The sequence below is a fragment of the Arvicola amphibius genome, chromosome 7 (assembly GCF_903992535.2).
Source record: "Arvicola amphibius chromosome 7, mArvAmp1.2, whole genome shotgun sequence".
Classification (NCBI taxonomy): domain Eukaryota; kingdom Metazoa; phylum Chordata; class Mammalia; order Rodentia; family Cricetidae; genus Arvicola; species Arvicola amphibius.
Genome location: NC_052053.1, coordinates 64,797,577 through 64,869,665, shown reverse-complemented (window position 1 = coordinate 64,869,665; position 72,089 = coordinate 64,797,577). Strand labels below are relative to the sequence as shown.

The 72,089-nt window shown below is 37.7% G+C and overlaps 2 gene segments (V, D, J or C); both read right to left on the bottom strand.

Moving 5' to 3' along the window:
- Positions 1 to 21,662: 21,662 nt before the first annotated feature.
- On the bottom strand, positions 21,663 to 22,125 carry LOC119818564. The segment is given in 2 exon segments: positions 21,663 to 21,991; positions 22,080 to 22,125. Coding segments are annotated over 2 exon segments (375 nt in total).
- Positions 22,126 to 36,130: 14,005 nt separating this feature from the next.
- LOC119818590 lies at positions 36,131 to 36,619 on the bottom strand. The segment is given in 2 exon segments: positions 36,131 to 36,459; positions 36,543 to 36,619. Coding segments are annotated over 2 exon segments (375 nt in total).
- Positions 36,620 to 72,089: the final 35,470 nt, after the last annotated feature.

Sequence of the window (72,089 nt, the reverse complement as noted above, 5' to 3'; positions counted from 1 at the left end):
AACACACTGAACCTGTTAGAGGAGAAAGTGGGAAGTACTCTACAACATTTGGGCACAGGAGACCGCTTCCTACCTATAGCCCCAGCAGCACAGACATTAAGGGCAACATTGAATAAATGGGACCTCCTGAAGCTGAGCAGCTTCTGTAAAGCAAAGGACACTGTCACTAAGACAAAAAGGCAGCCTTCTGACTGGGAAAAGATCTTCACCAACCCCACAACAGACAAAGGTCTGATCTCCAAAATATATAAGGAACTCAAGAGACTAGACTTTAAAATGCTAATGAACCCAATTAAAAAATGGGGCACTGAACTCATCAGAGAATTCTCAACAGAAGAAGTTCGAATGGCCAAAAGACACTTAAGGGCATGCTCAACCTCCTTAGCAATCAGGGAAATGCAAATCAAAACAACGTTAAGATACCATCTTACACCTGTCAGAATGGCTAAAATCAAAAACACCAATGATAGCCTTTGCTGGAGAGGATGTGGAGTAAGGGGTACACTCATCCATTGCTGGTGGGAATGCAAACTTGTGCAACCGCTTTGTAAAGCAGTGTGGAGGTTTCTCAGGAAATTTTGGATCCACCTACCCCAGGACCCAGCAATCCCACTCCTGGGAATTTACCCAAGAGATGCCCAATCATATTACAAAAGCATCTGTTCAACTATGTTTATAGCAGCATTATTTGTAATAGCCAGAACCTGGAAACAACCTAGATGCCCTTCAGTGGAAGAATGGTTGAAGAAAGTGTGGAATATATACATGCTAGAATACTACTCAGTGTTAAAAAACAATGACATCTTGAATTTTGCATGCAAATGGAGGGAAATATAAACACCATCCTGAGTGAGGTAACCCAGGCCCAAAAAGATGAACATGGGATATACTCACTCATAATTGATTTCTAGCCATAAATAAAGGACATCGAGCCTATAATTTGTAAAAATCCTAGAGAAGCTATATAAGAAGGTAAACCCAAAGAAAAACATGTAGTTATCCTCCTGGATACTGGAAGTAGACAAGATTGCCGGACAAAAAATGGGAACATAGGGGTGGGGTGGGATGGGGGTAGGGGGGATGCGGCGAGAAAAGTGTGAAGTGGAGGATGGGAAGAGCTTGAGGGAATAGGATGGTTGGGATATAGGAAGGTTGGATATGGGAACAAGGAATTATATATCTTACTTAAGGGAGCCATTCTAGGGTTGGCAGAGGCTTGACTCTAGAGGGGTCCCCAGGTGTCCAGGAAGACACTCCCAGCTAGGTCCTTGGGCAGCCTAGGAGAGGGTGCCAGAAATGTCCAGATCCTATTGTTTTTTTTTTTTTTTTTTTTTTTTTTTTTTTTTTCCTGGAATATCTTGTTTTCTCCATCGATGGTGAATGCAAGCTTTGCTGGGTATAGTAGTCTAGGCTTGCATCCATGTTCCCTTAGTGTCTGTAGCACATCTATCCAAGACCTTCTGGCTTTCATGGTTTCCATTGAGAAGTCAGGTGTGAGTCTGATAGCTTTGCCTGTATATGTTACTTGACCTTTTTCCTTTTCAGCTCTTAATATTTGTTCTTTATTCTGTATGCTTTTTATTTTGATTATTATATTTCATGTGGATGCTTTCTTTTAATCCAGTCTATTCTGTGTTCTGTAGGTTTCTTGTTCCTTCATAGGAATATCCTTCTTTAGGTTGGGGAAGTTTTCTTCTATAATTTTGTTGAGTATATTTTCTGGGCCTTTGAGTTGTAATTCTTCTCCTTCTTCTACCCCAATTATTCTTAGTTTTGGTATTTTCATGGTGTCCCAGATTTCCTGGATGTTTTGTGTTAAGATTTTGTTGGATTTGGTTTGTTCTTTAGTGTGTGAGTTTATTTCCTCTATAGTATCTTCAGAGTCTGAGATTCTTTCTTCCATCTCTTGTATTCAGTTGGAAATACTTGTCTCTGTAGTTTCTGTTCATTTACTCAGAATTTCCATTTGCAGTCTTCTCTCGGATTGTATTTTCTTCATTACCTCCATTTCATTTTTCAGGTCTTGCACTGTTTCCCTTTCCAGTTTGATTGCTTTTTCTTGTTTTTCTTGGGTATCTTGAGAGATTTATTTATTTCGTCTACCTTTTTGTTTGTCATCTCCATTTCTTTATGGCAGTTTTTTTACCTCCTGTTTAAGGTCCTCTATTATTTTCATGAAATACTGTTTAAGTTCGATTTCTTCTATTTCTTCTGGAGTAGGGTCTTCAATTTTTGTTGTTTCAGGATGCCTGGATTCTGGTGATTTCATGTTGCCTTTCAGGTTTTTGGAGGAATTCTTGCATTGGTGCCTGCACATCTCTTCCTTCAAATGGAGCCAGGAGAGACTTGGTGTCTTGGTCCAATCTTTGCTGTGACTGACTGTGGGTATATCTCCTCAGTGCAGGAGCAGGAACTATTTCCGTCCAGTTGGAACTCCACAGCAGTGAATCAGTGATTCCTGGTAGCCCAAGGACACTGCATGGATAAAGCACAAATGTGGAGACAGGGAAGGGTTGATTAGCACACAGCAAACTTTGCAGCACAAGCTGAAGGTGCCTGCACTCCTTTGCCTGAATCCTCAGACCTCCCTGGTGGGCAGCCTTTCACCTGTCTGGCTGAATGTCCCTGGTGCAGGAGCAGGACAGTGTTACTGTGCCAAGGACCATGAATACACTAGGGAAGGCTTTGGAGAGGCAGGGATATTTGTAACAAAGACACCCCTGCACCAGGAGGTGGGGGAGGGGCACTGTGCTCTCTTCCGGGGCAGTTTGCCCCAGGATAGCACACACTCACCCGTTTGGACGGAATGTCACAGCACTGAATCAGGGATCCCTGTTAGCCCAAGGACACTGCACGGACAAAAGGCCAAATATGGGGGCAGGGCGAGGTCGAGTAGCACACAGTTAACCTGGCAGCACAAGCTGAAGCTGCCTGCATTACCTTGCGGGAATCCTCAGACCTGCCTGGAGGGTAGCCTCTCACCCCTCTGGTTGGATGGCCTTGGCGCAGGAGCAGAACACTGTTCTTGTGCCAAGGACCTTGAATACACATTCTGGATGTAATATCTTATGTACTGAGGAAGAACTATATATTACAACATTTCCACAAATTACAATTTAGTAATGAAAGCAATTTGAAATTAGAAAGCAATACTTCTATTTCAACATTTTAAAAATTCTCTAGAAACAAAGAAACTGTTTTGAGACAATTACAAAGAAGATCAAAAGTTTGGGTTTGGTAATTCATTATGAGGAGACCCTAACCAAAAGAAGTTTATCTGGAGTCTGAATCAGTACTTGCAAATTAGATATCAGAGAGATGATCAAGCAACACATGGAGGCTATCATAAAAGAATGGAAACTGAATAAGAAGCTGGACAGAGATCTTGATGTCAGATGTACAAAGTCATGATTTGCATGTGGTTTGAGGATAATTCCAAGTTTCTGTGAAGGACTGCTGTGCTAGAAGTTTGGTCCTCATAGTGGATTTGGAGTCACTGTAATGCTCAGAAGGTCATAATGGGCTCAGAAAGAAATAGTACATTCTTTGTGGGATCCTGGTTAGGTCTCAATACTGACATGTTTCACAAAACAAGCATTATGATTCTCTTTCATTCCCACATTCTGCACTTACTTCTTTTGTTTCATGAATTACCATGATGCCATAAGCAGAGCGAATATTACCATAGATCATTTATTCTCAGAATATTTTTGATGCACACTGTCCTTTCATTTATAAAGCACAACCTCAGATAAGTATATTCAAAAGAAATCATATAAATATATAACTTTATTTAGGGTGTTCTTATCAAGAGATAGTAGAGTATGATTAACTTTAGAGCAATATAGAGGGAGAGATAAGCATGATGTTTGCCTCTACTTTGTTTCTTATTTTCTGGCTATGTATAGGTGTGTCCTAATGAAAATACACATAATTCCATGTCCTTAATTATTAGAATGCCTCTCCTGCATGTTGGAAAATACCAAGAATCTGGCATATAATAATTTCTTTAGCTATACTATATTTAAAAATATCATAAATAATCATGTTATGCTATAAAAATAATATAAAATAAAAAAATTGTTTTATGAAAAGTATATTCTGTGACATATTTCAATTTCAAATGACCTTGGGAAACTTGATTTTCATTTTCTCTCTCAAAAAATTGTGAAAACTTTTTAAATGTATCCAATACAGTTTCTCATTTAGCTTTCCATTTTTCCTATTATTTAAATAAATATTTATTTATTTATTTATTATGTGCTTTCTGTTCTTTTTATTCATTTTTGTTTTTAGACAAGATTTCTCTCTGTCATCCTGGTTGCTTTGGAACTCACTCTGTATATCCACCTCGGGCAGATATCTCTGTACTTCTACTTCAAGAGTACTGGGATTAAAGGTTTGTGCCACCAACACTCGGTTTACTTCCCCTATTACTAATGCTTCTGATTGTTTTACAGATGGAACAAAAGATTGAATTTAATTAATATAGTCTCTTTGTGGTTATTTGGGAGTCTGGCAACCAGGAAGTGAACAAGCAGGCTTGGCCAACAAATTGGAGCTCCACCGTGTGCCAGTAAAATCCATATAAAACCTGAGAAAGCTTGAAAAGGAATGTTAGAAAGAAAAACAGTTTACCACAGTTTCTTGCTCTGTTTGTTGGGGGCTTCTTTAAGAGCAGTCTTCTTGATTCAGAGGTAGCAACCAAAAAAAGTCAAAATGTGGGGTTTCAAAATGGCAGCACAGACTGCTCTGGCTCTTTCAGGTGGCTGAGCATTTGAATGGAATTTGTGGGCCCAGGTGCTTGTGTGCCCCCTTTGGTCAGAAGAAATGTCATAACAGCCCATGGCTCAGTCCTCATGATGGCAGGCAGAAGGATCAAGTCTGCTAGGTTTGCACAGGCAGTAAGTGTGACAGATTTCTACTGCCATACACAGTGATTTTCCAGGTCCCACAATGCATTGCATAGAATATTTATCTTTTACTCAAATGAAAATGTTTATATGCTGCACTGTGCTTACCAGAATTGAGGTCGTGAGGATGGTTTTTACTGAGTAGTCTCAAAGGAAGTATACATGCTTCCTTCATGTTGGACTGGGCAGAGCCAACTGGCAGTCCATGTGGCCCTAGCCACAACTGTTTAGCAGAAAAGAAAAAAAAAGAAAAATGATATTTCTGGTCAGAAAATAATTACAGATACACAGTAAAGAGATTCAGATTAAAAAAAAAAACCTCTAAAAGGGTCACAGTATGTTTAAAAATGTATATAGTCTTGGGAGAGAAAAGACAATTAGTATTTAGAGCTATAAAAATAAGGGTTTTATTTAAATAAAACAAAGTCTTTAAAGAGACCGAGTACAAACAGTCGTAGGTTAATATGAGTAAAAACAAATAAGCCTAGTAAGGATGGAATATACACAGAGAGTCTGGTTTATGTATATTGTGTATTTTTTTAGTTTTTTTTTTTTTTTACTTTGAAGAGACTAAGTACAGAGATAAATTCGTTGTTTTGGCTGCTAAGCTAAAGCAGCATATATATTTTAAAGGTATCTTGATTTCTGAATTTGTATATAAGGATATGTTTCTTTGGAAAAGAGGTTCTTTTGTTTCCACAGAGTATGAGAACCTGTGGATTCATTCCTAGCTAATGTGATTTGATGGACCAAGATCCCCCAAATGGTTGATGTGAACACACCCCAAAATACTTTACCCAACAAAAAGCAGGAAGCTTTTTGGAGAGAACTATGCCCATATTCCAAAATATTGTTTATAAATGTTTGTTTTCATTTAAAGTGCAATATGATATAGATATGAATAATTTGCATATGTGTGGATCTTGATCCATTGATATATTTCTTCTTTTGATTATGATATTATAATTGTGTAGTTCATTTTAAATTATTATATATAATTAATAAATATATGTTAACAGGTAATCATCTATAATAGTCAAGCTTGTAGTCATGTTTGTTAGATTTTCTAGATGTACAGAGATATATTTCAGATGGATAGGCATTCTTCAACCTTACAAAGACTATAGAATATGGCACTTAAGAGTAGACAAGATTGCCAGACAAAAAATGGGAACTTGGGGGTGGGGTGGGATGGGGGTTGGGGAGATGGGGAGAGAAAAGTGTGAAGTGGGGAATGGGAACAGCTTGGGGGAATAGGATGTTTGGGATATAGGAAGGGTGGATATGGGAACAAGGAATTATATATCTTAATTAAGGGAGCCATTCTAGGGTTGACAGAGACTTGACTCTAGAGGGGTTCCCAGGTGTCCAGGAAGACGCCCCCAGCTAGGTCCTTGGGCACCTGAGGAGAGGGTGCCAGAAATGGCCAGATCCTATTGCCATACTCATGAATATCTTGCATATCACCATAGAACCTTCACCTGTCGTTGGATGAAGAAAATGACAGAGCCCCACATAGGAGCACCGGATTGAGCTACCAAGGTCCTGATGAGGAGCAAAAGGAGGGAGATCATGAGCAAGGAAGTCAGGACCGTGAGGAGTGCGTGTACCCATTGTGACGGTGGGACAGATCTAACGGGAGACTACCAAGTCCAGTTGGAATGGGACTGATGGAACATCTGACCAAACCGGACTCTCTGAATGTGGCTGACGGTGGAGGAGGACTGAGACACCAAGGACAACAGCGATGAGCATGAAATCTACAGCATGGACGGGCTCACTGTGAGCCTTGTCAGTTTGGTTGCTCACCTTCCTGGACTTAGGGGGAGCTGGGAGGACCTTGGACTTAACATAGTAAAGGGAACACTGATGGCTCTTTGTCTTGGAGAGGGGCGGAGTGGGGGTATGGGTGGAAGGGAGGGGAGGGAAGGGGGAGGAGGAGGGGAGGAGATGGAAATTTTTTTTCTCATGGTTTATTTTTTTATATTTAAAAATTTCCATCTCCTTCCCTCCTCCTCCCCCCTCCCTCCGCTCCTCCTCCCCCTTCCCTCCCCTCCTTCTCCCCCTTCCCTTCCCTTCCCTCCACCCATACCTCCCCTCCCTCCCTCTCAAGGCCAAGGAGCCATCAGGGTTCCCCACTCTATGCTAAGTCCAAGGTCCTCCCAACTCCCCCCAGCTCCAGGAAGGTGATCGACCAAGCTGCACAATGGAAATTTTTAATAAAAAAAATGAGAAAAAAAAGAACTTAGGATTTTTCATGACAGTGAGACACATCTGCTCCTGGCAGCACCAAGCTATTCAAGAGGATGATGGGAACCAAAGTGGCTCCTTATGGCATTGGTTATCCATTTGGGCAAGAAACTGTTCTTTCCTGGACTGCTTGATACTATGCTGAATGAACTGGACAAGCACAACCCAGAGAAAAATGACTGCTGAGCTCAATTAAAGGTGAGACAGACCTCCAGTGTTCTTGTTCCAGGAAATACTCTGCCAGACATTCTGCAAGACACAGAAGAAAGCAACTGGTGGACTCACCCATTACAAGGAAGAATAGATCTTCAAATTTCCTGTTTTGTGGGAAATTCTGCTGGAAACTATGAGCCTGTAGGAAGAAGATGGATGCTCCAATGATGCAAAAGAACTTTGGGTGACTGTACAGCCAGAGAGATATCTCTGTAATTTCTATAATTTTGGAAGTTGCTTACAATGCACTCCTTGTTAATGTAGGTAATATATCTTTCTGTGGTTTTTTGATGGAGCTGAAGAATCAAGAGTTATAGATTTTCTTAGTTATAATAAACGAGAAAGTATATATAAATGTTGTAACTGTAATTCTTGCTTGACACTGGTTTTGTTATATGAAATTTTACTTGTTAACATTAAAATCTTTCTTTTTATTTAAACAGGAAAGGAAAATGTTGTGGAAGGTCCTTCTGTATTTTTGTTCTATTTGTTGGTTTATGATTAAAGAAACTGTCTTAGCCTGTTGATAGGGCAGAGTAAATATAGGCCAGGAAATCTAAAATGAATGCTTAAAGAAGAAGGTGGAGTAAACAGATGCCATGTAGCCGCCAAAGGGGAAAGACATAAGCTGTCAGTTGTAATCTTGCCAGTAGGACACAACTCTCATAACAAAATATAAAATAATAAAAATGGGTTAATTTAATATGTTAGATATTGCTAAGAATATGCTATAGTAATTGACCAAGCAGTGATTTAACTAATACAGTTTTTGTGTGGTAAGTTTGGGAGTCTGGGTGGCAAAGAAATGAACAAGTGGGTTCCCCCAACAGGTATCTTTGGTTATATTCTCAATCCTGACATGGGCAAAAGCTCAACCTGAAGAGTCTCCTATTCATGTCATATCACAATTAGATCTCTTAATTTTCCTTTATAGGCATTAGATATTAAATCCAAGATAATCAAATCTAATAATGGCTTTGCATACATATCTCACAAAATACAAACTAATTTACATTTTCATGTCATTCCTAAAACTGACATAGTATATGACTCTATAGGATGGGACAATATAGAACACAAACACTGCACTATTAAATATTGAATTATTACAGGTAATGATCTCTGTCCAATAGAGATTCTATATTCTAATAAATTAAAGGACTTAATATCACTGATAACTCCTGTCTAGTGGTCTATCTTAGCTGTTTTCCGTATTAGTGGGTTCTTTTAAATCTTATATAATTGGCAGTGAAATATAGGATAAATGTGTATAATATATACATGTGAATACATTTGTATGCCGTGTGAATACCATTGACACAATGATTACTGGTGGAATCCTTAGGAATTGGCTTTGATCATGACAGTTCTACTATTTCCTCTGAAACCAAGGTCATCATTGAAGAGTATTTCAATTCCCCCTTCATGTTATTGTCATTATTCTTCTCTGTACTCTAATGATGGCAAAAGGAAGTTCTTGTTTTTGTCAAATAGTGGTATCTTGGGCCCTCTCATCAAAGACTGTTGATCCAGTTTACTTCTTCTCACAACAAATCACCCACTTTGCATTGTTTTCTAGACAGAGTAAAAAATCTACACAATATTAGTACAGAAGAGTGAGAACATTGATATAAATGAGTAAATATCAATGCATTTTAGGAATCAGGTGACTATAAGAAGTTGAAAAATGTTGAACATTCTCCTGAAACAGGTCTATGTTTCCAAGAGTGTATGTTGAGTGACAAGTCTGCATAGAGAAAATTAAAATGGACCAACTGTAGGAAGAGTCTGAATCTTAGAGATCTTCCCTATAAATGACACCAGAATTATGTCAGAGATATGGGCCAGGAAGCTTTAATTGATGATGTCATGTAGGATATAAGAAATAAGGAGATGGAAACTGAAATATCACCTTTGCTATAGTAACAAGGACCTGTGACTGTGCCTATGCCTGAATATGCTGGAAGAGAGCACTTTTATAGGTTAACTCTGCACATGTCCTGACAAAGCATCATAGCAACGAAACATTTAGAGAGCTCCATAGATTCCTACCTATATATCATCAGTACAGGAAGAGAGAAGTGATCAATAGTGAAGTATACAGATGACCAAATATTTCTGGGAATACTCCAAAGAATTTTTTATGCACATAACAGAAACATAAATAAACATGTTTTTGAATATCCAAAATGTTCTCATTTATCAAACAACAATCAATACACAATTTCACAGGGGGCATTCTAGTGGGTTTTCTTTAAATTTCCTTTAGTAAAAAAACTTAACCAATGCTTACTGATCATACTTGTTTCCCAGGTTTTCCTAGATAAGTTTCACATCATCAATAAAAACCTATCTCAAGAAAAATTCTATCTATCTATCTATCTATCTATCTATCTATCTATCTATCTATCTATCTATCTCTTCCATACAACCATACACACAAATTTATTAAAAAAATGGAAAATAGAATATACAAACATATTATGAACAAGAAAAGAATGCCTAAAATTTATGAGCAACAAAAATTATACAAGAATGCCATTTTGCCTTTTTTTGTATTGGTCTTAGGTATAAGACCTGTGAAGTGTGTTTAATAGAGCCAGTGAAATTCCACTGATGTGCAATAATTTTCCTTTCTTTGTATGGACCAATTGCAGAGAGTTTTTTCTTTAGGGTTGAGTGTTCATGTCCATTTTCCCCTCTCAACACTAGAATTTCTGTGTCTAACACCTACCATCTGTGTGTATCAGCCCTATTATGTCCAAAAGAGACTTTGTCTTTGGACTCATTCAATACCTCTGGCTCTTAAAATATTTCTGTCTCTTCTTCTGCATCAGTCCCTGAATCCTGCTGAGAAAGTTTGCTTTAAACAACCTATCTATGACTGAGTGTTCCAACATTGCTCATGCTCTACAGACTGTCTATTTGAGATTTTCTGTTATTTCTGAGATTCTAAAAGAAGAAGCTCCTGTAATGATAGTTGTGTGAGGCCCATGTTAATGTGCATATATGGGAATATCTTTAAGAATTGCTCTATTATTATATTTGTTTAGCCCAGTGGGTCTCAAATTCCCAGTTGCTGCAACTCGTTTTTACAACTCGACATGTTCCAATCTCTAAACAAAAAATTATTTTGCTCCTACTTCATAACAGTAATTTTTCTATTATGAATCATAAAGTAAACATCTGACATTGAGAATATCTGATATGTGACCACTGTGAAAGTGTCCTTAGACACCTTGAAAGGGTTTTTCATTCCAGTTGGAGTTTTGAACAACAGATTGAAAACCACAGTTTACTTTTAAAGTCATTTTGAGTTTGTGGTGCCTGTTTTCTTCCAAATTTATCAGTACACCTTGTTGTGCTTGGAACTTTTGGAGGCCAGAAGAGGGTGTCGGACAACATGGAAGAAAAGTTACAGAGAGTTATGAGCTGCTATGTGGGTGCTGGGCACTGGAAACAAGTCCTCGGGATGAGCAGCCAATTCTCCAGGATCCTGTGTTCCTATTTAAGTTATGGTTCTAAAGAAGTACAAGCCTTTATACATATAATTACTCCTGATGTTTTTCCAAGAGAGAAAAAAGTATGGTTTAATTTGATTTGATTTAAAAGTGCTTCATTCCACAATTATCATTTTCACTTATATTGAAAATAAATAGTTTTCATGTTATATATCCTGACAATTATCATTTTCACTTATATTGAAAATAAATAGTTTTCATGTTATATATCCTGCTTATGATTTCCCCTTTATCTATTATCCGAGTTTCCACTTATACTCAGTCATAAAATTCTAATTAAATTCAATGGGTCACAAAGAAAAAGAGTCACAAACTGAGACATGCTGATGACAAGAATGTCTTTTCCAAAAGAGGGACAAAATAAGAAAGGAGAGTGAGAGTCAAGGTGACAAAAGTTAATTACATTTATTTATAAAACTGTCAAATAAAAAAATTGAAAACTGAAAGAAAACAGATATTTACTGGCATCCAAAAGAGCTCAGATTCTCTCTGGATTTGAGGTTCACAACTATAAAGACTGAATCAGGTTAGATGTGAAATGATTTTGGAATTTAGTCAACGGACCAAGATTGCCTGTGAGCTCATGTCTGAATCCCAAAGTCTGAAACAGAGAATCCCACTGGTGTGTTGTCTCTCATCAGAACAAATATCTTCAAGATTCCTCAGAGTCTAATGCATGGGGCCATGGAAAGGTGCAGAAGGTGTTGAGCCAATTGATGCACCAGACAAATAATCCCCTAGAAAGGCCATGCGGTTACTAGGTGTGGAACAGTTGCTCCTGTCTCTAATTTCTCTCATGAGCCCCTTCATTTCTTCCCAAAGAACAGCTGTGGGGTTCTTTCTGTGATCCTTTGGCAATGGGTTTTACATTTATTCGGGCATGCATATAGATGTGATTGGTCAAGACAATGAATTCTGTTTAGGCTGTATAACTTTGATGCATAGACACAATACTAGGATATTTTGCAGTACTCAGACTAACATGAGTTCTCAGTCACAGCAACGGCCTTTTACACAAGCAGCAAGCTTTAGACATCAGAGAAGATTCAAAGCAGTTTGGCAGCATCTGGAGGCAAATATTAGGATGCCCCTAGAGACAAAAAAATAGTCATTTTCCTTGGTTTTCTTTGTTGCTGATTAAAGGTCAGAGCTTGAAGAAATTTAGTCTGCATGTGCGCCCTACCACTCAAGGTCAGACTAATTCATAGTTTTTGTTAAATCTTAACTGAATGCTATTTTCTGTCCAGGAGCCCTTACCAACTTAGAGCTACAAACATGGGTCAGTGTGACATCGCTAGACAAGAGAAACTACATGGCTTATTATAGGGTGTGAGAATGGGCTGGGCCCTGAAAATGTGACAATGTTGTCTAGACTTTTGGGTATGAGATAGCAGCATTGAGAAACTGCAATGGCAGCATGGAGACAGACAGGGATGATTGTATGGAACTATGTGAGAGCTGCTGCAGACTGTGAGTGAAGGGAGTGTGTGCTGAGTGAGAGAAAGCATGGAAGAAATGTGAGAGTGAATTAGTGATACTGAGTGAATGAATAGAATTGAATAATGTAGAAGTGTGTGTGTGTGTGTGTGTGTGTGTATGTGTGTGTGAACAAATGTGTTAGAGAGAGCTGGGTGAAAGAATTGCTACTACATATAGGAGCTGTGCCTAGGAACTATGTAAAGTGCTGAATTGTGTAAGAGACAGGTAAATGAGATATTTAGCTGTGTTTATATTTGTAACTGTGTGGATCAAGGAAAATGAAGCTGTATAGAAAAGAGATATAGAAGAGACATGTATATAAAAGAAAGTTGTGTAGCCATTTGAAAAGAGATGTAATTGAATGTAGAAATATTTAACTGTGCAGGAGAGAGACTTTTATATAAAGAGAGATATGTTGCTGTATTTGTGAAGTTAGCTGCATAGAGACAAATTTTCAGAGAGTATATTTAAGATGAAGTAAAAGAGAAAGTTACCACCAAAAAGCATGTACTTCTTCCTTTTTTCTTAGGTTAACTGCAGAAAGTATGTTTCCTTATCCACCCCCCCCCCAGATAAAAAGGTCTAGTTCTCACTGCATTGTACATTCTTTACATATTCTTGTGCTGTGGGTTTTTTAAAGGAACTATTATATTAGAGGGAAGCTCAAGGTCCCAAAGGAAACACACCCTTCCTTAGTCACTCTTTGTACCTGCTATTGGGATGACCCTGAGTTCCTGTGTTCTCCATGCCTCTTGCTGGAAGTGAGCTCCAACGTTGTTCCTGAGCATACTTCAGGGAGTGTTGTGTGCCTGATTGTGATGTCCCTCAATGTGCTCATCACAATACTATTTGGCTGTCACTTCCACTAGAACAGAAGTCAGCCTTGAGAATAGCTCTTCATTAGATGTGTTTCTAGAGGTGAAGATGAAGTTGCCCTGACCAAACAGTAAGCTATCCCTTAGCTCTAGATGAGGGGCTGAACTCTGAGTTTACTGTATAGTAGTCAGAAATAGAATTATCTAATTGGTAAGAGAAACAGAAGACATAAAGTTTAAATGCAGTAATGGAGAGAATTTGATTAAAAATTGAAGCCTATCACTTCTTAGCCTTATATGTGCAGTCTTCCAGAAGAGGGCTTGGACAACTCAGAGTGCTTACCTGTGACAGAGCCTGGCTCTGCTTCCACTTGGTCCCCTATGAATTACTGCCTCTTTTCCTACCAAGGGTGTACTATAACCTCAGTATGAGGAAAAAGTCTATACGAAGTTCCCCAGTCTCAACTAGCTGCATCTCACAATGGACACCTGAAAACAGAGAGGATACTGATTAAGAAAATGTCACACAAGCTCGCTATCACTCCAACTCATGTCTGTTTATTTATTCATTCAATATTGGTTGTTATCCATAAATTACCTTTTAAACAAAGAACTAAAAATTCCAGATCAGCCCCAGTCCCATGTTGATTGTCATGTTTTCAGTTCTGATCACTAAATGAGAAGACAAGGCTAGTGTCCTCTGTCTGAACTGCAGGGTCAAGGCAAGGCTAGTTTTTATGAGCAAAAGGTTGCATTTGCTTATATTGTTAATTATCTTATGCTCTGTTGTGTGAGACATTGGGGATGTAATTAATGACTCAATTGTCTGAGAGAAAATGAAGTAGATATATGACCATGATATAATTAAAATATTATCAATTATGTTTGTATTAAATCTTCAACATATTGCTGTGTTTTAACATACACATGTTACTGCTTATCTTACCAAGTATTATATAATGAACTTGTAGTAGTTTATAAAATAAAAATTAGCATTTGATAATGGAAAGAAGCTAATGTTAAGATCAATGAATAATGAAGAATACATTGAATTAAAGAACAAAACTGAACTAGGAATATAGAGTTGTGGGAGAGGTAACAGGCACAAGGCCCCAAGCTTTATCTTCATTCTTAAAATATATTAAATGAGATTGTCTGTAAGGTCCTTGGCCCAGGAACAATTCCTGCTCCTGCACTAAGGCTATCCACCCAGAGGGGTGAGTGTCTGCTGGGCAGACAGGCCAGAAGATCCTTGCAAGGGAGTGCAGGGCACCTTCAGGTTCTGCTGCAGGGTCTTCTGTGTTCCACTCGATCCTGTCCTTCCCTCACATTCGCTCTTTTGTCTGTTGGGTTCCTTGGACTACCAGGAGTCCTTGTTCCTGCACTAAGGAGATCCACCCAAAGAGTTAGTCACAGCAAATATTGGACCAAGACACCAAGACTCTCTTGGCTCCACTTGAAGGAAGAGATGGGCAGGTGCCAATGCAAGATTTCTTCCAACAACCTGAAAAGCAACATGACATCACCAAAATCCAGTGATCACGCAACAAGAAAAACTGAACACCATACTCCAGAAGAAATAGAAGAAATTGACTTTAAGTGGAACATTATGAAAATAATAGAAAACCTTAAACAGAATTGAAAAACTGCCATAAAAAAATGGAGATGACAAACAAAAAGGTAGAGGAAATGAATAAATCTCTCAAAGATACCCAAGAAAACAAAAAAAAGCAATCAAACAGGTAAGGGAAACAGTTCAAGACTTGAAAACACAATCCAAGGGAAGGCTGGATATGGAAAATCTGGGTAAATGAACAGGAACTACAGAGACAAGTATTAACAACAGAATACAAAAGATAGAAGAAAGAATCTCAGACCCTGAAGATACTATAGAGGAAATATACTCACCTATTAAAGAACAAAACAAATCCAACAAATTCTTAACACAAAACATCCAGGAAATCTGGGACAATGGGAAAAGACCATACCTAAGGATAATAGGGGTGGAAGAAGGAGAAGAATTACAGCTCAAAGGCCCAGAAAATATATTCAACAAAATTATAGAAGAAAATTTTCCCAACATAAAGAATGATATTCCTATGAAGGTACAACAAGCATACAGAACACCAAATAGACTGGATCAAAAAAAGCATCCCCTTGCCATATAATAATTAAAACACGAAACATACAGAGAACAAATATTAAGAGATGTTAGGGAAAAAGGTCAACTAACATATAAAGGGAAACCTATCAACAAGATTGACAAACCCCTATCCAAACTAATCAAATGGCAGAGATAAAACATGCAAATCAACAAGATCAGAAATGAAAAGGAGGATATAACCACAGACACAGAGGAAATTCAGAGAATAATTAGATTTTACTACAAAAGCCTGAATGCCACAAAATTGGAAAATATGAAAGAAATGGACTTTTTTTTTTTAGATAAGTACATTATACCAAAATTAAATCAAGATCAGGAGAACAATTTAAATAGACCTGTAAGTCACAAGGAATTAAAAGCTGTCATCAGAAACCTCCCTACCAAAACAAAGAGGCCTGGACCAGATGGTTTCAATGTAGAGTTCTACCAGAACTTCAAAGAAGAGCAAATATCTATACCCTTAATGTGTTTCACAAAATAGAAACAGAAGAGTCATTGCCAAACTCCTTTTATGAAGCTACAGTTACCCTGATACCAAAATCACACAGAGACATAACCAAGAAAGAGAATTACAGACAAATGTCATTCATTAATGTTGGTACAAAAATTCCCAATAAAATACTGGCAAACCGAATCCAAGAACATATCCAAGAAATTATACATCATGATCAAGTAGGCTTCATCCCAGAGAGGAAGGGCTGGTTCAACATATGAAAATCTATCAATGTAATCCTTCACATAAATAAACTGAAGGGAAAAAACCCCATATGATCATTTCATTAGATGCGGAAAAAACATTTGACAGAATTCAACACCCCTTTATGAAAATGGTCTTAGAGAGATTAGGGATACAAGCTTCATTCCTAAATATAATAAAAGCAATATATAGCAAGCTGACAGCTAACATAAAATTAAATGGAAAGAAACTCAAAGCCATTCCACTAAAGTCAGGAACAAGACAAGGCTCTCTATTCTCTCCATACTTCTTCAATATAGTGCTTGACATTCTAGCAATAACAATGACAGCATAAGGAGTTCAAGGGGTTTCAAAATGGAAAGGAAAAAGTCAAACTTTTTTTTTTGCAGATGATGTGATAGTATACATAAGTGACCCAAAAAATTCTACCAAAGAACTCCTACAGCTGATAAATACCTTTAATAATGTGGCAGGATACAAGATCAACTCCAAAATATCTGTTACCCTTCTATACACAAAGGATAAGGAAGCAGAGAAGGAAATCAGAGAAGCATCACCTTTCATGGTAGCCACAAATAGCATAAAATATCTTGGGGTAACTCTAACCAAGAAAGTGACAGATCTATTTGACAAGAACTTTGAGTCTTTGAAGAAAGAAATTGAAGAGGATAGTAGAAATGGATGAATCTCCCTTGCTCTTGGATTGGGAGGATCAACATAGTAAAAATGACAATTCTACCACAGGCAATCTATAGATTCAATGCAATCCCCATCAAGGTTCCTTCAAAATTCTTCACAGACCTTGAGAGAACAATAATCAAATTTATATGGAAAAAAACCCAGGATAGCCAAAACAATCTTATACAATAAAGAAACTTCTGCAGGCATTACATCCCTGACTTAAAACTCTATTACAGAGCTACAGTAGTGAAAACAGCTTGGTATTGATAAAAAAAAAAAAAAAAAAAAAAAAAAAAAAAAAAACACAGAGATGATGACCAATGAAATAGAATCAAAGACCGGGATATTAATCCACAAACCTCTGAATACCTGATTTTTGACAAAGGAGCTAAAAATATACAATGGAAGAAAGAAAGCATCTTCAACAAATGGTGCAGGAAGAACTGGATGTCAACCTGTAGAAGAATGAAAATAGATTCATATCTATCACCATGCACACAACTCAAGTCCAAATAGATTAAAGACCTCAATATTAATCTGACCACACTGAACCTGACAGAAGAGAAAGTGGGAAGTACTCTACAACAAATGGCACAGGAGACCACTTCCTATGTAGAACCCCAGTAGCACAGACAATAAGAGCAACAATGAATAAATGTGACCTCCTGAAACTGAGAAGCTTCTGTAATGCAAAGGACACTGTCATTAAGAAAAAAGGCAGCCTACTGAATGGAAGATCTTCACCAACCCCACATCAGACAAAGGTCTGCTCTCCAAAATATATAAACAACTCAAGAAACTAGACATTAAAACTCTAATTAACCCAGTTAAAAATGGGGTACTGAACTGAACTCAAAACGGGAATTTCAAATGGCCAAAAGACACTTAAGGTCATGTTGAATCTCCTTAGCGATCAGGGAAATGCAAATCAAAACAACTTTGAGATACCATCTTACACCTGTCAGAATAGCTAAAATCAAAAACACCAATGATAGCCTATGCTGGAGAGGACTTGGGATATGGGGAACACTCATCCATTGTTGGTGGGAATGCAAACTTATGCAACCACTTTGAAAATCCATGTGGTGGTTTCTCTGGAAACTGGGAGTCAACCTACCACAGGACCCAGCAATTCCACTCTTAGGAATATACCCAAGATATGCCCAATCATACTACTAAAGCTTTTGTTCAACTATGTTTATAGCAGCACTATTTGTAATAATCAGAATCTGGAAACAACCTAGGTGCCTCTCAATAGAAGAATGGATAAAGAAGGTGTGGCACATATACACTTTAGAGTTTTACTCTTGAATTTTGCATGCAAATGGATGGAAATAGAAAACACTTTCCTAAGTGCGTAAACCCAGACACAAAATGATGAATATGGTATATGATCACTCATAAGTGGAGTCTAGCCATAAATAAAGGACATTTTAGCCTATAATTTGTGATCCTAGGGAAGCTAAATAAAAAGAAAAACATATAGTTATCCTCCTGGATATTGAAAGGAGACAAGATTGCCAGGCAAAAGTTGGAAGTAAGGGGGTGAGAGTGGGGTGGAGGTAAGGGAAGATGGGGAAAGAGAAGGGAGAAGAGGAGGATTGGGGAGAGCTTGGGGGAATTGGATAGTTGAGTTGGAGGAAGGGTGGATATGGGAGCAGGGAAGTATATATCTTAATTAAGGCAGCAATTTTAGGTTTGGCTAGGGACTTGACTATAGAGGGGTTCCCAGGTGTCCAAGGAGGTGTCCCCAGCTTGTTCCTTGGGCCACAGAGGAGAGAGTGCTTGAACTGGCCTTATCCCTTAGCCACCCTGATGAATATCTTGCATATCACCATAGAAGCTTCATCTGGTGATGGATGGAGATAGAGACTGAGACCCACATTGGAGCACTGGACTGATCTCCCAAGGTCCAAATGAAGAGCAGAAGGAGGGAGAACATGATCTAGGAAGTCAGGACCGCGAGGGGTGCATTCACCCATGAAGTTGGTGGGATTGATCTAATGAGGGATAACCAAGGCTAGCTGGACTGAGACTGAACGAGTATGTGATCAAACCAGACTCTCTGAATAGGGCTGACAATGAGGGCTGACTGAGAAGCCAAGGTCACTGGCACTGGGTTTTGATTCTACTGCATGTACTGACTTTGTGGAGCCTAGTCTGTTTGATGCTCACCTTCCTAGACTTGGATGGAGGAGGGAAGACCTTGGTGTCCCAACAGGGCAGGAACCCTGACTGCTCTTAGGATTGGATAGGGAGAGGGAGCAGGAGGGGGGAAATGGGAGGAGGAGAGGAGGTGGAAATTTTAATAAATTAATTAAATAAATAAATAAATAAATAAATAAATAAATATCAACTTCCAGAGGCTTCAGATGCCTTTTCAGGTTTTTTCCTGAGTAAAATTAAGATATTTTAAGATACATAAGCACAAATTTATATAAGGTGTGAGGACGTAAGAGCTTCAATTACGATATATAGGCCAAGGAATAAAAATTATATAAGTTATATTGGTCTAATTTTTCTCTAAAATTATGACAACATATTTTAAGGTCAAAAATAAGAAAGCTTAAGTAAGACATGAAGGTTTAAATTTGTGTGAAGTTTTTATTAGAAGTAAATGTATAAGTTTAAGGTATGGGGATATATGAAGGCTTAGATAAAAATGTTTTGGGAAGAAAAAATAACTTAGGATATGTCAAATGTAAGATATTGAGATAGATAAAAGCAATTATGAAGGTTTGAGAATGAGAAGTTTGAGTATTGATACAAAAGTGATTTGAGTTATATAAGCAAGAAACATTTTCTAGATTTTTTTCTATTGCTAGTCTGCTGTTACATTGGGACGACACAAATAATAAAAATGTTATGGATTTTTGTCTTCTTATGAAGGGTCTTATAGGATTCTGAAGGTCAACATGAATTCACCAACACCCATAGGTCAAGATAAACTTAAGAAAACTACAACCAAGCTGTGATGTTTTTCCCACCAGCCTATTTTCTTAATGGGTCTCTCTCTCTCTCTCTCTCTCTCTCTCTCTCTCTCTCTCTCTCTCTCTCTCTCTCTCTCTGTCTTTCTCTCTCTCTGAATATTGAAAATCTCCTTTTCCATCTACAAAGTCTATGACCCCACCATAATTTTTTGAACTACTTAACTGTAATTCTGTCCCTAGTTTATCTGTCCAACAGATTTCAAATCAGACACTTCCAGCACATCCAACTTCAACTTTAGCTATTTCCTCAGAATCTATATCCTGGTCCAGCCCCACAGAATACACATTGCTAGTCCCAGATGGTCCTACTGGGCATGAACAATGAGAAAAACAACCTGTAACATTGGCCAATATTGCAGCTTTTTGGGTTCCCAACTACAATTTTCTAATTTCAGCATGAAGTAGGGAGATGATAAATTGTACCTTGTCATTAATTTATTATCAACAAAAAGTTTACAGAATCAATTTCTTAACCTAGGACATATGGATGAACCTATTTAACATGTGCTAGAAAAGAAATTACTAATGTTCTTAGTAAGCCTAAATTACTGAATGCTGCTTTAATTTGGATATTACTATACTCATTACTACTATAACAACTATTGTATGTACAACTGCCTTAGTACAACAGGTTTATATTACAGAGGATGTTAATTGGCTCTCAAAATATGTATCCAAAAATTCCTGTAAATCTAGAAGACAGGATCATAAAAATGCTTTGGAGGAAGCTTTTTGTTTTTTTGTTTACAGGAAATCAGTTGCACAATATTAATCTTAGACTTAGTGTTCAGTGTCATTCTACCTTTAAAGATATTTGAATATGATTGTGTTCAAATTCAGGCACATTTATAGGGTAGTTGGAATAATTCTGCTTTATCTATAAACATAGATTCCTCCTTTCATGAGAAAATCTCGGACAGGCTCACTCTGTGCACAAATTATGCTTGTCTCTTCTTCTTTCATTATCTAAGGTTATATTGAGTAGATGTTTCAAGGATGAATATTGAGTTGTGCCTCAGCTGAATTCCAGATCTCCATGAAACCCAGTCTTTTCTTTGGTGTTGTTGGATATAGCTGTAGCAGTGAATGCTGGTGATGAAGTGAGTTGGTAGACAGCACAATTGACTGATGATGTTCACAAGTACTCAGTCATTCAAAAATCCAAACACACAGTAGAACAAAGGTAACCAACAGGTTGATATCCAATGGCCTGCGGGAAGTAATGACTTATCAGTATAGTTCTATCTTCCATAAAGTTTTGAGACTGTGGGGCAGGTTTCTGAGAGTGAGAAAAAAAGTAAAATGGACAAGAGAATATTGTATGATCTCAGAACCTACCTCAATTAACATGTACATACATTGATTTGATTAATGATTTTGTTAAAAATAATTTTATCATTCTTGTCCATCTTACAGGAACTAAATGATATACAGTGCATTTTGACACATACCTGACACTCTAAGAGACTGGAACTTCTGCAGGACTACACAACTGGAGTTAATTCAAAACCTGAAGTCATGTAACATTTGAGATTCTGGAGGACTTTTGTTTCTCCAGCAGTTATTATTTGGACTTTAATGCTCAAATTTATATTTCAGTTTATTAAAAACTACCTCCAAAATGTCCCATTCTCTTAGAATCCAGAGACGGATATTTTTTTACCATACTTCATAATCACAATTCTCACTTTTTATTGTTTAATTAATGAAGAAACATTTCAATAAATATGGTTATTGGTGAAGAGTTTGTGAAGGTATAGTATTTAGTCATCCTAATTCAGCATCCCTTCATTCACAGAAATAATTTTGAAAATTTGTTACAAAAAAGTGAGAGACAAAGCAACATTCAGAACATTTGTTTCTGTGAATGTCTTAAGGCTAATCTTCTGTCATGTCAGTCCCAGGGTAGCTTCCTGCTCCTCCAGGTTTTCTGACACACTCAGGATGTGCTTACAGCACTGTGTCTTGCATAGTAATAGATGGCAGAGTCTTCAGATGTCAGGCTGCTGAGCTGCATGTAGGCTGTGCTAGAGGATTTGTCTACAGTCAGTTTGGCCTTGCCCTGGAACTTCCCATTGTAGTCAGTACCACCACTACTAGGGTTAATTTCTCCAATCCACTCCAGGCCCTGTCCAGGTCTCTGCTTCCACCAGTCAATATAGTAGCTAGTGAAGGTGTAGCCTGAAGCCTTGCAGGACAACTTCACTGAGGTCCCGGGTTTTCGCAGTTCAGGCCCAGACTGATGTAGCTGTACTTGTGAGTGGACACCTGTGAAGAAAAGACAGAGTAGATTGCCAGAGACATTGTCACCTCAGTCCCTGTGTTCTCCTCAGGTTTGAAAAGAGAAATTCCTTACCTGTAGTTACTGACACAAGGAAGAGAATGATACAGTTCCATCCCATGGTGTGGGCCTTGTGTGCTCAGTGACTATGGAAAACACACAGATCATATGTTATTGTTGGGTGTCGATGTTGCTGTATTTACCATAATAGATTCAGGCAATTTGCATATTCAAGAACAGGGGATTTCTTAAATAAGCACATAGTCCAGTTTGAGAAGGTGGTGGAGGACACTTGAGTCAAGCAACAGAATGGTGAAGTTCAGCTCCTGATCCTGTCTGAAGAAATGCATCTCATACCATTCCCTCAGTTCTGCAGATGCTGTGGGTGTAACAATAGGACCTAAACTCTCAATAGATTTCTGGCCTGGGGCAGTTTCTCCATTTTCTGACAAGGTTGTCTGATTGATTTATAGAAGGAGGTTTTAATGACAGTAGTAACTGGAAATTTCAAAACTTGCTGAATTTTGAGAAATTACTACCTAAGTTCAGATAAATATAGTTAATATTTGCCAAACTAGAAGGTTTCATACAAAAACTCACTCAAATGACCTAAAGAAATATACCTCAGAAATATTTGCACATTGATGTTTAATGTAGCACTATCTGCCATATCTTATGAAAATAAACTTTGTGACTTTCAGCAGATGATTGCAGCAATAAGTCCTCAGTATATATGTGACACAACAGGATTAGGTCATCTGAAAGAATAAGGAACTTATATCACCTTTAGAAAAATCAATGTAACTTCAGATAACTGTATTAATTAAAATTATGTCTGAAATACAGATACTATATGAAACTCTAAGACGTTTTTATATATTGAATAAGAACACAGAACTATTTGTGCAAATATATAACAACTTAAAAATGAAACTGTCTAGCAGAATATAGCAAAAACAGGAATATCAGGAAAATGAAGGGTAGGAGTTGTGAGTAAAATAAGCACAGTGTAAAATGGACTAGTATAAAAATTCTAAACATATATGAAATTTTTATCTTTCTTTTTCAAAATAATTGTGTTTATTGTATAATATTTTCCTTCATGTATAAATTATATTGTAATTATGTCTATCCCCAACTATGTTTCTCTGACTTCATTGGGACCTTCCAAAATATCTCGGTTTTATTTCATAATAGCAGAGTAAGTCCAAACTGTGCAGTCTATATACACACAGCTGGTATGTGATGAAGGAGCCTCCAAAGACCTTCTAAAAATGTTTATAATTTTCTCTTCAATCATCTAGTACCAATAGATCCAAAACCTGGAGTTGGCTGATGAATAATCCCTGCCCATCATGTTACAATATTTCTTTAAATTTTTAATTGTTTTCTCATAATATACATCCCAATCAATGTTTCTTCTTACTCTTCCCTCTCATCCATACTTTTGCTCTCCCCCAGATGAGTCCTGTTCTGTCTCCACCCAGAAAATTGCAGACATTCCAGGAACACTTTTAAAATCTGGCATAGCAAGCTACAATAAGACCAGGAAAATACCATTTCATCAGCCTGGATGAACCAACCAAGTAGAAAGAAAAGTGTACAATAAGTAGGGCAAAGAATCATACTGATCCCATTTCCAGTGTTAGTAATTCAAAAAGCATACCAAGCTATTCAGCCATAACAGGAAGGCTGAGGACCTATGGCAGCCCGACATGATCCCTGATTTCCATGAATCCCCATGAATCCTCATTAGTTAAATATATGGACTCTGATCTGATGGTGTCTCTGGAGTCTCTGGTTTTTATAATCATTTCTCCCACTCCTTAGTAGGCCTCCATGAATTCCACCTACTATTTGGCTCTAGGACTATGAATCTGCTCCCATCAGTAGCTGATGCGGTCTCCTTGATCTCAATGATGAGAATTCTACTAGGTTCCAGTCACAGGATACTGTACAAGCAGGACAATCTAACTGTAATTTTTGTGGCTGGTTTGGTGTCTTAACACCTCTACTTTAGACCTTGCATGGTTACAGAAGGTATTCTATTCAGGAAAACTGGTACAATGGAAAATCTAGGCAATCTATGAAGCTAATCTTATCAAAGATTTCAAGTAATAGGGTGCACATAGCATGAACTGGCCATTTTTTATTACTTTTAATAAAAATTGTTACATTGTGTTCAATGGTGAACGCAAGGGACACATAAACCAAGATACCTATAAGAACCTTGGAAGTCAGTTTATGAAATTCAATTCTCATTTCTACCAAGTAGATACAAAGCAATTCAAACAATATTGCCAAGCTTACAAGTAGACATCTTTACTCACTCAGTTACTTCACAGACTGTCACGCTGTAACATTGACTTGCTTATTTTGTTGAGATCATGTGCTGGTAACTATAGCTGCTGAGAATTCATATGTATAGTAACTATGTCAGGGCCTGAAGATGACATTTTATGGCTACCCACGCCATATTCTGGTTCTTAAATTTGATCCCATCATTTTGTGAAGGTTCCTGAGTTTTGGGTGCAAATTGGATACAGATGACTCATCTGAGGATGAGCACTCAGTCTTCCATTCTTAGCACTTTGACCAGGTATGAATGTTTACATTTATTATTACCCACTGCACACAGATGTTCTTCTGATCATCGCTGAGAGAAGGACTAAAAGAGTGTTTGTAACAATAAATATTTACATTGCAATTTGACAACATGTCTGTTAGCAATGAAACTTGGGTAGAGTCTACTAGTTTCTATGTTACCCTAAGCCATGGGTTTTGGCAATGTTTACCTAAGATGAATATTTACAATTAATTACTCAAAGAATATAATGTTGATCATCACCTAACTCTCAGGAACTAGTGTATATATCTTACTGGAAGGCTGTTATTGAAGACTACAAGATCTGGTACTTTATATAATCATTGATGTCCTTTCTTCCAATGCAGACTGGATAACACCTTCCCACATTAGGAAAGTAAGCTAAAAGGAGAATTTCCCATTCAATTTCTAGTTGGTTACTCCATGGTGTACAATAATACAGTCCTTATCTCACAGTGAAATACAGGTCACAGCAACTTAAAATTCTATTTTAACCTTAGTTAGAATGATTATGATAAGACAATAAATGATAATGAATGCAGACTTGGTTGTGGAGAAACGGTGATCCTCATGTACTGTTCATGACAGTATACACTAGTGTCCTGACTTTGGAAATTTCATCAAAAATACTAAATAAAACTATATTGTGCTCTAGGTTTATCCTTCCAAGTATATACTCAAGAGACTCTACATATTAGTGTAAAGACACTAGCACATCATTTTTATTGCTACTCTACTCACAGCAGATGGCAAATGCAATCAACCTAGATTGCCAACAAAGGACAAATAGATAATGAAAGCTGGTACACATAAACGATGGGATATTACTCTGTAGTTAAACAAGAATCATGAACTATATTAGTAACTGGTTGAAACTGGGATAAATATGTTAAGTGAGGTCAGCCAGGTCCATGAAGATAAATGTTTTATGTTCTTACTTATATGTGATTCTACGGTTTGAATACTTACATTGTGAGTTTAATTTGTAGAAGCCAAATGACTAGAAATGCATCATTAGGGCCTGAGGTATTACTCTAGAAGTATAATAAAACAGAGACAAAAGAAAACCAGAGGAGAACCTTGGAGAAAGAAAGTCTCAAGCATAAAGTGACACTTGGGAATTGAGAAATCAGGAACTTGTGTAAGGCAAACCAAAATTATTGGAGGTGATAAGAAAGTTATGTGTAAATATAGGACCTTGAAGCAGACGTACAAAATAAAGATGTAGACACCTTGGAGTGTGGGCTGCATGACAAAGTGAAGTTAGGTTGCTTCCAGTAAAGTGTACTATGCAACAAAGAAAAACAGAAATTACCTTTTTTTTTTCTATAACAAAACATGGGGAAATAATAAACAGTAAATAGTTGCCTTGTTGTAAATTTGCAGTTGTCTTTGGTTGACAATATTTTTGTGTTAAGATAATAATGTGATGAGAGAGCATTTACATAAAACCTAATGAATTAAAGAAAACTGTAGGCAAACCTTGTTATATCTAGATAAGACTCGTAGTTTAACTGTTAGTGCTATTTCAGTGGTCTATTCTCATCATGATCTATAGTTATCTGGATTATTGCAGAAACCTGAGTAGAAAGTACAAGGATGAACTTTTAATTCTATTTTAACTTGTGAGCCTTTTAACAGAGGTACCTGCCTGGGTGAACAGTGCTGCTTTCCAAAGACAGGAGTTATCAGTTTAACATCTGAATGCCAAGTTAGAATAACTTTCTATGAATTAATGGTCAGAAAGGACTGACAGGTCTAAAATCAGTATGAGGTATTGCAATTGTCTTTAGTTGATCACAAATAACTTAATAATTAAACTTTATTTATGGGAACAATTAAAAACTCAATAGGTTGTAGGAGCCAGAGCAGATGGGTGTCTTAAGGAAAGTATCTTTTCTAACAGGACTGATGCACACAGGAACCTACAGAGATTGTGAAAGCATGCACAATGCCTGCAAAGATTTAGTACAGACGTGTTTCCAGTGATGAGAGATAGAGAGAGAGAGAGTGACATAGACACAGGATCTCAACTCAAAGCAAGAAGTTTCAGTAATTGATGCTTGCAAAGGAAGAATTTGTTTTCTGTAATTGAGTCTCATTGGGTATATTAACCACAGTTAATGGTGGATCCATGCGCAGGAATAGATGGCCAACACAAAATGACCTCAATTGTATGTTTGTAGATATTTCCTATCATATCAATTTTCATCTAATATGATTTTGCGTAGTACTATGGTTCCAAGATGGAACTGTGTAAAATTTTTAGTTTGGTTTGGTGTAATTTAGTACTTTAGTTTTGGTTTCTCTCTGTGTATTTCTGTCTCTGTCTCTATCTATCTATCTATCATCTATCTATCTATCTATCTATCTATCTATCTATCATCTATCTATCTATCTACCTATCTCTCTTTTTTCTCTGTGTGTGTTTCTGTGATCTGTGTATTTTTACTTGTTTTAATCCTATTTCAAACATTTTTGTTTATGTGTTTGCTTTCTACAGAGAGAAAGAGCTGGATGATAGGGAAGAAGGAAAGACTTGGAAAAGTTATAAGATTGAAATCAGTAATTATAATATATTGCATTAAAATTTATTTTAAAAATATATAAACAGTAAATGAAAACTGAATAAAACAGGCAAGAAAATTTAAACCTCTGAAATTTTTAATAAAAAAATTTTACTTTTCTTGAGCATGGAAAAATCACATGTCAATCACAGCAGGTGGAGATTGGCTAGTAGATTTTAAGTAAGGGCACCACAGAGAATACAAAGTAACCTCCACTCAAACATCATCTTTTTACTATGGATTCTTGGTACCATTATGCCCCCTTCTGGTTCTGAGATCCCCTGCAGGTTGGTTTGTCAAGGCTCACACAGAAGTGGCATTGTCTGCCCTAAGCACCAGCATCCCTGCAACTTCAGTGTTCACAGAGCTCAGTTGCAGGAAGAAATGGCTCTGGTTCTTAGGCAATGCTGACTCAATACTGGATAGACTGATTTTAAATTATGCCTATATGATCGTCAATGTCTGTCTCAATGTCAGGCTCTGCTTGGGTGAATCCAGTTCTAGCTGTTCCTGCTTGTAATACATAAAATAAAAACAGACCCGGGTCTTTGAAGCTTTCATCTTGTTGCAACTGGGGGAGAGCACCTGAACTCAGAGAATCTCAGTGGATCTTGAGTTCAGCTGTATCCACCAGGTGTTCATGTATGAATTCCTGAGACACTAAGTAAGATACAGTAGTCAAAAGAAAGAGGAGGAACAACTGTGGCACTCACTGACCAGTTAACAAATCAAGAAAAATACTTTCACTTTGAGGAGATAAAGTCAGACCAATTTGAAATTCAACCCAATATATTTACCATAAAGTATTTAAGAGAATGAAAGAGGAGAGATGATCCTTTGACAAGGATCCTCATGGGTAGAGGGTATATCTCTTTAAATGGTTTTCTCTCTCTCTGTCTGACTCTCCAAATTCAGGATCTTTTTATTCTTGGACAGAAAATGTGTTATCAAAACTTTACAGAGTTGAATGTTTTCACAAGGAAGGATGAATTTGGAAGGTACTTTCAAGAATGAGATAATCCAAAAATGCTACACAGTATTTTATCAATATGCATGTTTAAATTTCTGAAGTGTAACTACAAATATTAACACAAACATTCATGCTACAGAAAGCAAAGCTACTCATATATGTTTTGTTCTAACTTCAGGACCATGAAACATTTGTGCCTAATATTCCAGAAATAAAGCAGCTTGAACCAGTCATTTGCATGGCATCTCTTCTATCACTTACCATGATTTTTGATGTCATTGGTTCTTTCAGTTAATAGGAGAGCACCCTCAGAGCAACATCTCATTATAAAGGAACAGTTCTTCATACAGTTCATGATGCTGAATGGACTTAAGTTGGCATTTCTTCTTCTGTTCTTGTCAGAGTGGTGTCCATAAGTCTTCACTTCATAGTCTAGTTTGGTGGGATGCTGATGGCTATCATGTGTGACAATATACAGGAGTCTTTGCCTGCTTAATCAATATGGCTTCACAGAAACACCCTCCTCATATAATGAAATATATTCACAAATTCCAGGACCAGATATTGTTTAAAGATGGCATGAGTGTCTGCTCCTAGGGTAAACCAATATGAGTATTGCAGCATGTGCTTATCTGATGCAATGTCTGTGGAATTATGTGAGACTTTTCCAAAATATATGAACACATTGATTTCTAGCATTTTCATCCACCTTTTACTTGTGCACTATTTCCCAATTCACATCTGTGTGGGGCCTAGTTTTATTAACCATAAATGCACAGTAGTTCCTTGTGTTATTGTTTCTATGTTTGATGTATCTTCACCACTGAAGTGCCTGAGCAAGGCTCTCACTATTCTTGAGTCTTTTTGTAGATAGGTTTGCATCTGAAACCTAGATCATACTGTCTCACTCTGTTTCACACACAGATGGAAACACAATTGTTTTCTCAGTGGTCAGATATCTCAGCTGAAACGAGAACCAATTTAGGTGTGTCTCTGCAGCTATCTGGAGTGTCTGCTAGGTAATTTACCTGTGGAGGAGGTTAGAGATAACTTCTATAGTCCACTCTTCTGGAACATCATGAATCAGTATCTTGAATTGCTACTAACAGAACACCTAGACTGTACAAATCAAGGAGAATGTCTATGAAGGTTTATTAAATGTGGGCAAAATACTTCTTATGGATAAGACACCCGATGATACAATTAGATCATTGAAAAGCATATGAAGCAATTACAGGACCCCAATATGTAACTATATGACAATAGTCATGAGAAAGACATGGCACACTGTTTGGCATCTAAAAAAATTAATGAAATGCAAATGAATCTTTGTGATTCTCAGGAAACCTAGAGTCAATAAAGGGTATGGATATTTTCTATCTATTGACAAGAGACTTAAGTCAGACAAATCATTATATGCTTTGTGTATGTGAGTCATAAGAGTTGAAAAAGGACTTGATAGAATTCAAAGATTCAGCAAGTAAGAAATAACCATCATTTCTTCACTGAAAGAGAACTCTGTTCTGAAATCCCATAGAATAAATGTTCTTGGAAAAACAACTGTCATCACAGAAGGGAACATAAAAAGGTATATATGTACTCTGGTGTCATAAGAAGTCATAAGTAGTAATGACATGTCTCAACTACTCACGAATTTATTCCTATGGACCCAACAATCATTATCAGCTCAGAAACCTGAGGTCTCTTGCATGCAATATAAGATGTTGTGGTCCTTTTAGTAGAGTTGTAAAGCAGCTATGTAATTGGACCTTCAGTTAAAGGCTTGCAGCCATGTTAGATGCTATACTCATTGTGCTTGCAGAATCTATTCACTTCTGAATTAGAATGTTGAAATTTTTTCTGCATATTGATCAATCCCCATGTTGCCATTGGAGGAAAGTAGTAGTGTGCTTTGGAAACTCACTGGTCTTTTATGCATTTTTTCTTATTTTCAATTTTTATATAAATTTGCTTATTTTACATCCTGGCCACAGTTTCCTGCTTCTTTCTATCTTCCCAGTCCCTTCCCACACACAACCCTTTGTTCTACTCCTCCTCTATTTATGTTGTGAAAAGGACAGGTCTCCCATGAATATCAACAGAATGTGGTTTAACAAGTTACAATTTGATTAATCAACTCCCATGTACTTTGATTGGTCAAGGAGACACAGTGTGACAATTGAGTCCAAAAGACAGTAAAAGAGCTTTAGACATTCCCTATCCCCACTGTTAGGAATACCACAAGTGGACCAAGATACCCAGTTCTAACATATATGCAGTGGACCTAGACCATTCCTTTGCACACTGTCTTGTTTTCCAGTTCAGGCTCTGTGAATGCCGATGATCCCAGGTTAGTTGATTCTCTGAGTTTTCTTGTTGTGTACTTGACCCCCTGGCTCCTACTAACATTTCTCCACCTTTTCTGTGGCATTCTCAGTGGGTCTTCTTCTTTTTCCATATTTTGATGGATGATGTCCCTCTCAGAATAATTGGACTAGACACTAATCAGTGAGTATTGGAGAATTTTAATTCAGCACCCAATTTCAAGGTTCTAACTTAGAATTGGAGAAGAATATTCACACTTGCTAAAAGGTATTTTAGGATGATAACATCTATTCACAGCATTCAAATTTCTCATGGAGAGGAACTCTGTGATCGAAGAACATGCAGAACAGGTCACAGTCCTCAGCTGCCCTTCTCAATGACAAGCCCCAGAGATCATAAGAGCCATGTGTCTCCATGATTCTCCTTGTTTAGATACCCATTCAAACTGAGTATGTATCCTCAAAACTGTAGAACAGTTTATTGTGTCCCTGTGGTTCAATGCAATGCAATATGCTATGAGTACAAGGCAGGGTATTGGAACTTGGGAAGATTATGAGTGTGGAACCTGTGGTCAGTGGTTAATCTCTGAATCTCTAAGATCTCATGAATTACAACTGGAATGATGAAATCATTTTTAATAGTAATTGAAAAGTAATTTTGGACATCTTCTGAGAATTAGACCTTGACTTACTAGGTGATCAAACACTTCTGCTCCAAGATATTGACTCAGTTATGGTAGTAAAGTCTGCAGATATTAATATCAACATGAAGATATATATATCAACCTTAGTAATATGAAGCTTCACCCTCTCTGAATCTTTTATGAAGTGTCACTAGGAAAATGTCTATGCAATAGAATTCATTCTTAGTCCTGTTATTTATTTATTCAACACTTAACAACAATTTAGAACAAGTCTGCATGTTACTCTTCTCTGTCCTCTCAGCAGGAAAGCAGCCTCTTTCTCCTTCAGAGTTTCTGACATGCCTCAGATGTGTGCTGTGATTCTGTGACTTGCACTCTAATAGATAACAGAGTCCACATGTGTCAGGAGGTTGAGCTTCATGTAGGCTGTGTTGAACATGGTGTATGCATAGACAGTGGCTCTGTCCTTAAACTTTTTGTCTATAGTTATTCTACCAATGGTTGGGAGTATGTTTCCAATCCATTCAAGCCCACAAGCTAACATCGGCCTCACCCAACTCATACTTGAAATGGGGAAGACATGAGTCAAAATCCTTATAGGACACATTTTCTGAAGCTCCAGAATCCCTCAATTCAGACACAGACTTCTGAAGATGAGGCTGATAATGGACTCCTGTGGAGAGGAAATATTTGCTGTCACTGTCACTTCACCCACATTTCCCTCCTCAGGCCTAAGACTAAAGATCCACTTCCCTGTAGCTTCTGCCACCATGACGAACATGATCCAGTGCCAGTCCATGTTGAAAACATGAGTGCTAAGGGACTAGGGACAAAAGTGTAATAATGTGCTGCTGTAGAGCTTATGGAGATCCTTTTATATACACCCAGAAATTCTATTATTTACAACTAGAATCTCTATAATTTATATATTAATGAGGTAGGGTATTTGTTAGTTCAATAATTGATCCTGTTTGTGACAGAACAAAAAGAAGATTCTATTTTAGGCAGCAATGTGGTGAGATCTGAGACTCAAATCTGTCTAATGAAATGCATTCTTTGCTCCATCCTGGTCCTTGTGCACACAGAGCTCTTCCATCCCACTGACAATCAGTTCATCACATACATTAATGTGTACTACCCTTTAATGGTTCAAGGGCCACCTGAATCTCCTTAGGGTCAACAATTAAATGTGATGTGAGAAGGTCCATGAGATTATCATGGTCCAATAAGACACTAGCACAGAACATTGGAGACTGCTGTTAATGACAATATCAGTGGTAAGCAGGAATACGGATATCTATATCAGCTGAGAAGTCTTGGAATACTTTTTTTTCCAAAATGTTTCTCAGGTTGTGAGGCCCACGTAACCTTAATATGCTAATAAGTGCTTCATGCTTATACAGAGGCAGTTGGACTGCAATGTGGTCTTTGGTGGGTTAACATATGGTTTCCATTTAACAAAGAACCCCTCTGGTGTTATAGCATGGATATTTCCCATATTAACTACACTATAAGCTCTGAGTGTAATAAAATTGACAATGGAAACCAGAGTATTTTGAAATCTCAATGCACAACTTCCTGTTCTACTTCTGCCTTTTGTTGTTTTGGGATTGGTGAGTCTACAAGAATCTTTCCAGTCTTAGGACCCTGTTTATTTAACTTTGTCTATAGTGTAAAACACAGTCCTCTTATAATGTCTCCTCCTTCTCTTTTTCTTTCTCTAACTTCTAGTGTTTGTAGATATTTAGTGAACAAATGATAAAAGGGGATTTTCTCTTTACGCATATTAATATTGTCTTGCAGTGCTATGGGTGGTGACAGAAATGATCTCTGTTATAAATGCTATGGCTGTATATTTGTATCTACATACCTCAATTTTATTTCAACATATTTACTTTTATTTCTATAATTTAATGTTTAAAATTATTTTTAAAGTTACTTAGAAACACTTGTTCTGCTCATTCCTGATTAACATCCATGCATAAGTACATGAGTTTTATTCTACTATTCAAAAATAACAAGATAAACACTATTCAAAACACTGAAAACTTTATTTACATATCTATTGCCTACCTTTGTTGAGAGTTTGTACAGACACTAGCATTGTACTCAGCATTCAAAGAGAAGTTTATTATTGCATTAGATTAATAAAAATCTGTAATTAAAATTCAGAAATCTATAACTTTTAGAATATATTATATTGGAATATTTGACCTTAATGTAACAGCTATATCAACTCGTCTATGTCTCAGAATGTACGGGAAAATAGGTGGCAGAAAACAAGTCTATTAAAAGGATGAGAATATATGTGCATCAGAGCTGTTTCTTATACATAATATATTCTTATACATACATATTCAAGAAGTAGCTATAGTCATATATATGACTCCTGCAGAAGATTGGAAACCTCACTGGTTCATCATGGACAATGGCTTCTTTTCTTTCAACTGTCTCCTAATTTTTTTCACAATATTTGCTATGTTGAATTTTCACATTGTTTTATTCCTTGCTGCCTAAGTTGTTTTCTTTTTTTCCCAAGTTCTGGGATTAAAGTTTTGCCACCACACCTTGAACTCACAGAGGTCTACCTGCCTCTGTTTCCAAAGTGTTGGGATTAAAGATGTGTACCTCTACACACAACTACTCTCTAGTTTTCTTTTTTATCTTAAGGACTTTACCCTTTTCTTTTCTTTTCCAAGACTGAATATATTTTTAACACACAGTAAACCATTTAATGGAAATTTTGTCTTTGAATCTATCTTTACTGTATCTCTCTCTCTTTTTCTGACTATATGAGTCTTTAATTTGCTAAGCAATATCGAGAGGATTAAAGCCATGGCTTTGGTGGTTAGATCCAGCCCATTCCTTAGCTTTCTGAGATTCCAGGCTCATGTCAGAGGTACTGGCTGGAGTCAGGTTTATTGCCACAAATCTATGTCCCTGCCAGAAAGCAAGCTGCAGCAGTCTGCTCACAAACCACACTCAAAATCTTTGTAGCTGGACCTCCTGCCTGAAAGAGTCTGAGTTTGCACTGGCAGGATGACCCAGAAAGCTGGCATTTTAAAATGTCACAACATTTTCCTGCTGTGGCTGAAAACCAAAAAGCATGCAGTCAGCTTTTCATCAATACCATTTAAGTGTTTTGTGGCAGGACCTCTTAAAAGAGCTGCAAATACAACTTCTCAGTTTCAGAAACTCCCATTTATTTATTGTTGCTCCAAGTGTCTCTGCTACTGGTGTTATATTTAGAAAGTGATCTCTGTACCCAAGCAATGAAAGATACTTTCCACTTTCTCTTTGATCAGGTTCAATGTGGATGGGTTTTTGTTGAGGTCTTTAATTCATTCAGATCTGAGTTTTGTGCATAGAAATAGTTATGGATCTATTTTCATTCTTCTACACTGACATTGCAAAACTCTTTCAATGAAGTTACAGTTACATGTATAGCAAAAACACAAAGACTCAACAAAGAAATAGAATTACAGACCAATCTCCCTCATGATCATTAATGCAAATATAATATTATAGTGGAAATCAGACCAATAACACATCAAAAAATCATTCACCATGATCAAGTCAGCTTCATTTTATTGATGCAGGCATGGTTCAACATATAAAAAACAATCACTGTAATCTACTACATAAATAAACTGAAAAAATAATATGATCATCTCATTAGGTGCTGAAAAAGTATTTGAAAAATCCAACACCCTTTTATGAAAAAGGTCTTGGAGATATCAGAAATACAAGGAACATATCTAGACATAATAAAAACAATATACCATGAGCCAACAGTCAACATCATATTAAATGGAGAGAAACTCAAAGTAATTCCACTAAAACCAGGATCAAGACAGGAACAAATCATCTCTGTGCAACATAGTTCTTAATGTTCTAACTAGAGCAATAAGGCAACAAAGGAGATCAAGAGGATGCAAATCAGAAAAGAACTGAAAATGTAAATTTTATCTGTACTGAGATTCATTCTGAAGTTGATAATGCCTCTCATGCCATTGCTGATTTTATAAAAGCTTGCAAAATTGATGGCACAGAGGAGTATAAAGCTGGAATTCTGTCAGTGTCCTTGTAGTCTCCTATATGTTTTAAATGTGGAGGGATATAACCATTTTCAAATATAATATAAACAAAACCCTTATAATCATCCTCAGTATATAAATTTTCCTCTAAAATACCTGAAAAATGTAAAATGCAATTTCACTGATCCATTACGTGTCAATCAAGGAGTGACAAAGACAATCAAATTTCAGGAAATGGGAATGAGCAACCAGGGCTACTGATGACAGGATCAGGCCTCTAACATTCCCAGCTTGGTATGTTACTGTTCTTCCCCAGTGCTATCTCTGCAGGAGCCCAGCTTGTTGACAAAGAAGATCCCACACCCTATGGAATTCACAACATGACACTCTGCTCCATTCCTAATGATAAGAGAGTAAGAGGTTTAATTACTACTAGCAAAAGCAATTCATGATCATGGATATAAATAACTAAAGATGTAAAATTATATTTGATAGTAAATTTTAAAACATCTGCCCCCAAAACTTCCAAAAACCATCTGTACTTATTTTAGGGAAACCAAATTGGACTATGAAAGGGGCTTTGTTAGTGTACATATTGTTGTTCTGTCTTTATTGGCTTACTCCATATTACAGCTTATTCCCAGCTACTTCAGCAACACTTCATTTCCTTAGATTTAAGATATATTTATATCATAATGTAATGCCACAATCATATTGTCGTACTTTACTTTATTAAAAATTAATCATGTCAATGGAGGTGGTCAGTGGTAAACAGCAGATCAAGGTATAGCATACTCTAAGGGCATTCTGAATTAGCACCAATTCATTCCTTGCAGGCCTTATGAAAACCTGACAAAGACTCTATAAGACTGTGAAGTGGTCAAGGGACAACTTAGAGTGATCATTTTGGAGCAAGGACAATCTTCTTTGCCATCTCAGTCTCATGCAGCTTCCTGCTCCTCCAGGGTTTCTGACACACTCAGGATGTGGTTGTAACACTGTGTCTTGCACAATAATAGACTGCAGAGTCCTCAGATGTCAGACTGCTGAGCTCCATGTAGGCTGTGCTGGAGGATGTGTCTGCAGTCAGTTTAGCCTTGCCCTGGAACTTCTGATTGTACTCAGTATTACCATTTCCAGGATAAAAATATCCAATCCACTCCAGGCTCTGTCCTGGCTTCTGCTTCACCCACTCAATAGTGTAGTCAGTGAAGGTGTAGCCAGAAGCCTTGCAGGACAGCTTCACTGAGGACCCAGGTTTTCTAAGCTCAGGAGCAGACTGCTGCAGTTGTACCTGAGAGTGGACACCTGTGAAGAAAAGGGCATAGTATATATCACTGTCACCTCAGTCCCTGTTCCTTCTTCAGGTTTGGAACTGGAAAGCTCTTTACCTAGAGTTACAGACACAAGGAAGAGAATGATCCAGCTCCATCCCATATTGAAGACCTGTGTTCTCAGTGACTGATAAGAGGACACTGGTCCTATGTTGTTCTGGGGTATGGACAACCCTGTATTAACCATAACAGATTCATGTTATTTGCATATTCATGAGCAGGGAACTTGAAAGATAAGAACCCAGTCCAGGAGTAGACAAAGGAGATAGAGGAAACCGGTGAAAGGCAAAAGAATAATGTGAGCCAAATGTTAATTTTGTCTGAGGAAATGTAGAAAATGCTTCTTCTCTGAGCACTGTGCAAATGCTGAGGATGTAAATCAGGACATAAGTTCTCAATAAATTTCAAGCCTGAGACAAGCATTTTCCTCTTCTTGAAAAGCTTATAAGTCTGATTTATAGATAGTGGTTGTGATAAAGATAGGTATGAGAGGTTTAAAACTGCTTAGTTTGAAATTCTTCAGATTCATGCAATTAATATTTGTCTTTTAAACATAATATAAACTAAGAAATCCATCAAAATGAACAAAAGTAAATGTACTTCAGTAACATTTACACAACAATGATTATTGCAGTAACATCACAAAAACTAAATTATGAAAATAAATTATGTATCTTTCAACAGAGGATTTTATTAAGAAGACATATTTATATAAACAACATGTTTATGTAAACAGCAACTACAAGAAATATGGAAATTACATCACATATACAAAAGTGGATGCAACTAGTGATAAATATACTAAGACCATCTCAGAAACAAAGAAGTAAAATGAGACTCTTTTTTTTCTTTTTTTTTCTTTTTTTTACTTCTTTTTCATTTTTTTTATTAAAGATTTCCATCTCCTTCCCTCCTCATCCCCCTTCCCTCCCCTCCCTTCCACCCATACCCCCTCTCCATCCCTCTCCAAGACAAAGAGCCATCAGGGTTCCCTTCACTATGTTAAGTCCAAGGTCCTCCCAGCTCCCCCTAAGTCCAGGAAGGTGAGCAACCAAACTGACAAGGCTCACAGTGAGCCCGTCCATGCTGTAGAGTTCATGTTCATTGCCATTGTCCTTGGTTTCTCAGTCCTCCTCCACCGTCAGCCACATTCAGAGAGTCCGGTTTGGTCCCCTGTTCCATCAGTCCCATTCCAACTGGACTTGGTGGTCTCCCGTTAGATCTGTCCCACCATCTCAGTGGGTAAACGCACTCCTCACGGTCCTGACTTCCTTGCTCATGATCTCCCTCCTTCTGCTCCTTATCGGGACCTTGGGAGCTCAGTCCGGTGCTCCTATGTGGGGCTCTGTCATTTTCTCCATCCAATGCCAGGTGAAGGTTCTATGGTGATATGCAAGATATTCATGAGTATGGCAATAGGATCTGTACATTTCTGGCACCCTCTCCTCAGCTGCCCAAGGACCTAGCTCTTATTAGTAGTTTATGTGAAATTCTCTAGCAGAATCAAGGAAAAGAAGGAGGGGAAAAACTAAGGGTAGACATTATGGCAGTTATATACACAGTGTACAAAATACACATGTAGAACATTCCAAACATATGTAAAAATGTTTTTACATTTAATCATTATTTTTTTGAAATTTTATTTCATGTATAAAACATAGCATGGTCATATCTACATCTATTATGCCTTACTGATTCTTCTTGGAATCTTCCAATAAGTTCCTCTCCCAACTACATGACCTTTTTTGTATCATTAACTAATAACCAAGTGAGTACAATCAGTGGTATCTATAGTCACATATGTGGAGTCATTGACTAGTACATAGGAATCGTCCAGAAAAACTCTGTAAGAAAATTGATTATATTTTTCCTCATCAATAATTGAATGACAATAGATCCTCAGAATGCTTTGTGTTCTCAAGAGTTTCTAACCATCCATGTAATAGTTGCAAAAGTTGTTACATCTCTTTATTACTAAGAAGAGTGTACAATGCATCCACACATATGTATTATCCTTAGGGGAAAACTTATGGAATTCAATTTTTGTATACTACTATCATGTGGGTCCAAGTAGTCAAACTGATATTGATAAGTTTGGCAGTAGACTCCTTTACCTCTTCAGGTACTTTACAAGCTCTCAGCTCTCACAAAACAAAATGAACTCAATGGTATTTTTATACATATTTTCTCTCATATTACATTGTGCATTTTTGTCTTATTTGTCTTTTGCCTATGTAACATTATTATGTATGGTTGTATATATGCTTGTGTATAAGAGTATGTATTGTTTTATTTCACTTTGGTTTTAACCCATTTTTAAAATATTTTTTGTCTGTTTGGGTTTTTTTCCTACAAAGAGAAAACCAGGTTCTGGAGTTGAGTAGGAAAGGACAAAGGAAAGATCTGGGAAGAATAAGTAGAAGAGAATCAGTGATCAGATCACATTGCATGAAAATTTTCAAAATATCTTTATCACCAACTCCAGTTGGAATGGGACTGATGGAACATGCAACCAAACCGGACTCTCTGAATGTGGCCGACGGTGGGGGCTGACTGAGAAGCCAAGGACAATGGCACTGGGCTTTGATTCTTTTGCATGGACGGGCTATGTGGGAGCCTTCTCAGGTTGGTCGATCACCTTCCTGGACCTGGGGGGAGTTGGAAGGACCTTGGTCTTAACATAGAGTAGGGACCCCTGATGGCTCCTTGGCCTGGAGAGGGAGGGAGGGGGTATGGGTGGAGGGGAAGGAAGGGAAGGGGGAGGAGGAGGGGAGGAGATGGAAATTTTTAAATATAAAAAATAAACCATAAAAAAATTTTAAAAAGTAAAAAAAAGAGCAAATAAAAACTAAATAAAATAAACAAGAAAATATAAACCCATAAAAATGGGGAAATTTGACTCTTTTCTGCCCCCTGATGGTCCTGTGCTCCCATGTACTTTGGTTTCTCATGGCTTACAGTGAAGTTGCACTGTCTCCCTTGAACAGTAACACATGCCTACAACTTCAGTCCTCACAGAGCTCAATTGCATGGAGAAATGTCCCTTGTTTACCTGGAGATGCTGACTGGAAGTATCAGAGACTGATTTTAAGATGTCCTATACTATCATCAATGCCCTTCTCAAAGGCAAGCTTCTTCCTGATGACAGTTGCTATAACAGTTCCCACTTGTAGTAAGGTGACAACAGAAGAGAAAAAAAAGCCTTGACTACCTTAGTCCATTAGACTATACCCGGGACAGAGCACCTGATATCAGAGAACCACAATGAATCTTAAGCTCAGACGCAGCCCCCCATAGATCCACTTATGAATTTTTGAGGCATGCAGATAAAGTAAACAACAGAAAGAAGAAAGCCCACTGTTGTACTCACAGAAAAGTTTACAATCCAGAAAAAAAGTGTACTCATATTAAGAAGGAAGAAAAAGTGAAGGAAATATATGCTGTGACTCAACCTGATTCCCACACTACATTTAAAGGAATGAGGGGATGCAGAGGATATCCTTGACAAGGATCTTCACGGGTGGTGGATATCTGTGCTTACACAGATTTATCTCTCCATGTTTACCATTCCAAGTCCAGAATCCTCTTATCCTTGGACAAGGCATGTGTTTATTATGCTTCTTAGAAGCTGAACATTTCCATTGAAGAGGAATGAATTTGGAATACCGCCCAGGAATAATACAGCCAATAGCAGTATGTAGGAATATGTGTGTTTAATTAAAAGGTCTGAAGTAAAACTGAAATGTTAAAAAAATACATACTAAATAAATTCAGGATATTCATGTATATTTTATTCTAATATCATGTTATGAATCAGATACACCTAATGTTCTTGGGTAGAAGAAGCTGAGACCAGACTGATGTATGTCTTCTCTTCTATCACTTGTCAGAATTGATATCATGTTTTGTGGTTTGTCAGTTCACAGGTCAATACCCTCTTCTCACTGTAGAGGAATTATTATCCTTACAATTTATGGAGATATCCTCCTCTTACAATATAATCCATCCACAAAAATCTGAGCTTTATGATAATATAAATAGATATTATGAGCTTATTCTCCTGAATTAAAGTAATATTAGAACTGTAATATGTACAGATCTGGTGTAATGAATTTGAGAGTGAACAGGAGGTTTCCTTGAATACATAATCTATTGACTTCTAGATTTCCCCATTCTCCCTTTATTCTGTGGAATATTTTCTATTCTTTTATGGCTGGACCATGTTTTTGTTAACCCCAAGCAGTTCCGTATGTAACTGTTTTATATTTTATTTTTCTAAACACCATTAAAAACCTGTGCACCACTTTCACAGTTCCTTAGGACCTGCACAAGGATGTTTGTTTCTGGCTGTCTGCTCACATGTTCTCATTCTACTTCCTTCACAGTATGATTATCCAAAATTTCCTAATTGATCAGATATCTAAGATTCAGAAAGATCCAATTTAGAGATGTTTCTGGACATTTATGGAGTGTTCACTCTGTAAGAAAGTTGCATAAAAACCTACCTCTTAAAAATTTTGCATACAAACTCTGAAGCTCATTCCTCTGGGAAAATGTCATGAATCAATGATGCTAATTACTAAACACTATTTAGCAAGAAGCAAGGATGACTGTAACACCCATCTATCCCTAAGACCATAGGAGATGGTCTTTTGTCATTATGTTCACTGTTCTGTAACACACTGTGATTACTGGACAGGGTACTGAGTCTGGCGAAGACTATAAATGCAGAGTCAATAATCACTGATTAATCTTAGAACCGATTCCTAAAAACTTATAAGTGTAAACTGGTGTAATGAATAATCTTTTAAGTAAAAGCTCAACAGTAACTTTCCACATATCCCAGGAATTAGGCATTGATGTGAAATGTGATCAAGCATTTCTATTTTCTATTTCTAAGTCAAATGTATTGACTCAATTATGGAAAACACATGCTCATGTTGATATCAACATGAAAATGTTTGGATCACATTCACTAATTAAAAACTTCTGCTTTCTGATTCTTGCGAGCAGGGTGACAAAAAATCTTTATGTGATAGAATTAATGCTTATTTTGTTGTTCTTTTCCTTGGTACTTAAATATAAGTATTTTGAAAGTCTTCAGGTTAATGTTCCCTGTCCTCTAAGCACCAAGGCAGCTCTTCCTGATACCTCAGGGTTTCTGACACAACTCAGAAATGTTTTGTGACACTGTTCTCAAGCCAGTAATATAGGGCAGAGTTTTTAGGTGTCAGGCTGATGAGCTACATATAGATGGTGTTGAGTATTTTGTTGTATCCAGTATGGCACTTCTCTGAAACTTTTATCCATAGTTTATTGGGCCAATGCTTGGGGGTATCCATCAAAGGTTTTCAAGCTCAGGTCTAAGTACTCCCTCAACCAGTTCATATAGGAAATGAGGAAACTATCTCTGTCAATGACCTTTAAGGAAAACTTTATTGAATCTCCGTGACTCCTCAGTCTAAATCCTGAGAGCTGCAACTGAACATAGGAGTAAACATTCTATGTAGAAAAGATGCCCCAATCACTTTAGTCTCTGGCTCCCATCAAGCCTGTTACTAGTAATGCACTTGTCTATAGCGGCTGCCACAAGGTAGAGGATAGTATGAATTCAGTCCACATTAAGAACCTATATGTTCATGGACTGTAAACAAATGAGGATTAATGTGATACTATAGGTTGTACAAATATTCCTGTATTTACAATCACAAAATCTTTAGTTTATATAATCATAAAAACTGGTATTTCTTATATCAAGACCTGGTTCTTTTTCAGAGAGAAAAGGTAGAAAGATCAATGGGAGGATGAGATTCAAAAGTAAAAGCTGTCTGGGAAGAGGCATTCCCTGCTTCCTCCTAGTTTCTCTGTTGACAGAGCTCTTCTATCTGATTGAAAATCTAGTCATCATATCCATGATAAAGTGAACCATACTTTATGGGTTCAAAGGTCATCTGAATTAACTTAGAAATAACCATATTTGTGATGCTCTGAAGTTGCATTGACCATCCTTCTCCCATCAATCACTGGCACAGATCTTTGGAGGCTATTCCCCATTCCATGACAATGTTCAGCAGGAATATGCAACATCTTTGATATCACCTGCGAACTCCTGGGATAGTTTCGCTAAAATGTTGTTTAGCATCCTGGACCTCTAATATACTTAAATGTTACTGGCAAGTCTTTTGTAAACTAGAAACTTATTCAACAGCAGCAGGTAACATTCTGGACTTTGGTGACATCACAATGGATTTAATTTAATAAATAACTTGTCCAGTGTTGTAACATAGAGATCTTACAGTCAATTAGACCATGGTCTTTTAATGTTATGATACTGGTAATGAAGATCAGAGAGATCTCAACAAATATCAGCTGGGAATTGTACAACATTCTTAGGTGCTTCTGCTGTCGTCTAATTCTTAGAGAACTGGTGGATACACAATGCTCCCCTGCTGGTTCTGGTAATAAGCTTCTGTAAGTTCTCACACAGGTCTGTCACTAAGACGCTTCTTTCTCATCTTTGTAATATACCTGGTGATGATGAGTAGCTATTCAAGGATGAATGATGAGCTGTGCCTCAAATGTCGTCTCCATGAACCACAGTCCTTTTCTAAGGGCAGTTAGATCTAGCTTTAGCAGTGACCATGTGTGATGAACTGAGTTACCATAGAGGACAAGTGATGGAATGGATTTACAATTGCTCTAAAATGCACTTAACCCCACTCATGTAGCTGCATTTGTAACAGAAAACTCAGAAGACCATGAAGAGGAAAAAATGTGGTAGTTAAAGATAAATCTTCAACTACAGAAAACATTTTCATATTTGAGAAGTGACCATAATTTAGGGTCATTTGGACTGTGATTCCATCTGTTTTCTAATTCAGCATTTGTATTATGAAGGGCTGTAGAGCTGTATATGAAGATTAAAGGCAATTGTTTGTCCCTTTGCAGTAAGTTTTTCTAGGTATAAATGCTAGCTGTGTTCTTAGGCATCTGTCTTTTCTCTTTGGATCTAGTTGTTTTTTATGTTCAGCATCCTCTTATTCATGGAAAGTCATGGCTATTGAATATATATATATATATATATACATATATATATATATATATGAATATATATATGAATATATATATATGCTGCATATTGAGGTGAATTTGTCTGATTTGTCTGGATGTAAGCAGAGTGATCATGAATTGAGTGCATTTCACTCCCATAAATGTTGATGTTGTATTGAAAAGTTTTTAGGGTCTCATAATACTCAATTTTAAATTTCTATATGTGAAGTGCTTTCAACAACATGTATTCAAAGCTTGCTAAAAAGAAGAGTTATTGAAGTCAAAGTCACTTTTATAATATATGTTGCACATTGTAGATGCTTTTGTTGCATCTCCCTTTTCTAGTTATTATTGTCACTTATTCTTTTTAAAACCATTACATTCTTACATTTATTTATAAAACTGTCAAATAAAAAAATAAAAACTGAAAGAAAACAGATATTTACTGGTTTCAAAAAGAACTCAGATCCTCTCTGGGTTTGAGGTTCACAACTATAAAGACTCAATCAACTTAGATGTTAAATGATTTTGGAATTTAGTCACTGGGCCAATATTGCCTGAGGGCTCCTGTCTGAATCTCAAAGACAGAAACAGAGAATCCCACTGGAGCATTGTTTCTCATCAGAACAAATTCTCCAGATTTTTTTCAAGATCCTCAGACTCTAATGTATGGGGCCAAGGGAAGGTACAGCAAGTGTTGAGCAATTTAATGCACCAGACAAATGATCCCCTAGAAAGGCCATGCAGTTACTATCTGTGGAACAGTTGCTCTTGTCTGCAGTTTCTCTCAGGAGCCACTTCATTTCTTCCCTAAGAAGAGCTGTGGGATTCTTTCTGTGACCCTTTAGCAATTGGGTTTTACATCTATTCGGGCATGCATATAGATGTGATTGGTCAAGACAATGAATTCTGTTTAGGCTGTATAACTTTGATGAATAGACACAATACTAGGCTATTTTGCAGTACTCAGACTAACATAGGATCTTAGTCACAAAGACAGTCTTTTACACAGACAGCAAACTTTGAACATCATAGCAGATTCAAAGCAGTTTTTTGACATCTGGAGGCAAATATTAGGATTCCCCTAGAGACAAAAAAAGTAGTCATTTTCTTGGGTGTTCTTTGTTGTTGATTAAAGGTCAGAGCTTGAAGAATCTTTAGTCTGTATGTCTTCCCTACCACTCAAGGTCAAACTAATTCATAGTTTTGTTAAGTCTTAAGTTTAAATGCTACTTTCTGTCCAGGAGCCCTTACTAACTTAGAGCTAAAAACATGGGTCAGTGTGACATTGCTGACCTAAGAGAAACTACATGGCTTTTTATGGGGTGTGAGAATGGGCTGGGCCCTGGAAATGTAACAATGTTGTCTAGAGTTTAGGCTGTGAGAGCAGCATTGAGGAGCAGCAGTGGCAGCATGGAGACAGACAGGGATGATTGTGTCAAGCTATGTAAGAGCTGCTGCAGAATGTGCGTGAAGAAAGTGTGTGCTGAGTGAGAGATGAAGCATGGAAGAAGTGTGAGAGAGTGAATGAGTGATACTGAGTGAATGAAGAGAATCGAATAATGTAAAAGTGTATGCGTATGTGTGTGTGTGTGTGTGTGAACAAATGTGTGAGAGAGAGCTGGGTGAATGAACTGCTACTATATATAGGAGCTGTGCCTAGGAACTGTGTAAAGTGCTGAATTGTGTGAGAGAGTTAAGTGAGATATTTAGCTGTGATTGTATTTGTAACTGTGTGGCTGCAAGGAAAATGAAGCTGTTTAGAAAAGAGATGTAGAAGAGATATGTATATAAAAGAAAGATGTATAGCCATGTGAAAAGAGATGTAACTGAATGTTGAAATAAGTAACTGTGCAGGAGAGAGATCTTTGTATGTAAAGAGAGATATGTTGTTGTATGTTGTGAAGGTAGTTGTGTAGAGAAGATTTTCAGACAATATTTTTAAGAAGAAATAATAAAGTTACCACCAGAAAAGCATGTGCTACTTCGTTTTTTCTTAGGTTACCTGCAGAAAGTTTGTTTCCTTATTTTCCCCTCAGATGAAAAAGTCTAGCCAACACTAAACTGTAGATTCTTTACATAACCTAATGCTGTTTTTTTAAAGAAAACTGATGAATTTGGGGGAATTTCAAGGTCCCAAAGGAAATACACCCTTCTTTGGTCACTCTCTGCACCTGCTCCTGGGCTGGCCCTGAGTTCCTGTGATCTGTGTGCCTCCTGCTGTAAATGAGCTCCAAAGTTTTTCCTGAGCACAATTAAGGGAATGTTGTGTGCCTGACTGTGATGAACCTCAGTGTGCTCATCACAGTAATATTTGGCTGTCACTCCAATAACACAGAAGTCAACCTTGAGGACAACTTTTCTTTAGATGTGTTTCTGGAGGTGAATATGAGGTTGCCCTTACCACACAGTAAGGCATACTTGAGCTCTAGATGAGGGGATCAACACTGAGTTTACTGTACAGTAGTCAGAAATAGAATTATCTAATTGATCAGAGAAACAGAAGACAGAAAGATGAAATGCAGTAATGGAGAGAATTTCATAAAAAGTCCAAGCCTATCACTTCTTACATTTATATGTTCAGTTCTCAAGAAGAGGAAAGGGGCTTGAACAACTCAGAGTTCTTGCTGGTGACAAAGCCTGGATCCCCTTTTACTTAGTTCCATATGAATTACTGATACTTTTCCTGTCAAGGGTCCACCCTAACCTCAGTATGAAGGAAAAGTTTATCTGAGGTTCATGAGCTTAGCCAGCAGCTGATCATGGTAACCATAGAGAATCGCTCTTGCTCACAATGACATGATCTACATTTTCTTCAGGTGAGATATGATTGATATACTTGTCTTTACAAAGGCAATCACAAAAGGATGTTTTTTATTTTTAGAGACACGATCAATTCCTGAAGTCTATAATTGTAAAGAGGATACACAGAAAGCCATCAGATGGATAGGGTGCCCATATAAGAAAGAAAATTCATGCATGCCCCTAATTTTTTATCTTTTAAATACATTTTTATTGATATTTATTGATCTCTACATTTTTCTCTGCTCCTTTCCCTTCCTCTTCCCTCCCCACCAATCTTCCCCAAAGGTCCCCATGCTCCCAGTTTACTCATGAGATCTTTTTTTTCGAATTTCTACTTCCTATGTAAATTAAATCTATGTAAGTCTCTCTTAGTGTCCACATTGTTGTCTAGGTTCTCTGGGATTGTGGCTTGTAGGCAGGCTTTCTTTGCTTTATGTTCAAAAACCACCTATGAGTGAGTACATGTGATAATTGTCTTTCTGTGTCTGTGTTACCTCACTCAAAATGTTTTCGACCTCCATCTATTTTCCTGCAAAATTCAGGCTGTCATTTTTTTCTGCTGTGTAGTACTCCATTGTGTAAATGTACCACATTTTTCTTATCCCTTTTTGGTCAAGGGGCATTTAGATTGTTTCTAGGTTCTGGCCATGGCAAACAAAGCTGCTATGAACATAGTTGAGCACATGCCCTTGTGGCGTGATTGAGCATCCTTTGGATATATACCCCAAAGTGGCATTACTGGTTCTTGAGGAAGGTTGTTTCCTAATTTTCTGAGAAATCACCACACTAACATCCAAAGGGGTTGTACCAGTTTGCATTCCCACCAGCAATGCAGAAGTGTTCCCATTTCCCCACAATCTCCTCAACATAAGTTGTCATCAGTGTTTTTGATATTGGTCATTTTTACAGGTGTAACATGGAATCTCAGAGTTGTTTTGATTTGCAGTTCTCTGATGACTAAGGATGTTGAACATTTCCTTAAGTATCTTTCAGCCATTTTAAATTCCTCTGTTGATAGTTCTTTGTTTAGGTCTGTACTCCATTTCTTATTGGATTATATGACTTTTTGGTGTCCAATTTCTTGAGTTCTTTGTATATTTTGGTGTTCAGGCCTTTGTCTGATGTGGGGTTAGTTAAGAGCTTTTCCCATTCTGTATGCTGTCTTTTTGTCTTGTTGATCCTGTCCCTTGCTTTGCAGAAGAATTTCTGCTACAGAGGTTCCCATTTATTAATTGTTTTTCTCAGTGTCTGGACTGCTGGGGTTATGTTAAGGAAGTGGTTCCCGGTTCCAATGTGTTCTAGTGTATTTTACACTTTTTCTTCTATAAGGTTCAGTGTGGCAGGCTTTATTTTGAGGCCTTTGATTCATAAGGATTTGAGTTTTGTGCATGATGATAGATATAGGTCTATTTTCTTTCTTCTTCATGTTGATATCCAGTTATGCCAGCACCACTTGTTAAATATGCTATCTTTTTTTCCATTTGATATTTTTTGCTTCTTTATAAAAGATCAGCTGTTCAAAGATGTGTGGCTTGATATTCGGGTCTTGATATTCGGGTCTTCTATTAAGTTCCATTTGTCGTCCTGTCTGTTATTATGCCAATACCAGACTGTTTTCAGTACTGTAGCTCTGTAGTAGAGTTTGAAGTCAGGGATTGTGATGCCTCCAGAAGTTCTTTTCTTTTACAGGATTTTTTTTTTTTTTTTTTTTTTTTTTTTTTGCTTTCCTGTATGAAATTGAGTACTGCTCTCGAATTTTGCTTGGGTTTTGATGGGCATTTTATTAAATCTATAGATTGCTTTTATTTTACTATGTTAATTCTGCCTACCCAAGAGCATGTTATATCTTTCCCTTTTCTGGTGTCTTATTCAATTTTTTTTTCTTCAAAGATTTAAAGATTTTGTTATAGAAGTCTTCCACTTATTTGGTTGGAGTTACTCCGAGATATGTTATGCTATCTGTGGCTATTGTGATGGGTGTTGATTCTCTGATTTCTTCCCCAGTCAATTTATCATCTGTGTACAGGTGGGCTCCTGATTTTTTTGAGTTAAACTGCTGGAAGTGTTCTTGAGATGTAGAATGGTAAAATATTTGGGATCACTTGTGTAAACTATCATATTATCAGCAAACAGTGAGAGTTTGACTTCTTTTTTTCCAATTTGTATCCCCTTGATCTTTTTTTCGTGTCTTATTGCTCTATCTAGGACCTCAAGAACTATATTGAATAGTTGAGGAGGGAGTGTGCAACCTTGTCTTGTTCTTTATTTCAGTGGAATTGCTGGGAGTTTCTCTCCATTTAATTTGATGTTGTCTGTTGGCTTCCTGTATATGGCCTTAATTATGGTTAGGTATGTTCCTTGTATCCCTGCTCTCTCTGAGACCTTTATCATGAAGGTATATTCTTTTCTGTGTAAATGTAATATTCTATAGATATCTGTTAAGTCCATTTGAGTCATAACTTCTGTTATTTCTCTTATTTCTCTGTTCATTTTTTGTCTGATTGACCTGTCCAGTGGTGAGAGGGGAATGTTGAAGTCTCCCACTATTAGTGTGTGGGGTTTATTATATGATTTAAGCTTTAGAAGTTTTCTTTGTCATATGAGGGTGCCACAAGGAAATGCGCTCAATACAGGCTGAACTACAGCAATGTGTGTTGAGCTGGGCGAAGGTTTCCTTAAAATACATACACACATTATGTCTAGCATTCTCAGTCACACTTTGCTGTGTTTATATTTTCATAATTTTCTGTTAGGGCTCACTTTAACTACTTAGAATTCTCAGCAGTTTTTTCTTTCACTGTGCTATAATTGATGCTTTTCAACATTGCTGAAGGGCCTGAGACCCATTTGCACTATTCATAACACTCTTTGCAAAGAGGATCGTATCTAGAATATAGTTCTGATCTTCTCTCTCTTATTCATTTAAAGATTGATACAGCATGATATCCTCAGTGGTCATATACTTCAGGTGCAGGACCAAATGTTTGGATATGTTTTTAGAGAGCTGTACAATTTCCTTCAACAAAAGGTACAAACAAGATCTGCAGGTGATTCATCTCAGAAAATTCATGAATTTCATGAATCAGCATCATCAAGGAGAAGAAAGTCATTTTCTGTATCAAATAGTGATATCTTGAGCCTTCTCAACTGAAGAATGATGATCCAATTCATGGTACATCACTCACTTTCCATTGTTTCATTACAGAGTAAAGAATTGCACATTATTGCACAGGAGAGTGAGGACACTGATATAAGTGAGCAAATAGTGAGGCATCTCAGGACTGGGTGACTCCTAGAGCTGAAACAATTCTGAACTTAGTAGTGAAAAAGGCCTGAGTTTCCAAGAATAGATAATGAGTGACATAGAGAAAATGAAAATGAGCAAACATAAAAAGAGTCTGAATCTTAGAGATCTGAACTGGACCATGATCTTGTCCTGATGATGTCATGTAAGGCAATGAGAAATAAGTGGATGGAAACTGAATTATAATCTTTGATGTTAATTACAAAGATTTGTTTGACTGTGATTGTTCTTGAGTATGTTTGTAAGGGAACTTTTTAAAATGACTCTGCCCATGTTATGATAAAACATCTGAACAGTAAAACAGTTAGAAATTGTCATAGATTCTACCAGTTTATTAGAGATGGAATCAACAGTGCAATAGGAAACTAACCAGAAATTGTTAGAAACTATCCAACCAGCTTTTTTTCATTCATGCCAGAAACATTAATAAAATATTTAGTCTAGCCGGGTGGTGGTGGTGCAGGCCTTTAATCCCAGCACTTGGGAGGCAGAGGCAGGCGGATCTCTGAGTTCAAGGCCAGCCTGGGCTACAAGAACTAGTTCCAAGACAGGCTCTAGAAACTACAGGGAAACCCTGTTTCGAAAAAACCAAAAAAAAAATATTTAGTCTATACATAATATACTCATTTATTGAAAAATTCAATACACAATTTTGAGGGGGATTCTAGTGTTTTTCATTTAAATTTTCTTTATTGAAAAAATGTTTTAAGCAATACACTTTGACCATACTTATTCTTATTCCCAACTGTTTCTAGATCTTCCTCACCTCTCTTCTAACTGAATTGCACAGCCTTTCTTTCTTTCAATCTTTCAAAAACAACCCCATCTCTCTTTGTCACTCTAAATCTCTATCTCTCTCTCACACACACAAATTCCCAACAACACAATAATCATAAACAAAAATATATAAACAAAAGATCAGCAAGACAAGAAAATGTGCAAATAAATTTATGCAGTTAAAAAGATCTTCAAAAATACCACTGTGTGGTTTATTGGTGTTAGTATAGACCTAATGGGAAGTGTGTTTAATTCAGCCAGTGAAATTCCTCTGAAGTGCACTAATTTTTCTTTACATGTTCATACCAATTGCAGATAGTTTCTTCATTAGGATTGGGAGTCCTGTTTGTTTCCCCTTTTGGGAGTAGAATTCCATGTTGTTTCAACATGTGCAAGCCCGCTATCTACTTCCACAGTGTAGTGAGTTCATATGTGCATCAATCCTATTGTGTCTGGAAGAGACTGTTTCCTTCAATTCTTTCAACACCTCTGGCTCTTAGAGTCTTTACAGCTCTTCTTCTACATCAGTCCCTGAGTCCTGAGGAGAACGTTTGATTAAGACAACATATTTATAAATGAGTGGTCCAATATGACTCATGTTCTATAGACTGCCCATTTGAGATTCTCTATGTTATTTCCCATATTCTGAAAGAAGAAGCTACACTAATGATACTTGTATGAAGCACAGATTAATATGCATATACAGGCATGTCATTGGGAATTATTTTATTGTTCCACTCCTTAGCATGTTGGCCCTCAACTTTCCTTTTGCTACAATGTTTTAATATAGTCCCGTATGTTGTAGTGACCTTCTAAACATGAAATTATTTTGTTGTTATTATGTAACTCTAATTTTCCAGTATGAATCAATGTAAATATTTGACTTGCTAGGTACCTGATACATGAAGCCTCTGAAAGAGTTCTTTGACCCCTATGAAAAGGTTGTTCAATTTCCAAAGAGGTCATACCCTTCATGTGGAAAATCATGGATTTAGCATAATATTGGTTTTCTGATAAGCAACTTCAGTACAAGTTCTAGAATCTTCTAGTACTTTCAAGCATGGTTTACATTCATGGAGTTGTCTTTAAATCAAATCAAAGAATGGCTGATTAATCCCCCAATATTTATGCCACTCATGAATACACAAGCATATCTAACAGGCAGATCACCATTGTGGGTCACAGATTGTTGTTAGGTTTATTATTACACTTTTCCTCTGAGAACCTGCCAAGTACCTTCTACTGCTATGGAGTCAGTAGATGAGACCACCAGTAAGATACCAACTCAAATTCTCCATGTTCAATGATATATATAAATGTTGTCCTTAGCAATAGGGTTTTACCATCAGTTTGTGAAGAGCAACCTATATCCTTGGCAGGAGCATGAATTATCTTGTGATTTACATGAAGCCACTTTGGCCAATGATTAAATTTATGAATGTTTGTCTAGGAATGCCAGTCTTTCAAATACCCAGTAGTTTACTGAAAGTTGCAATGATTTGGAATCTGCACTTTGAGGGATTTGAGGCCAAAGACTGAGTGCAAAAAATTTTCTAAACCACCTGGGTTAGGAAAAAGAAACCCTTAGTACTTAAAAAACTGATGAAGACCAGCTACAGGAAAGTTAACACTTACCAGGGTAGGGACATGAAGATTAGAAAAGTTAGTAATAAGTATAAATTCATGCATGAAAATAATAAAATAGATGCATAGGATAGTATCAGGAGGGAGTTCCAGTGAATACTGAAATTTGCCTGTATTTAATTTTTCATGCACTTTTATACCCCAATACAATGAGGGGAAGAAGACAAAAAAAACTGCTTTAACATGATACAAAAGACAAATGGAACAGTTATTTGTTTCAAACTATTACATCAAGTCATTAGCACTCTGTTGTTTAGGCAGGGAACACCCTAGATGAATATCTTTTTTTTTTTTTTTTGGTTTTTTGAGACAGGGTTTCCCTCTAGTTTCTAGAGCCTGTCCTGGAACTAGCTCTTGTAGACCAGGCTGGCCTCGAACTCAGAGATCCACCTGCCTCTGCATCCTGAGTGCTGGGATTAATGGTGTGTGCCACCACCACCCGGCAAGAAAGCATGGGAAAACACAACACACATGGGACACAGAACCACACAGACCTGGGATTCAAACTCGGGACCTCGCACACTAAAGTGCCGTGCGCTTAACAGCCTGAGCTATCACCCAACTTCCTCCAAGTCTCCTTTAGGAAGTCATTCGAGGTGAAAATTCCTATTTCAAAATGAGGAGCCAAGGTATGATTGAAAATCCTGATCATTGTTCAGGGTGGAGTGGATCTACTTATATGGACCATCTTAATGTCAAAAGGACCAAGTAACCACACCCTAGGCCAGGATGTGCAGTTGCACTTGTCAACAACATTGGACAAGCAAGAACTCTCTGACTTTCAGACAATGTGGAACTAGGTTCACATTTTTGGGCCTCCACAACAATCTTAGCAACAGATTCACATTTCTGAATAATTTTTAAAAGGGAGGTCATTTGTGTAATCCAGGGCTCTGAAAAAATTGTATAAAGGAATCCACAGAGGCTAGCAGGAAAACTATGTCCATTCCAAAACACCTTAATTGTAGGAAGAAGGCATAGAGCTGAGAAGAAGCCTGGACTATTGCACAGCTGTCAGCAGAGGCTGTATCAATGTTCTCTCTGTGAACAGTAGTATGTAGCAGTATCTGCAGCATACACACTGGTGATCCTGAGGAATACTCAGTTGTTGGTGTCCTTGGAGACTGTGAGCTGGCTTTTCAGGGGTGTATTTTAGAACTCAGTATCATCCCACCAAATGATTGCAAGCCACTCCAAACCCTTTCCTTAGGGCTTATGGATCCAGCCCACACCTATAGCCAGAGTGCTCAGTGAAAACCCAGAGAGAGAACAGGTCAGTATGAGATCCTGAGAGAGCTGCAACAGCCCAGGGCAAGATTCCTTCAGCATAAGCTGGGACGGGACATCTGTGGAGAAATGAAATCAGAAGATAAGGTTGGAATAGGTGATGGTATAGAAGTCTGCCCGTTAGTGAGCTTTGGCAATCACATGCAGGGCAAATCAGCAGCAGGAATGAAGAAGGAAATCTGTCCATGGCTGCACACCAGTGAGTACCCAGACCCAGCTTTGTTTTTTTTAACCCAGAGTTGGGTGAATCCAGGAGAGATTTGCATTTATTGCCAGGTGCTGACTGTGATTAAGTACTGAAGTATTAGGACTCAAGGTGAGTCAGTCTGTGAGGAGAGGCACAGAAGACCTCTCTAGAGTTTACCTTTTACCCCACATGGTGAAGCCAGGTATTCAGTATATAACAGATCTGATGAGTACTGTGTGAATGCATCAGAGAAGAGTAGGTGCTTTTGCAGACTGGCAATTATGCAGTCTATAATTGCATGGAAGAGAGTGATATTTCATTGACTACTAATTTGTTAATTTCCTGCCTCATGTATTAGAGATTTCTATTTATTCAATATAAGTAGCTTCATCTTTATACTGCCCTCTAATTCTTTAAAAACAGCACCAACAGAAAACATAAACTGTAGGCAAGGACATGATTAGTTAGCTCATCTCTCTCAGACCTCAAACATCCTGAAGGAGGACCAGAAATACAGAAGACACTGTAAGTCACCACACAGGGTCTAGGATTTCATTCACTGGTACTGTGATGTTAAAAATCAATGTAATATCTTTTCTTGCCACTATGGATGTTTTAAAGTTAAGAAAGACAAAGATTTGCCTAACTTTGAACATCTTTCACATTGACTTTGTGATATAAACATGACTGAAATTATAAAATAATACTTGAGTAAACTGAATTCTTTAAAGAAATCTATGTCAAAAATGATCAACTCATTTTTAAGAATAAAATATCTTTTTATTTAAATGTTTAAAGTATAAAGACATCAAGATGTGTCTAAACCATGAGTTTGCACTTACCACAAAGTTATAGTAACACCGTATAAAGAAACAAAACCCTCAATGCTGAGAACCAGCTGAAGCATTAAATCCTCATGGAAGGGTGGGCAATGAGACCTACACCTACATTTGGTTCATTTTCCAGGACATTTATTTAAACTTTTCATTTATGATTTAATTCCATATATTGAAATAGGGCTGTATCTGACATTATCTCCATGAAATTCAAAGATCATCATAAATGTCCCCATCAAAGGCAGGGTGTAGAATGGTTCCACAAGAAAAGAAAATGATCCAGGAATGGATGATAACAGGAGCAAAGAGGCTCTTTCCAATTTTTGTCTATTATCTGTAGAGTAGCAGCGAACATGATTGAGTGATTGTCTCTAGTAAGATGTAGAGTCATTTGGGTATATGTTCCAGAGTGGTATAGCTGGATGCTGGGGTAGGTCTATCTCAATCTTCCTCTGGAGTACTCACACTGATTCCACACTGGCTGTACAGAGTGGGGCTATTAGGTGTTTAAGTTTACAGTATAAGGGGTGTGGGCACTTCAAAATGGCTTGCAGCATGTACCAGACAACTGCTAGAATCAAGGTCTTATAGTCACTTGACTTATCCCTACATTGTCGAGTCTTGTTCAATTCAAAAGACAGAATCGGGAGATTCCCTTGCCAGCTGATCATTAATGCTTTCCTGTTGGTAGAGACAGAAGAGTGCTTTAAAAAGACAGTATTTTAAATTCAACAGAGGTTTAAATGTCTCTCCCATAGAATTGGCCAATGTGATTCCTACCTACCACAACATATGAAGATTGTCATAGGTATTCAGTACATAGCATTCATATTTCAAGGGGATTTATGTTGGTTACAGGAACATGCTAAACTATCCCTCTATACTAAAGAGTTTTCTTACTGAATCAACCCCTTGAGATTATCAAGTACCACAGGAGTTACTGCTGCTTGTTATTGGCTCAGGTATCCAAAACCAATCACTCTATAGAACAAGAGTGACTTCAACATATCCAGAGAAACATGAAGGATGATGATGTGTCAGAGAAGATCTGTGTCTGTAAAAGCCTGAGACTGTAGGTCAGGGTACTGGTCCTGGAAAAGGCATTAAACTTAAGATCAGATTATTATGAATATCCTCAAACCTATTTATAACTGACATGTATACACACTGGGTAAATTAATCATTTCTATGAAAAGAAATTTAATAATATTTTTGTCACTAATAGATTTACACTTATGTGGTAGTACATTATGATATAAATATCTCTTCCATTCTGAGAAACAGAAATCCTGCTGCACAACACAGGTAGAATTAAGAAGCGCGGCAGGTCTGAGGATTCCAGCAAGGGAGAGCTGGCTCCTTCAGATTGTGCTTCAAGGTTCGCTGTGTGATACTCCACCATGCCCTGACCCTACCTTTGCTCTTGTGTCCCTGCAGCGTCCCAGGGCTGCCAGGAATCCCTGATTCAGTGCTGTGGAGTTCCATCTGGACGGGTGATTGTGGGCTATCCTGGGGCGACCTGCCATGGAAGAGAGCACAGCCCCCCTCCCCAGCTCCTGGTCCAGGGTGTCTTTGTTACACACCTCCCTGCCTCTCCCAAGCCTTCTCTAGTGTATTCAAGGTCTGGGCTTAGAAACAGTGTTCTGTTCCTGCACCAAGGAAATCCACCCAAAGGGGTGAGAGACTGCCCTCCAGGCAGGTCTGAGGATTCCAGCAAGGGAGAGAGGGCTCCTTCAGATTGTGCTGCAAGGTTCACTGTGTGATGCTCCACCCCTCCCTGCCCCAACCTTTGAACTTTTATCCCTGGGCTACCAGGAATCCCTGATTCGGTGCTGTGGAGTTCCATCCAGTCACGGATAGCTCCTGCTCCTGCACTGAGGAGATCCACCCAGATTCAGTCACAGCAAAGATTGGACCAAGACACCAAGTCACTCCTGGCTCCATTTGAAGGAAGAGATGGGCAGGCGCTAATGCAAGAACACCTCCAGCAACCTGAAAGGCAACGTGATGACACCAGAATCCAGGCATCGGGAAACAACAAGAATTGAACACCCTACTCCAGAAGAAATAGAAGAAATCGACCTTAAACAGTACTTTATGAAAATAATAGAGGACCTTAAACAGGAGGTAAAAAACTGCTATAAAGAAATGGAGATGACAAACAAAAAGGTAGATGAAATAAATAAATCTCTCAAAGATACCCAAGAAAATGAAGAAAAACAAGAAAAAGCAATCAAACAGGTAAGGGAAACAGTTCAAGACTTGAAAAATGAAATGGAGTTAATGAAGAAAACACAATCTGAGGGAAGACTGGAAATGGAAATTCTGCAAAAACGAACAGAAACTACAGAGACAAGTATTACCAACAGAATTCAAGAGATGGAAGAAAGAATCTTAGACTCTGAAGATACTATAGAGGAAATAAACTCACAGATTAAAGAACAAAACAAATCCAACGAATTCTTAACACAAAACATCAAGGAAATCTGGGACACCATGAAAAGACCAAACCTAAGAATAATTGAGGTAGAAGAAAGACAAGAATTACAACACAATGGCCCAGAAAACATATTCAACAAAATTAGAGAAGAAAATTTCGCCAACCTAAAGTAGGATATTCCTATGAAGGTACAAGAAGCCTACAGAACACCAAGTAGACTGGATCAAAAGAAAGCATCCCCATGCCATATAATAATCAAAACATAAAACATACAGAATAAAGAACAGATATTAAGAGCTGCAAAGGAAAAAGGTCAAGTAACATATAAAGGGAAAGCTATCAGAATTACACCTGACTTCTCAATGGAAACTATGAAAGCCAGAAGGTCTTGGATAGATGTGCTACAGACACTAAGGGAACATGGATGCAAGCCCAGACTACTATACCCAGCAAAGCCTGCATTCACCATCAATGGAGAAAACAAGATATTCTAAGACAAAAACAGATTTAAACAATACGAAGCTACAAATCCAGCTTTGCAGAAAGTAATAGAAGGAAAATCACAAACCAAGGAGTAAAACAATGCCCACAATAACTCAGACATCAAGTGACACTTCAGCAGCACAACTAGAAGAAGGGAAACACACAAACTCTACTACAAAAAAAATGTCTGGAGTAAAAAATAACACTGTTCATTAATATCACTTAATATCAATGGACTCAATTCACCTATAAAAAGGCACAGGCTAAGAGATTGGATACAAAAACAAGATCCAATATTCTGCTGTTTACAGGAAACACACCTCAACCATAAAGACAGATAGCTACTCAGAGTAAAGGGATGGGGAAATGTTTATCAAGCAAATGGACCTAAGCAACAAGCAGATATGGCCATACTAATTTCTAACAAAGTTGACTTCAAACTAAAATCAATCAGAAGAGATGGAAAGGGACACTTTATACTCATAACAGGAAACATCCTTCAGAATGAAGTCTCAATCCTGAATATCTATGCCCCTATATAAAAGCACCCACCTATGTAAAATAACATTACTTGAACTCAAGGCAGCCATCAAACCACATACACTAATAGTAGGAGACTTTAACACTCCTCTCTCACCAATGGACAGGTCAATCAGACAGAAATCTAACAGAGAATTAAAAGACTTAATGGAGGTAATGAATCAAATGGACTAACAGACATCTATAGAACATTCCACCCAAATAGGAAAGAATATACCTTCTTCTCTGCGGCTCATGAAACCTTCTCGAAAATTGACCACATACTCGATAACAAAGCAAACTTCCGCAGTTACAAAAAATATTAGTTACCACCTGTGACTTATCAGATCACCATGGATTAAAATTAGAATTCAACAACAATGCTACCCCCAGAAAGCCTAAAAACACATGGAAACTGAACAGTCAACTACTGAACCACAACTGCGTAAATGAAGAAATAAAGAAAGAAATTAGGGAGACCTTGCTAATAGAATCTTGCTTGGTTTCCTTCTCCTCTCCAGCTCATGTCTTGCAGGTTGTGTAGTTTATTTTAAAATGTAATGTATAATTAGAAAATATAGGTTGTTAATGGATAATCATCGATAATAGTAAAGCTTATAGTCATGTTAGTTAGATTTTCTAGATATATATAGATATATTTTAGTTAAATAGGCATTCTTCATATCTTTCAAAGGCTACAGAATATGGCATTTTAAATGTTTTTAATAACTTAGGGTTTTTCATGACAATGAGACACGTCTGCTCCTGGCAGCACCAATCTACTTCAAGAGGAAGATGGGCATCGAAGAGGCTCCTTATGGAGTTTGATAGCCATTTGAGCAAGAAACTGCACTTGCCTGGACTGTTGCATAAAGTGGACACAAAGAACCCGCAGAGAGAGGACTGCTGAACTTGCCTAAAGGTGAGATGGTCTTTCAGGGTTCCTGATTCATTAAAGAGTCTGCGAGACGTTTTGCAGGACACAGCAGAAAGTGACTGAACTGTCTTTGGAATTTCCTGCTTCATGGAAATGTCTGCTGGATACTTATGGGCCTGTAGGCTGAAGATGGATGCCCCAACGGTACAGAGGAACTTTGGGTGACTGTCCAGGCAGCGAGTTGTCTCTGTCATTTCTAGAGTTTGAAAGTTGCATATGACATGTTAACTTAGGTAATATTATATCCTTCTGGAGTCTTTGATGGAGTTGAAGAATAAATAGATAGTTATAGCTTTCCTTAGTTATGATAAAAGATAAAATAGATTTAAATTTTGTAACTGTAATACTTGCTTGATAACTGTTTTGTTATATGTAATTTTGCTATGTTAAAGTTGAAGCCTTTCTTTTTTGTTTAAACAGAAAAAAGGGGAAATGATGGAGGAGAGTTATCTGTCTATGTTACTTTCATTGGTTAATTAATAAAGAAAACTGCCTTGGCCCTTTAAGAGACAGAAAATTAGGTAGGCAGAGTAGACAGAACAGAATTGTGGGAAAAAGGAAGCAGAGTTGGGGAGACGCTTCAGGCAGTTGCCATATGCAGTCTCCATGCTTCTCCTCTCCGAGATGGACGCAGGTTAAGATCTCTCCTGGTAAACCACACCTCGTGGTGCTACACAGATTACTAAATATGGGTTAAAGGAAGATGTGAGAATTAGCCAATAAGAGGCTACAGATAATGGGCCAGTGTTTAAAAGAATACAGTTTCCGTGTAATTATTTCGGGTGTAAAGCTAGCTGGCTGCCGGGTGCAGGATGCAGCCCCGCCACTTCCTTCTACACTTGTTTAGAGTTACTCCAAGATATTTTATGGTATTTATGGCTATTTAAAAGGATGATGTCTCATCCTAGGTGTAAAAGAGATACATTTGGGTTGTTTTCAGATTCTGGCTATGATAAAGTGATTCTGCTGTAAGCATACCTGAGCACATGTCCTTATGGTATGGTTAAACAACTTTTGTATTTAGGCCCAAAAGGGGTATTGCTGAATTTTAAGGTAGATATTTGCCTAATATTTAAAAAACAACCATACTATGATCCAAAAGCAGCTGTGCTAGTTTGTACTTCCAGCAATGGAGTTCTGTCTTTACCCACATTTTCTTAAGCATAAGTTAGTAGTAATTTTTAATCTTGGTCATTTTTACAAGGATAAGATGAAATCTCATAGAGTTTTGATTTGCATTTCTCTAAAGGCTAAAGGATGTTATGTTTGAGCATTTTTTAAATGTCGCTCAGTCACTTTTAAGTTTGTTTGCTGAGAGTTTTCAGTTTGTCTGTAACAAATATTTTTATTGGATTAATTTTTTGATAACTAATTTCCTGAGTTCTTCATATATTTTTGAAATGGGTTTATGATAAAAATCTTTTCCCATTCTATAGGCTGATATTATGTTTTTATACAAAAGTTTCTCAATTCAGGAGATATAATTTATTGTTTCTCCCAATGTTTGTGCCACTGAGGCTGTGTTTAAAATGTGGCAAAGTGTACTTCTAATTTTTTCTCTGTGAGGTTCAATATAATTTTTATATGTTGAGGCCTTTGACTCATTTAAACTTGAGTTGTACATGGAGATGGATGTGGATCTATTTTTATTCTTCTACATGTTAATCATTAGTTAAAATGCTTTCTTTTTTCATTTTCCTATCTGCTAGGCAGACTTGCAACTTAAAAGGAGGATAGCTTACAAACTTTTAATTAGATATACAATGGTTAAAGCCCTAGTTATGATATTCCTATGGGAGATATTGAGCCAATAAGTAAAATTCTTACAAAAAACAATGAGCCAATTTCCAATAGAGAGCTTATAAAAGCTGCCTAACAGGTACTCACACAGGTAAAGTATACAATAATGTACAAATACAGTATATTATGCTTCAGCTATGGCAAGTGTGTATTAAATGTAAAACTTATTCTACAACAGTTTTATGAAAAAGCAAAATGCTGCTTTTGGGTAAACCTTCCCAGTTTTGCCAGTTAAGTCTTAAATTAAATTTAAAGTCTTAAATTAGAGGCTAAAGCCACACTTATAAGGGTAAAACAAGCTATCTCCCAGCAAGGCTCAGGATATTTTGATCCTGAAAAAATCCTTTATCTATTGACATTTGCCACTGATTATATGCCATCAGGGCTCCTGTGGCAAGAGGAGCAGCCACTTCTTTGGATACATGCTCCTGCTACCTCTTCCAAGGTTTTGCCCTCCTATCCCTTTTTAGTGAATCAGGTTTTGTTCTTAGGTATCAAGACTGTGGTTTGATACTTTGGCAGTGACCCAGATGTTATTGTCACCCCATATTCAGGAGATCAGATAGCCTGGCTACAACAAAGACATGATGAATGGGCTGTGCTACTTGCTGGGTTTCGGGGAAAGTTTGATACCCACATGCCAGGAAACAGGCTTATCCAATTTCTTAATATTACACCTTTTACATTTTTAAAATATATGCTTGCAGCCCATTCTAAATGCCTTACTTGTGTTTATGCCTCAACCTTGCATCGTAGATTTGGTATAACTAGAGAACAAGCCAGACAAATTGTTAAAAATTGCAAGAATTGTGTGACCTTTTTACCTGAACCTGATCTGGGAGTCAATCCTCGGGACCTGATCCCAGGAGAACTATGGCAAATGGATGTTACTCATGTCTCCTCCTTTGGTAAACTTAAATATGTTCATGTTACTATTGATACTTATAGTGGCTTCCTGTATGCATCTGCTCAGTTGGGGGAAGCAACTAAACAGGTCATTGCTCACTTATTTAAGACTTAGAATGGACCTGGCTATACTAGCCAAAAATTTAAACAATTCTGTGCCTAGTTAAATATAAAACATTGTACTGGTATTACCTACAATCCACAAGACCAGGGCATTGTTGAACTTACCAATCAGACTCTTAAGCATGCCATCTCTAAATTAATGGCACAAGAGACCCATTACCCCATAAAAGACAATGCCAAGACAGTATTGGCCCATGTTTACTTTGTGCTCAATTTCCTAACTTTGGACAATCAAGGGCAGTCCGCTGTGGACAGATTGTGGCACACTTCTACCTAATCTACTTATGCACAAGCCCTATGGAAAGACCCCCTGTTGGGAGTCTGGGCTGGCCCTGACCCTGTGCTTATTTGGGGAAAAGGTCATGCATGTATTTATGATACAAAGGCTCTTTGAAAGCAACTTAAAAAGTTGCAAACAGATCCCGATGTGAACAGGTCTGACATGATAACATCAAGCTGATCTTTGCTAATGCAAGGTAAAAAAGCCCTTGCAATGCATTATAAGAAAAACCCGATATATATATATATATATATATATATATATATATTTGGGGTCGAGGATATGTTTGTGCCTTGTTTCACAGAAAGAAAATAAAGCTGGACCTGATGATGTCATAGCTTTGGACACCCCATGGAGGAGTTCTAGGAGAGACAAATTGGAGAGGAATCCTTATCCAGGCTTCCCTGCCCCCACGGAGAGAAGTGCCTGATAGCAGGACCCGCTAAGCTACTCTACACATCCTGCCTCCGGAGATTCAGCTGAAGCAAGATCTGCTTCATGTAGCTGAATCCAGCTCACCCCACCCAGGAATCCCACCTGCCCTGAAGCACAAATGCTGAGCTGCTTCCAGACCTGAGACACAGACACAAATGCCCTGCTGAGATGACCTGACCATTGGTAACTACAGTTTTCTGCAGTTTGAATTCTGTTTGCTTTGGAGCTAAGATGCAGACTAAACTTCTGACTGTTTTAATCTTTGGGACACAAAACTCATTTTGATTAAAATCTTAACTCCTCTTTGCTTAAGATGGGGAAAGAATGGGATTTTAACTGTTGCTCAGAGACTGGAACTGATGGTGTTTTGATATAACAATGTCTGTCATTGTACTCTTACTGGAATTGACCTAATATTTGTAACAGCTTATAGATGTTGGGAAAAGTTTGACACACCCTGTAAAATGTTTGGGTTTAATGCATATGTTAAAAATTTTTAGATTTTGCCACATAAAACCCAGAGATATGTGTGCCTGTCCATGATAGGCATAGACACCAGCAAAAAGGGTGTGAGGCAAAGCACTGCAGGGAGAGGACCATGCGTTCTGTCTCTCTACCCTTGTTACAGACTCCAAACCCTTTAGACCTTGGGATCCCTGAAAAAAATTTTTTTTGGCAAGCAGCACTCATAATCTTATGTTGAAGTAGGCATTGAGGAAGGATTTTATACCATAGGTCAGACTAAAAGGTGAATACTGGGTTTGGAAGGTGCCCTTTATTCTTGTCCAGAGAGGGAGTCATTGGTGTCCAAATTATCTTTTATACCTTTTGCTTTAGAAGCTCCTCGCAGTCTTTTCATTAATAGTCCATGCAGAGGACCAATGACAGGAATATTGTGGAACCCTCCCCTGAAAAGCACATCATACAGAGGTCGTACAGGCCAGCTCAACATGGCATGATGTCAGGGGATGAGGATTGCCCTCCACATAGGCTAAGACAGGTACCCTGCCGTCAAAGACCTACTTACTCTGGTCTTGCTAGATACCTTTTTGAGGAGATTCAAGGATGGGCAGCTGATGGTGTGGACTGCCCCCAACCTAAGACAGGGCCCTGGGAACCCTATGATGGGTAATGGGGAGAAAAACCTGGTCCCCACTCGACAAGAGCCCTCATCACAGGCCATCATTAAGGGCCAAAATATAATTAATACTATTAAGACACCCCTCTGTTCCCAGGAGAGGATAGGAGACTCCACTCAAGAGAAGGGTCCTCCTTATCCCAGTCCTTTCTCCTATAGGTCTGACAATGTGGTTAGACTCTGACCAGTGCTCTTCACTTATTAGCTGCCTTCCTTAATAAAAGGGGGATTTGTCAGGGACCATTTTCCTAAGGATAGATTTGTCAGGGACCATCGTCCTTACAGGGATAGCAGAGGTCATTACCCTAAGGATGTTTACCCCTCATCCCAACTATCTTGAGAGCTATCTGTTAACAGAACCCACCCCTTATTCCAATGCTAATGGATCACATGCTTTGGCTTACTCCAGGTGCTGGCTAATGACCTTCAGTTACCCCGGGAAAGTTCCTGCCTGCCCCTACCTCCACCCCATTCAAGGGGTATATAAGCTGTAACATTCACCCCAATAAACGGAGACCTTGACAATAAAAAAGAAAGAAATTAAAGTCTTCCTTGAATTTAATGAAAAAAAAGACACAACATACTCAAACCTATGGGACACTATGAAAGCAGTGCTAAGAGGAAAGTTCATAGCACTAAGTGTCCATTTAAAGAAAACAGAGAAAGCACTCATTGGAGACTTAACAGCACACCTGAAAGCTCTAGAAAAAAAGAAGCAGACTCAACTAGGAAGAGTAGAAGACTGTAAATAATCAATCTGAGGGCAGAAATCAACAAATAGAAACACAGAAAACAATCCCAAGAATCAATGAAACAAAAAGCTGGTTCTTGAAGAAAATAAACAAGATTGGCAAACCCCTATCCAAACTAATCAAATGGCAGAGAGAGAACATGCAAATTTATAAGATCAGAAATGAAAAGGGGGACAAAATCACAGACACAGAGGAAATTTAGAGAATCATTAGATCTTACTATAAAAGCCTGTATGCCACAAAATTGGAAAATGTAAAAGAAATGGACATTTTTTTTAGATAAGTACCATACACCAAAGTTAAACCAGGACCAGGTGAACAATCTAAATAGCTCTGTTAGTCGCAAAGAATTAGAAACTGTTATCAAAAACCTCCCTAACAAAAAATGCCCAGGACCAGATGGTTTCAATGCAGAATTCTACCAGAACTTCCAAGAAGACCTAATACCTATACTCCTTAAGATATTTCATAATATAGAAACAGAACAGTCATTGCCAAATTCTTTTTATGAGGTTGCAGTTTCCTTGACACCTAAACCACATAAAGATTCAACCAAGAAAGAGAATTCCTAGCCAATCATACTCATGAACATTTACGCAAAATTCTCAATAAAATACTGGCAAACCAAATTCAAGAACACATTAGAAAAATTATCCACTATGATCAAGTAGGCTTAATCCCATTGATGCAGGGCTGGTTCAACATATGACAATCTATCAATGTAATTCATCATATAAATGAACTGAAAGAAAAAACCATATGATCATCTCATTAGATGCTTAAAAAGCATTTGACAAAATTCAACACCCCTTTATGATAAAGGTCTTGGAGAGATTAGGGATACAAGGGTCATTCCGAAATGAAATAAAGGCTATTTACAGCAAGCCAACAGCTAACATCTAACTAAATGGAGAGAAACTCAAGGATATTCCTCTAAATTCAGGAACACAACAAGGCTGTACACTCTCTCCTTATCTCTTCAATATAGTGCTTTAAGTTCTAGCAATAGCAATGAGACAACATAAAAGGATCAAGGGGATTTGAATTGGAAAGGAAGAAGTTACACTTTCGTTATTTGCAGATGATATGATAGTGTACATAAGCGACCCCAAAAACTCCATCAAAGAACTCCTACAGCTGATAAACTCCTTTAATAATGTGGCAGGATACAAGATCAACTCCAAAAAATTAGTTGCCCTCCTATACACAAAGGATAAGGAAGCAGAGAGGGAAATCAGAGAAGTATCACCTTTCACGATAACCACAAATAGCATAAAATATCTTGGGGTAACTCTAACCAAGGAAGTGAAAGACTTATTTGACAAGAACTTTAAGTCTTTGAAGAAAGAAATTGAAGAGGATACCAGAAAATGGAAGGATCTCCCTTGCTCGTGGATTGGGAGGATCAACATAGTAAAAATGGCAATACTACCAAAGGCAATCTATAGATTCAATGCAATCCCCATCAAGGTCCCATTAAAATTCTTCACAGATATTGAGAGGACAATAATCAACTTTATATGGAAAAACAAGAAACCAAGGATAGCCAAAAAACATCTTATACAATAAAGGAACTTCTGGAGGCATTACCATCCCTGATTTCAAACTTTATTACAGAGTTACAGTATTGAAAACAGCTTGTTATTGGCACAAAAACAGAGAAGTCGACTAATAGAATTGAAGAGAAGATCTCAGAGATTAACCCATAAACCTATGAACACCTGATTTTTGATAAAGGAACCAAAAATACACAATGGAAGAAAGAGGGCATCTTCAACAAATGGTGCTGGCATAATTGGATGTCAACCTGTAGAAGAATGAAAGGAGATCCATATCTATCACCATGCAAAAAACTCAAGTCCAAATGGATTAAAAACCTCAATATTGATCTGAACACACTGAGCTTGATAGAGGAGAAAGTGGGAAGAACTCTACAACATATGGGCACAGGAGAGCACTTTCTATGTACAACCCCAGCAGCACAGACATGAAGGGCAACATTGAATAAATGGGACCTCCTGAAGCTGAGCATCTTCTGTAAAGCAAAGGACACTGTCACTAAGACACAAAGGCAGACTACTGACTGGGAAAAGATCTTCACCAACCCAGCAACTGACAAAGGTCTGATCTCTAAAATATATAAGGAACTCAAAAGACTAGACTTTAAAATGCTAATTAACCCATTTAAAAAATGGGGCTCTCAACTGAACAGAGAATTCTCAACAGAAGAAGTTCAAATGGCCAAAAGACACTTAAGGTCATGCTCAACTTCCTTAGATATCAGGGAAATGCAAATCAAAACAACTTTGAGATACTATCTTACACTTGTCAGATTGGCTAAAATCACAAACACCAATGATAGCCTTTGCTGGAGAGGTTGAGGAATAAGGGGTACACTCATCCATTGCTGGTGGGAATGCAAACTTGTACAACCACTTTGGAAATCAGTGTGGTGGTTTCTCAGGAAATTCGTGATCAACCTACCCCAGGACCAAGCAATTCCACTCTTGGGAATTTACCCAAAAGATGCCCAATCATACTACAAAAGCATTTATTCAACTATGTTCATAGCAGCATTATTTTTAATAGCCAGAACCTGGAAACAACCTAGATGCCCTTCAGTGGAAGAATGGATGAAGAAACTGTGGAATATGTACATATTAGTGTACTACTCAGAGGTAAGAAACAATGACTGAGCTCCCAAGGTCCTGATGAGGAGCAGAAGGAGAGAGAACATGAGAAAAAAGTCAGGAACATGAGGGGTGCGTTCACTCATGGAGACAGTGGGACAGAACTAATGGGAGATCACCAACTCCAGTTGGAATGGGACTGATGGATCATGCGACCAAACCCGTCTCTCTGAATGTGGCCAACATTGGGGGCTGACTGAGAAGCAAAGGACAATGGCGCTGGGCTCTGATTCTTCTGCATTGATGGGCTCTGTTGGAGCCTTCTCAGCTTGGTCGATCACCTTCCTGGACCTGGGGGGAGTTGGGAGGACCTTGGTCTTAACATAGAGTAGGGAACCCTGATGGCTCCTTGGCCTGGAGAGGGAGGGAGGGGAGGTTTGGGTGGAGGGGAGGGGAGGGAAGGGGCAGGAGGAGGGGAGGAGATGGAAATTTTTAAATATAAAAAATAAACCATGAAAAAAAAGAATAAAAAACAATGACATCTTGAATTTTGCATGCAAATGGATGGAAATTGAAAACACTATTCTGAGTGAGGTAACCCAGACCCAAAAAGATGAAGATGGGATGTATTCACTCATAATCAGTTTCTAGCCATAAATAAAGGACATCAAGCCTATAATTCGTGATCCTTGAGAAGATAATAAGAAGGTGAACCCAAAGAAAAACATATAGTTATCCTCCTGGATATTGGAAGTAGACAAGATTGCCTGGCAAAAATTGGGAACTTGGGTCCGGCGGGAATGAGGGTATGGGGTGATGGGGAGAAAAAACTGTGAAGGGGAGAATGGGGAGAGCTTGGGGGAATGGGATGCTTGGGGTATAGGAAGGGTGGATATGGGAGCAGGGAAGCATATATCTGAAATAAGGGAGCCATCTGAGGGTTGTCAAGAGACTTGACTCTTTAGTGGTTCCCAGCTATCCAGGGAGATGCCCCCAGCTAGTTCCTTAGGCATCTGAGGAGAGGGAGCCAGAAAAGGCCAGATCCTATAGTCATACTCATGAATATCTTGCATATCACCATAGAACCTTCATCTGGCGATGGATAGAGACAGAGACAGAGCCATACATTGGATCACTGGACTGAGCTCCCAAGGTCCTGATGAGGAACAGAAGGATGGAGAACATGAGAAAGAAAGTCAGGACTGTGAGGGGTGTGTTCACCCACTGAGAAGGTGGGACAGATCTAATGGGAGGTCACCAAGACCAGTTGGAATGGGACTGATGGAACATGTGATCAAACAGGACTCTTTGAATATGGCTGAAGGTGGAGGCTGACTGAGAAGCCAAGGAAAATGGTGATGGGATTTGATTCTATGGCATGGACAGGCTCTGTGTGAGACTTGTAAGTTTGGATGCTCACCTTCCTGGACCTTGGGGGTGTTGGGAGGACCTTGGACTTAACATAGTGTAGGTAACCTTGATGGCTCTTTGGCCTGGAGAGGGACGGAGTTGGGGTATGGGTGGAGGGGATGGGAGGGAAGGGGGAAGAGGGGAGGAGATGGAAATTTTTAATAAAAAATGAGAAAAAAAAAAGAATTAAGAAGCACACATTCATGCTACCCAAAACTGTACGAGTTTTGGTTTGGTCAGAAGCTATGTGAACTTTACTGGTAATATTCATATTATACTTTATTCAAAGCAACTCCAAAAAGTTTGTCTCTTCGAATTCAAAGATAATTCTTTCACTGTGCTGTAACACAATTTTTCTTTCTTTACAGTTTTATTACAGAGAAACATCTAAATGGGGGTCAATTAGGATCATTTTATTTCTAGAAAAGTAGGAGGAAACAGAGACACTCAGAAAAATTATTTCTGTGTAAATCTTCAGGATAGTCATCTCTGTCATCTCAGTCCAAGGACAACTTCCTGCTCATTCAGAGTTTGTGACACACTCAGGATGTGGTTGCAACACTGTGTCTTGCACAGTAATAGATCCCAGAGTCTTCAGAAGTAAGGCTTCTGAGCTCCATGTAGGCTGTGTTGGAGGATTTGTCTGCAGTCAGTGTGGCCTTGCCCTGGAACTTCTGATTGTAGTTAGTTTCACCAAAAGCAGGAAAAATACTCGCAATCCACTCCAGGGCCTGACCAGGTCTATGCTTCATCCAGTTAATATAGCTATAAGTGATACCATCAGCGGACCAGCAGGACAATTTCATTGAGGTCCCAGGCCACACAAGCTCAGGCACAGACTGCTGCAGTTGTACCTGGGAGTGTACACCTGTAGAGAAAAGACAGTTTAGGTGTCATTGTCACCTCCATCCCTGTTTCCTATTCAGATTTGGAACTAGAATGCCCCTTTACCTGTAGTTATTGACATGAGGAAGAGAATGATCAAGCTCCACTCCATGGTAAGGACCTGTGTGCTCAGTGACTGTGGAGAGGACACTGATCATATGTTGTTCTGGGGTGTGGACATCTCTAAATTTACCTTGTAATTTGTATATTCATGAACAGTGTACCTTTTAGATAAAGTCCAAGTACAGCTTTAGAAGAAAGAGGTAATCAACCTTTTGTCGGCAGCAGGATGCTAAATTTCAAGTTCTAATCTTTTCAGAGGAAATGAAGCCCATACTCTATCCCCAAGTTGTGTGCAGACCTGTGGATGTAACATCAAGTCATAAACTTTCAATTTACAAGGAGACTTTAGTCAAGGACAGTTGTTCCTCTTGTGACAAAACATTAGTTAGTAGTTATGAAAATGATTTTAATCCTTGTCAATTATGAGAACTTCTAGTGTTTTCTCATATACATGAAGTTGGCAAGTGTTTCTCCAGAAGATTGCATACTAAAAAACTTAAAGAAATGATCAAATATGAAAATGTCTCAGAAATTTTTGCACACAAATGTTATTTTCACATTGTCTATAGTAGATAAATTATAGAAAGAAACTACATGTCTTTGAACAAATGACTTTATCAAGAAAACATGATATATATGCTATAAAACATAATTTATTTATCAGTAATGTATAAGGAAATTATATAACTTTGAGGAAAATGAATGCAATTGGTGATGACATTATTAAGTAATTTAAGACTCTCTCAGAAATAGATATTATCTGAGTCATATTGTATTCCTTACATATCATATAGTTAGAAATAATTGTGAATGCACATATGTAAGGACGTAGAACTGAAAATGTCCAAAGAAATAAAAGTGGCAAATGGATAAGGAAGGGCAAGAAAATGTTAAGATACCTTTATAGGGTAAAAATATACAGTGGATATTATACACCTAAAGGAAAATTCTAAATATACGGAATATTGTTATTTCAGAATGATTTTGTTCATCCCTTGCAATTTTCATTTATGAATGCAATACATTTTGATCATATTCTAGACCACTATGTTCCTCTTGCTCCCCTTATGATCTCCAAAAGCAAAAGATCTTTCTTCTAACATATTGATCTCTTTTGTTTTATTAATAATTCATTAAGTCTAATACATGCTGTCTGTATGGATATGGTATGTGTTATTGACTTGGTCATAAGTAGCCACTAAATGGGCATACTTCTAATAAAAGTAACTGACTTTATATGCATTCTTCCAATCCTAACATCTCCTCAGCTGGCAGTGATCCATGGGGAATCCCTCCACTATCTGTGTTGTAGTCTTTTAAGATATACTTTGTTTAGTAGGAGGAAGGGGCAGGGCACACATGTGCCAAGGAACTTAGAAGACAACTTATGGAGTTCAGTTCTCCTCTTGTAAGAGGTGGCTTTCAGAAATCAAACTAATATTGTCAGTTTTGTTAAGAGACGTATTTACCTTCTTAGCCTTTCCAGAGGCTTTCATGCTATAATTTTAACTTATTTCATTTTGTGCAGGTCTTATGCTGGTAACAACAGCTGCTAAGAGGTCATTTGTGCAATGAGAACACATCAATCACTGTAGATAGAATTCTATGGTGTTCAACCTCATTCTCTGAACCTTACATTCTCTCTTTTCTCTGTTTCATGATGATCCTTGATTTGGGGGAAAGAGGAATTTAATATAGAGGATTCACTGTGACTGAGTATTCGGTCATTCATTCTCTGCACTTTGAAAAGTTATGAATGTCTACATTGATCATTATACACTGCACACAGTTGCATCCATGATAAAGGCTGAAACCAGCACTAATACACACACACACACACACACACACACACACACACACATATATATATATATATATATATATATAATTTATATGCAGTGAGACAACATGACCATCAGCAATACAACTAGGGGTCTACTTGGGCTATATCATTCCTAGTCATGAGTTTTGATCATGTTTATCTGAGATTGTGATTTTCCTGTAGAACAGGTCACAAATCCTATTACAATGCAGTTATTCAACATGTAACAGGAACCACTACTTGGTACCACTTACCTGGAGCTTGATAGATTAGTCTGCAAGGCCTGGTACTGTGTGAGATTGTTGACATCTTTATCTCCCTGCAGGCTTCACAGCACCTTCCTTCACTAGAAAACATAACCAGCAGGGTGAATTTCCTGTTCAGTTCAAGATGGCCTGCCACCAAAGTCTTTAGTACACCAATGAAATTCAGATTAAAACAACACTAATGATACATTATTGCCTTAATAAGAATGACTGTAAACAAGAAAATAAAGACAAAATGCAGGCATGCATGTGGGGAAAGAGTAATCTATAATCACATGTTGATGTAAGGGTAAATTTTCGTAGTAACTACAAATTAAGATGTTGATAGCTAAAAGAATCCTGTACAATAAAAAACTTATGGAGGTATCACCATCCCAAATTTCAATCTGTACTGTAGAGAAAAATAATAAAAATTCCATTGTATTGACAAAAAAACAGACAGGTTGATCAATGGAATTGAACTGAAGGCCCATTAAAAAATCTGCACACCTATGGACACTTGATTTTTGAGAAGGAAGAAAAAAATTACACAATGGAAAAAAGAAAGCATCTTCAACAATGGTGGTTTAAATAAATGTCAGCACACAGACGAGTGCAAATAGGTCCATATCTATCATCCTGCATAAAACTCAAGGCAAAGTGGTTAAAAGACCTCAACATAAAACCAGGTACACTGACCTGATAAAAGATAAAGTAAGGAATAGCCTTGAACACATTGGCACAAGGGAAAATTTCCTGAACAGACCATTAATTGCACAGGCAATAAGATCACCAATTAACAAATAACACCTGATGAAACTAAAAAGCTTTTGTAAGGCAAAGGAA